Source organism: Dendropsophus ebraccatus, chromosome 8 (assembly GCF_027789765.1).
Source record: "Dendropsophus ebraccatus isolate aDenEbr1 chromosome 8, aDenEbr1.pat, whole genome shotgun sequence".
Classification (NCBI taxonomy): Eukaryota; Metazoa; Chordata; class Amphibia; order Anura; family Hylidae; genus Dendropsophus; species Dendropsophus ebraccatus.
Genome location: NC_091461.1, coordinates 93,156,243 through 93,228,331, shown reverse-complemented (window position 1 = coordinate 93,228,331; position 72,089 = coordinate 93,156,243). Strand labels below are relative to the sequence as shown.

At 43.0% G+C, this 72,089-nt stretch overlaps 3 protein-coding genes across 5 annotated transcripts in view; 1 reads left to right on the top strand and 2 right to left on the bottom strand.

The window, feature by feature from the left end:
* LOC138799625 (cobalamin binding intrinsic factor-like) overlaps positions 1 to 12,935 on the bottom strand; it is a 15,512-nt gene extending 2,577 nt beyond the window's left edge. Inside the window, exons 1-7 of the mRNA XM_069981073.1 lie at positions 12,829 to 12,935; positions 12,545 to 12,733; positions 9,467 to 9,610; positions 8,117 to 8,266; positions 7,650 to 7,822; positions 5,707 to 5,893; positions 718 to 862 (exon numbers count right to left, since the gene is read on the bottom strand). Coding sequence (XP_069837174.1) covers positions 718 to 862; positions 5,707 to 5,893; positions 7,650 to 7,822; positions 8,117 to 8,266; positions 9,467 to 9,610; positions 12,545 to 12,733; positions 12,829 to 12,928 — 1,088 coding nt within the window. The 5' untranslated portion in view covers positions 12,929 to 12,935. The remainder of the gene's footprint in view (positions 1 to 717; positions 863 to 5,706; positions 5,894 to 7,649; positions 7,823 to 8,116; positions 8,267 to 9,466; positions 9,611 to 12,544; positions 12,734 to 12,828) is intronic.
* An 8,782-nt stretch (positions 12,936 to 21,717) lies between these two features.
* Positions 21,718 to 26,420, top strand: MRPL16 (mitochondrial ribosomal protein L16). Its single transcript, XM_069979294.1, has 4 exons — positions 21,718 to 21,857; positions 22,514 to 22,585; positions 25,036 to 25,184; positions 25,869 to 26,420. The coding sequence occupies exons 1-4, from the start codon at positions 21,803 to 21,805 to the stop codon at positions 26,352 to 26,354; spliced, it is 762 nt and encodes a 253-aa protein (XP_069835395.1). The 5' UTR covers positions 21,718 to 21,802; the 3' UTR covers positions 26,355 to 26,420.
* Positions 26,421 to 40,098: 13,678 nt separating this feature from the next.
* Positions 40,099 to 70,178, bottom strand: STX3 (syntaxin 3). Of its 3 annotated transcripts, XM_069981072.1 has the most exons (12): positions 69,867 to 70,178; positions 48,204 to 48,281; positions 47,982 to 48,081; positions 47,144 to 47,218; positions 46,519 to 46,586; positions 44,862 to 44,970; positions 44,625 to 44,698; positions 44,345 to 44,482; positions 43,919 to 44,029; positions 43,422 to 43,532; positions 41,947 to 42,065; positions 40,472 to 40,561 (listed from the first exon to the last, which is right to left on the bottom strand). In XM_069981072.1, exons 1-11 carry the CDS (start codon positions 69,894 to 69,896, stop codon positions 41,979 to 41,981), a joined length of 981 nt encoding a protein of 326 aa, XP_069837173.1. In that variant the 5' UTR covers positions 69,897 to 70,178; the 3' UTR covers positions 40,472 to 40,561; positions 41,947 to 41,978. The 3 variants fall into 3 exon arrangements, with proteins under 3 accessions (XP_069837171.1, XP_069837173.1, XP_069837172.1); XM_069981071.1 differs by lacking the exon at positions 43,422 to 43,532; XM_069981070.1 differs by lacking the exons at positions 41,947 to 42,065; positions 43,422 to 43,532 and having other exon boundaries at positions 40,099 to 40,561.
* Positions 70,179 to 72,089: the final 1,911 nt, after the last annotated feature.

Here is a 72,089-nt window from a genome sequence, read left to right as displayed (position 1 = left end):
TCCATTTTTCCATTGACTGGCAGCAGTAAAGGTCAAAACAATCCCTCTGCTGTCCCCAGTGGCTGTTTCAGGAATTGCAGTTACATATTACTAGTGCTGCGACATTTTGTTTCTATGGAATAACTCTTTAAGACTGCAAAGTTACTATATACCCACTTGCCATCAACTACATCCTCATCTACTGGGGTTATTATATAGCATCCATAGAAAACAATTTATCTTAGTTTGCTTAAGACTTCAGCTGAAGGAGGAACTGACCATAAAAAGTACATGAGCCGTGCAATATATGGAGTCCATAGATAGATGTCCACTGCTTGACAGCTGAGCAGAAAGTTATTATAATACCTTGCTATGAAGGAACTGCCAGTGCCGTGCCCAGGATGCCAGGAGCAGGTGCCCTATGATCAGTTCATTGTTACAGAATGATAACAGTCGACTAAAGTGAACACCTCCTTTAACATTGTACAGAATGGGCATAGCTAAGGTAACACTAGAAGGGCATGACCCCCGATTTCTAGGTGTCAGTGGAGGTGCCACCAAGCCACTCAGACTCTGACAAAGTTGTAAGATACAAGGCTAGGCCAGTGAACTGAATGTCTGACCCGGGTAAAGGAAAGTCTATCTACAACTATTTTTGTATCACTGATAAAAAGAATGGGAACGCCACATCTGGTCCGTTCTTAACAACCACGCCAACAACCCTCTGCTACATCTCACCTGAAGTGTTTGGGATTAAGCTGTTCCGCCTTCTTCATAACCTCGAGAAGAGTGGATCCTTCCTTCACAGACACAATGATGGAGTACTTAAAGGGCTCTCCAATAAGGTCATTGAAGATGGTATATTCCACTGAGATCAGCTGAGCTTTACGGAAGAAAAGACAAAGCATAAGAGGAAAAGTAATAGAACGCATCACTAGAGCTGGTGGATTATAATGACTATCATCCAGGTAAAGCTTGTCTGACATACTCACCAGAGTCCTCCTGTGCCGATACATCTCGGGCACACAGCAGGCACGCCAAGCAGAGAAGGTAAGCGAACATGTTTCTTCGAAGGTTATGAAATATCTGAGCCTGGGTAAACTTCTGATACGTATATAAGGCACAAGTCTGGCCAATCAGAAGTCACTTCTTATTAACTCTTTTGCTCCCACAGGTGTCTCACATATTTACAGGTTTGGTTCTATAAACCATAAGCTCTTCTTTCTATACTACTGTGAACTGGCATTTTAAAGGCTCTTTCCATTCATCTAAGTAAAAAATATATGCAGTAGCTATTGCAGGATATTTAAAGAGGGTTTTCAAGTACAACATGCCCCTGGGTAAATGGACCTTGCCAATTTTTTACAGCAAGTACATCACACATTTTTACATAGGGTGATTTTTACGGTTACTGACCATAGTACTATCATAATCCTGGTGGTTTAGGGGCATTCAGAATTTAAAGGGGTATTCCACTCAAACATAACTTTTAATGTTGCTGCCCATGGTGAGACTAACAATTCTTTCCATACTTGTATTTATCTATTCAGTCTCCTTCCCCCCAGTTCTGAGCTGCTGCTTTCTGCTGAAAACACAAAAATCTGTGTGTGAGCCTTTCTCTCTATCTCCCCCTCCTCCCCCCTCCCTTCTGAGACAGCTGATGTAAACAAGTCCCTGACTGGCTTTATCTGCAACATTGTAGCCTGCCAGAGATTTTTTTACATCAGCTGTCTCAGAAGGGAGGGGGAAGAGGGGGAGACAGAGAGAACAGCTCACACACAGATTTTTGTGTCTTCAGCAGAAAGCAGCAGCTGAGAACTGGGGGAAGAAAGCTGAATAAATAATAACAAGTATGGAATGAATTGTTAGTCTCACCATGGGCAGCACTATATCAAAGTTATGTTTAAGTGGAATATCCCTTTAATACCTAATGCCTCTTGTGGTCTAGAGAGAAGGGGTATTACTATATATTTTACATTGTGATTAAGGATAGTTAGCTAAAAGCCTTTAATGGTTTTCTGATTTAATTAAAAAACAAAGTACGAAAGTTATTACTTTAAAAGTGAAATTAGTTATAAGAAAAGTGGAATTAATTATTTTTTTCCTCCCACCAGCGGGAGGGCGAAGGAAGGGAGAGAGATGTATTTATGTTCTGGAGGTTTCAAATATGCACGATTGTGTAAAGAGTTTCTTTTTCTTAGTTTTTTTTTCTTTGTAATTGTAATTATGTTGTAATGGAATGCGCATTTGCTTTTATATGGAATTTGTAAAATGGTAAATAAAAATATTAAAAGGGGTGTTTGCCCCTCATCAGTGCAGAGCAGCGTGAGCTCTCCTTAAAGAGAATTAGTACCCCTTTGACCCATGTCGATAGACCTCTCACTAGCCAGCCAACACCCTGCTCTGCACTGATGAGGGGCAAACACCTCGAAACAGCTGTCTGCAGATGGGAAATCTTTCTTTTTGGAGAGATTGTTTGGCTTTGCATAAAATCCCCAGTCAATGTTCCAAGGCTCCTTGATTGAGCAAGACTTGACTTTCTCTTTGCTCAAGAGGTCTGAGAGCTATTTTGCATATCCTTTCTAACCTTACAATAGGCAGCTGATGTTTGCATTGCACCTGGTAAGGCTTGTATCCAGCTGCTCAACCATATAAACACATTTCATGACACTCAGTCCATGTGTTATTGTCACTTCCTGAGACAATATGGAACTTTGTATTAAATGGGTGATTTTCTTTTTTCACTTGCCATGCACTTCAGCACTTGGCAGTGCTACTCTGTAAGGGTAGCTTCACACACACCGTATCACAGTGAATTTTCTGTTGCGGATACCCAGCAGATTTTATGTAAATAACTGAACACAGTATTAAATCTGCACCATCAAATCTGCTTCAGATCTGCTGCTGATCTGCTGCACATTGATCATGTGTGTTAGCACCCTAAAAGTGGCCATACACCTCCAATAACTGTTGGCCTAACAGTCATTCTGCTGTTAGTTATCTCTTGACGTACATCACATGATGGATTGCCCGCTCAGCCAGTCAGTGACTGCAGTGGTGTCCCGCCTTGGTCTCTGATTGGCTGAGCGGGCAATCCATCAGCCAGGTATGTGATGTTCCAGCAGCAGGAGCTGCAGGAGGCTGGCGGCTGGCAGAAATCGGTAAGGCAGTGCTAAGGGGGCATGGGGATAAGTTAGTATACATTCTTTATTATGTTCCTCTCTGCCTGCAGCAGATTTTTCTGTTTTGTGGGACTAATATAGTTAAACTTGTAGGACTTATTTTCAATGTATGGGAAGGGGTGGTAATAGAGGCCACCGGTCACTTATCTCCCCGATTCCAGCACTGAGTCCCGTATCGCGCTGCCCGGTTCTTCCGTCCCGCTGCCGCTTCCTGGTCTGAGCAGCGGCGTGACGTTATGTCTCAAGGCAGCTCAGCCATTCAGCGGTCGTAGCAGAGTCCCGCCTCGGCCGCTGAATAGCCGCAGCTCAGACCAGGAAGCAGCAGCGGGACGGAAGAACGAGGCAGTGTGATATGGGACCCGGCGCTGGAACCGGTAAGGTAAGTGACCAGCGGCCTTCATTTTCGACCCCTTCCCTGGCCATACCCTAAAAATAACCCCAGCCCAGAGTACCCCTTTAAATATCTTTCTAAATACATTTAGCAAACTTTCCTCCTTCATGGTATGTGGCTCTTTCCCTCCCGGCCACTGCTCTGCTCTGTTGGTATCAGTTGCCACAAACATTATGCAGTGCAGCAACGACGCAAGTGGCAGTGAAAGAGTTACTGTCCTCCAGCATCATGTCCTTTTATATCTTATCTAATTATTTCCATTAAGTAAACAATGTTGCAAGAAAGAAAAATTGGCTGTATTCCATGGTGTACATTGGGTAGTCCTGTGAGTCATGTGTACTACAAGTGACCTTCCTATACTGGCTTATATATCTACCACAATCTCTTTTCACATAACCTCCAGACTGGTGAAGCAGAAACCTACGGATATAATAGCATGGTGGCAGAACACTTCATTGCTTTAAGGCCCGAGAAATTGCACTTGCATCAAACCCTACCTGTCCCAAATTCTGTCTCTAGACCTGTTGCTTGTGGGGTTACATGTATACTCAGAGTATACTCTGAAGTTTAGGCTCAGTTACTCTGGGGTTACATGTATACACAGAGTATACTCTGAAGTTTAGGCTCAGTTACTCTGGGGTTACATGTATACACAGAGTATACTCTGAAGTTTAGGCTCAGTTACTCTGGGGTTACATGTATACACAGAGTATACTCTGAAGTTTAGGCTCAGTTACTCTGGGGTTACATGTATACACAGAGTATACTCTGAAGTTTAGGCTCAGTTACTCTGGGGTTACATGTATACACAGAGTATACTCTGAAGTTTAGGCTCAGTTACTCTGGGGTTACATGTATACACAGAGAATACTCTGAAGTTTAGGCTCAGTTACTCTGGGATTACATGTATACACAGAGTGTATACTCTGAAGTTTAGGCTCAGTTACTCTGGGGTTACTTGTATATACAGAGAATACTCTGAAGTTTAGGCTCAGTTACTCTAGGGGTTACATGTATACACAGAGTATACTCTGAAGTTTAGGCTCAGTTACTCTGGGGTTACATGTATACACAGAGTATACTCTGAAGTTTAGGCTCAGTTACTCTGGGGTTACATGCATACACAGAGTATACTATGAAGTTTAGAGACATCTTTACAACGCCATTCAGCTATATATTAAAGGGACACTACTATCAATTTTTAAATGCTTTTAAACAAACTGTATGCGACAATATTCTTTTTATTATTTTGTTCTGATTTTGAGCTGTTTTGAGTTTTTCTTATATATATATATATATATATATATATATATATATATATATATATACATATTTATTATTTATATTTATATATTTTTAAGCTCTTACATGGAGAACGCTTTCTGGTCTGTCTCCCTTACTTCCTCTCTGTGTGCTATGATCAACGGAGAGGTCTTCATTGATTTCTATTACATGGCCTGAAGTGCCACTCTGCTAGATTACACACATATATATATATATATATATATATATATATATATGTCATTGGCAATGTACTTGCGCCCCTTGCCTTTTAGCGTAAAACAATAAACTGTATACATACCTGTCCACAGTCCCGGTGTTCTTTGAGCTTCTGCCCACTGTCCGCAACCACTGCTGGAAATTCAGAGCCACCTTCTGAAGTGACAGGCCGCTCAGCCAAATACTGGCCGCGACGCTGTCCTGTCTCAGTCAGTGATTGGCTAAGTGGACTGTCACTTCAGAGACCGTCTCTGAAGTTCCAGTGGTGGCTGCGGACAGCGGGCAGAAGCGAGGAGAACATCGGGGGAGGAAGGACCAGTATGTAAAAAGTTTATTTTTATTTTTTTAGACAGTCATCAGCCGCCGGCCTCATATTTACACTATTACACGTAGCGATGCACAGTTGGTGGCCAATGGTTTTTCAGCAGGTCAGCCCTTTGCTGATCATCATCTTTATTCTACAAAGCTCTAATCTGCCTAATCAGCCTGACTGGGCAGATTTTCGCTCCGTGTAATAGGGCCTTTAGTCTGGCTGAGTAGAACCCTCAGGACAGTTGATGGTGTAGTGGCCATAATCTGGACACTAGACAGATGTGGCCATATTATGAGCATGTGAAGCAGGCCTTACTGTTTGGTTGTACAGAATTCACTCACCATTATTATTTGGGCATGAGATGTCTTTCGCAGAGACATAACTTTGACCCCACAGAAAAGGTAGAAGCTGAGCAGCAGCAATTGGCTGGGAGAATTTCTTTTGTGGTATCAAATCTATCACTGCTCTTAATGTTTGAGGACAATCCCAGAGGTTTGAAGAATAGTAGGGCTTTGCTGCTGTTAGGGCCTAGAAAGTAGAAAAGTTAAGTATATCTTCAATTATCAAGAAAAATATGACTGGCATACTGGATTTATACTGGCATCACTAAGGACATAATATTTAAAGTGACACTGTCACCCCCTTTTTGCATTCTGACTTCTCTACACAGGTGTAAAGGGTAAATTTAGCAGTTTTCATGCCTTATTTTATATCATACGTCTTGTTGCTTGTTCAAGTAAAAAGTGATCTTTTATCAACTGCAGATTGTGCTAAGTGGGCGGGCTTCAGGGCAACAGTGCCGCTTAGCCCTGCCCACAGCCCCACCGTTGACCCCGCCCCTGCAGATGTAAACTGCACATAGGCCCCTTTCACGCCCATACCATGGGCTGACCTAGAGGGGGTGGGGCCTAGAACTTTAGGCCAGCCTGTTCCAATGGTCGGCAAGGGGGCGGGTGATCACTTTTTACTTGAACAAGCACCATGATGTATGATATAAAATAAGGTATGAAAATTGCTAAATTTACCGATTACACCTGTGTAGAGAAGTCAGAATGCCAAAAGGGGGTGACAGTGTCACTTTAACTGCTATTATACCTACCAACAATGGCGATTTTGAGTGGCTCAATACCACACAGAGGGGGGTTAAGTGGGGTCTTTGCTGGCCAACTTTGTTCAGATAGAGACAGAAAAAAATTCAACGAGAGTCAGCACAATGATATGTCATCACGTCTGCCTGAGGATCCTGTCCCTGTGGCTCATAGGCAACCGGCATTAAGGGAGGGAGAGAGAGCTGCTCCAGTCATCATAGGAACGGGACTAAGTAAGCATGAGATAATTAGTCCTTTTTTCCATTTTGCCACAATAGGGCATTATTAATACAGGGGGCATTAATACTCCATGGGGGGCACAGGTGGCACGATTACCTATGGGCGGCACATAAGGGCATTATTACATTGAGACACGGAGCAAAATGAATGAGTGTTTATACTGCTGGGACATTATTTGTGGATAGGGTCATAGTGGGGGCACTATTAGTGAGTGGTTTCCACAATTGGGGCATTATTAGTGAGTGGTTGGCACAGTTGGGGCATCATATTGATTACATTATTATCATATTGTACACTTATGTCTGAAGAGATAAGTTGAAGTTTGGAGAAGTCATCATGAAGAAGAAAAAGTAAAATGACCACCTCTTAGAGAAGACTTTACCTGTGAGTCACTAGATGGAACTGTAATCACTTATATAGGCTGCAGAACGTCTATATTATACCAGTTTGTACTGCTGTATAGGCTCTGTATGGCGGTAATAATATATTAGTCATGGTCATGGTATTATTTGCCCCTTGTATTTGCTCTAACTAAGTGGAGGACTCTATTGTATAGAAACACACTGCTGTATACAGAAAATATTCAGGTGGCAGGGCTGATGTATTTACAGGTAACAGGTTTCATAATAAAAATAATATCCAGGGAGAGAATACTGATGGGGGGTGTAGCTATGACTGCGTTTTACAAGATATTTTATAGTGACACTGTATTATAAAAAAAAAATACATATATATCTTTTAGATCCTACCAACGCCCCTGCTTCGGTGACTGACAGGCTGCCATGTATGTATACCCAACTGTTAGTCACTGCAGAAAGGGAGTGGGGGGGGCTCAACTCATTACGACTATGACTACCAGGCGTGCTACAGACCTATAGCTGTAATCTGCTGCTCTTATATAGGGTCGCATATACAGATGATAGATATACTTTAAAGTAGAACGTGGGTAGCAATACCTGTGCAGCCAGCCCAGTGCTGTAGATATTACCAATAAGTCCATTATTCTGACTATTCAACATCATGTCCACCAGGGCCCCAACAGTGTACTTCAACGCTGCAAAAGTGTCTGGGGGCACATCATCCATTTTGAGCACACAAGTAAATCCCATCACTGCCACAGCGGCCGTATCTACAAATAGAAATGGTCATTTATTTGTATTTATTGCTTTTTAGTTCTTGAGTTTCCCAAGAAATGTAATGTATGTTAAATTTATATCCAGTGACTTACATAATAGTAAGGGGAGCACCGATAGTTCAAAACTAGTCCCTATCATGGTGCTTCCCTTACAACCTCTTTAGAACCCTTGGCGTTATTCTTCATCCCTTTACTTATAATGCAGTTTGTCTGGAGTGAGTAGTCCTCACTAAATAAATATAGGTCTTAATATTAATACATATGGGGTATATTTCTGAAAGAACTCACCTACAGAAAATTCGTGCCCAGATGGGTTTGTAGGGATGGAGTTTGCAGAAGCATGTGCCGCTGTGATAGCGGAAGGTTTGGACATCACGCACAGACCTAGCACATCAAGGCTGACTTGGTACCAGGTAGTAAGGGGGGAACCATTGTTTTCTGTAATAAAGCATATGTCATCTTAGCCTATTGACAGACACAAACAGCTTCCCTTAATTGACATCGAGTTTTTCTAAAACTAGATGATCGGTCAACAAAACATAGCTAGAATCATAGCGAAAGAATTATCCAATTATTCTCTTTCTCATAGAAGGTATCTCACTTAAGGAACCATCTTAACACGTGTTACTTTGAGGGTATATTCACACGGGCGGGCTCGCAGCGAGATTCTCGCTGCGAGCCCGGCAGGTCCTGTCAGTTCCCATACACTACATACTTGCTGCGGTCTAAACAACCGCAGCGAGTATGTAATTCTGCCGCCCTTAACCCCTTCTGCTCCCGCCCGGCTCCCCCGCTGTAAGCATACATTACCTGTCCTTGCTGCACGGGTCCGGCGTCCTGCTCTCCCGTCCGGCCAATTAGTGTGTTGCCCAGCCGCAGCCACTGATTGGCCGGGCGGGAGAGCAGGACGCCGGACCTGTGCAGCAAGGACAGGTAATGTATGCTTACAGCGGGGGAGCCGGGCGGGAGCAGAAGGGGTTAAGGGCAGTATAATTACATACTCGCTGCGGTCGTTTAGACCGCAGCAAGTATGTAGTGTATGGGAACTGCCAGGACCTGCCGGGCTCGCAGCGAGAATCTCGCTGCGAGCCCGTTCGTGTGAATATACCCTAAAAAAATGTTTTAAAGAACCCCTGGTGGTGGTTCAAGGTCATAGACTGCGTCCTAAGTCATCCTAATAATGTCCATAATCTCTACATAGACTTTCACATATACTTTTATTAATTTTGATAATGTGGAGATACCAACTCTGCCAGACTTAGCATAACAATATTGTAGGTCAGGCTCACAAAAGTGTAAACTACAGTATGTTATACCAGGAAGATAGGAAACTGGATTCTGAGGTTGAGTTTCAGAAGTGAGACTTCAGCAACCTTCTCTATAGTAACACAGTAACTGAACACAGGAGGAGAGGCAGGGGATAGAGGGGGGATGAAGCTGCAGCCTCTCTCCCTCAGCTCTTTGAGAGACTGACAGCTATGAAAGGATAGGAGAGCAGCAGGAGAGAGGCATCTCATTGGTCAAAGCAAACAGCTCCACGCATGGAAGGAAAAGATCCACAACATGCAGGCTACATATAACATTTATATCTGCACAATATCTAATAAAGATGTCCTAGGTTCCAAATATAAAACTTACCAATACTCTCAAGTTCTTCTTGAGTTTTGGTTTCAAGAAGTTGAACAAGATCAGCATTAGAATTAGGAAGCTCAGCTGGGTCGGAGCATGAGGACTGCAGAGCAAGGACGTAAAGGGCAACTTTTCCTGAAGAGAAGGGCGCATCTACAAACAGGGAGACAAGAAGAAACAGTAAAAGGTAAAAGATTAAGATGTTGCCAATAAATATGCGTATACACCAAGATGTATAGTACTTGCAAAATATGGTGTGATGGCCTGATATTTTAGGTATACTGACACACTTCCACTGTTACTGACAAATGTATATATTCCACGGCATTGCATGAATTATTGCTTAAAATAATAGAAGCAAAAGGCCTCTTATGATAACATCAAGCTTTTTCTTCCTGTATTTTAATCATTTTATTGGGAAAATGATTAAAAGCTTAAAGAGTCACCGTTGTTAATTTTTTTTTTTTTGCAGAAATCAATAGTATAGGCAATTTTAAGAAACTTTGTAATTGGGTTTATTAGGCAAACATGCCATTATCTGCATTGAAAAGACTTTTCCCAGCCCCCCCCCCCTCCTCTCCTTTCTGTCATCCACTGCTCAGAATCAGGAAATCTCAACTGTTTTTTATTAGTCGGATCCTGTCTGAGCTATAGAGAGGGGAGGGGGGAGGAGGAAGGAGCTAGATTAGTCGGCAGCAGAGAGCAGAGAACAAAGGATTACACAGTGGGGGAGCTATTCTGAGTGCTATTCAGAGGTCAGAGAGGTCAGTGTTGACATCAGAGGAGAGAGCCTGGTGATGTAGCTCTAAATGAACTCTTTGTTGCCCTGTTATGGTGCCTTATGTCCCTCTCTCCATAGGAAAACCATAAAGATAGGAGGAGAGCTTCAAACTGCTTTTCCATCACAAAAATTTATTTTTCGATCAATAAACCCAATTACAGTTTCTTAAAATCGCCTGGACTATTGATTTTTTCGAAAAAAAATTTAACAACAGTGCAGAAGCAGTTTGTCTCTGCTCACTGTGTAGTGTAGACGGCGATATGAAACTGCAGCAATGGTCTGTTCCAAATGAACAGGAGCTAAGCTGCAGTTACAGGTCGCTGAACAGCTGATCTGCTTGGGTGTCCCGGTCGGTGATTGAGTGAATGGGCAAACCTGTAGACAGCTCATAAGTCTATTTTGCACGAAAACTTATTTAATAAGTTATATTTGTAATATAGAACAACAAAGGCTAGCGGTACTGAAAATGGGGACATTTACCTACTGTCATTAAAATATGTGCACACATTATCAACTCTTGAGTACAATAAAAAGTTTCTTTGCCAAGTTCTGGAGAAGAGCGTCTAACGCAAAACAGCTGTCACCTGTTAATCATGCTGATACACTGGTGTCTAATGCTGCGTTTACACGAAACGATAATTGGCCCGATTGCACGATTAACGATGTCGGAGCAACGTTTTTTTTTTATAACGATCAGCGTTTAGACGGTACGATATATTGTACGGAAAATTCGTTTTGCGATCGCTTAAGCCTATCTCACACATTGGTGAAATTTTTAAATCTGTAAAAGGGTATTCTCAGGTTTAGGTATAAAAAATAATGCTGGAGCAGGCTAAAGATAGAACATAAAACCATACTTTCCTACCCCCAGCCCCCCGCAGCTGCCGTTCCTCTTCTTCTGGTCCCCTGATTTTCTTTCTTCATTCTTTTGCTATAATGAGCATCTTAGTGCAGGACCTTCCACCAGTCACTGGCTGCATGGGTTTCCCATTTGAGCAAGTAGTTGGCTGGTCTTTCACCATCAAAAGAAAAAATATTGGGGGACTGAAAGGAGAGGAATGGCAGCTAAGGAGACCCAGCAGGGGACAAATGGTAGGTAAATATAATCTTATTTTCTATTTTTAGTATTTTCTTTTACACAAACTGCTAAACACCCCATGTAACCTTCTCGTTTTCACGTAGGTGATACTCCTCATTTTATGATGTCTGGGAAACCAAGCAGTGGAGAAAGTCATGCAAAAAGACGGTGCTGGGTTAGGCTAAAATAAAACCATGTAAATCTGCTACTTTTTCCTCTTTCTCTCCAACATGCATAGACTTTCTGCAACAAAATAACCTGATAAAGGGCTCCACCTCATAACCTATATTAACATGTTAGTTTATATACCAGTACTGCTATATCTGTCACAATGTAAAATGGGTCAGGGTCAGAATCCAATTACATTGCTCCAATTCTTATATTCCTATGCATAAGATGCCCACTAGATAGCTTGTTATCCTGGTGACAGGGAAAATGGTTTCAAGTTGGGAATACCACTATGAGTCTAATATAAGTAGAAATGTGCAGAATAAATGAGCACTAAAGGGTTAATTGTATGTCATCTGCCTAGGTGCAGCCCTACCACATACTAATACTTTTCGCAATTACATGATGCAATTCTATGTTCTTTCTAAACTTCCTAAACTTACAGTAAATCTATGCAAAACCTGATGACCTCATAGCAGATCCGCCAGCTGTTTATACTTCCATATGTAAAGGCAGCACAGTGCTTTATAAGATATATTACCCTATTATCCAAAACAGCACAAATGTTTTAAGCCCCTTTAGCTAATAGAATGGACCTGTATCTGTAATATGTTGCCCCTTAAAGGGGTTATCTAGTGCTACAAAAACATGGCCACTTTTGCCCCACTCTTGTCTCCAGATTGGGTGGGGTTTGAAACTTGGTTCCATTGAAGTGGCCATGTTTTTGTAGCGCTGGATAACCCCTTTAAAGAAGAAATTTTTTATGCTAAGGTAACATTAAACTAGTGAACTAGTAGTATTTGCAGTAGTAAAATAATCCTGTAATATCTTTATTACGCTTAATATTATTACTAAATGTCCAACGTCATAACTGTGTATGGCATTATAATTTATTATATATGATATTGCATTATAATTTATTACTTTACATTATTATATTCCAACACAAAATAATTAAATCTAATACTTAATGTAAAACTTAATATATACTAAAAAAAAGGGCACTCTATTCCAGCTAAATCAGAGACATACACTTCAGGGTTTGGACTCATTGACTTACTTTTAGTGATCTTCTGAGCAGCATCTTCTTTTAGCTGTTTTACCAGCAGGTCCTGAGTGGAGACGTCTGTGATATTTCCTAGGTTCAGTGCCAGAAGGACACTGGGGTCTGGAGTGACACATGGCCCCACGCTTTGTGCCATGCTGATAGTCAAGCTGGTGACATAGGACTTCTGTGTATCAGAGACATCTGTAAAAGAATGAGAAGACATGTTAGATGGACCTCAGAGAATGTCACCTGAGATGGTCCAGTGTCCACCAGGGTCCTTATAGTCTTGTGCTTACAGCAGACAGCGTCAGCCCAGCAGACATGGGTGAGGGTAAGGAGCCCAGCACATAAGATGATGACTTGCTTCATCTTGATACAGTCATGTAGAAATGACATGTTCAGTCTTCCTCCTCTTTATACATATGCCGTGTTTGGCAATCATCCAAGGATTGAGCAAGTTGGCTGCGATGTGTTATAGATTAATATATCAAGAGATTTACACAGTGCAAGGCACGGATATCCTCTTCCTGGTGCAGGAGTGATGTGGAATTATTAACATGTATACCTAGTGTAATAATCTTATCTAATACAAAGACACAATTCTTAGTAAAGCTTAGTACAGACTCACATTGACCATATTGTCTACTCCTGGAAACCATCCAAGGTCATACCATTTGTATCCACAGTAGCACCCCGCATCAAGGACCTTTAACAATAGGGCACATGGTGCGTCTGCACTAGGCCCCCTAGCAGTTGGCCCCTGGTGGATTCATCACTTCCAACTTTGTTTGCATAATCTGGATGCAGATATAGCTGAAAACTATGGTGGAGCACCATTCATTCACATTGGCTACAGACCACCCGACACAGATATCACTAATGTGGTGTCCCACCACGGGTGTTGCTATCGGTTACACCCTTCGCAAAAGCCTGTACTTATTGTAAGTAAGTGGTGATGTAGTAGTGATAACGTTTCACCACAAGATGTCGCTATTGTAGGTATATGTACTTAGTTGCTGCACGGCTGAAGTATGAAAAGGGTTATTGTTTGCTTATATGTCACATGGATCTGTGAACCAATGAGAGTATCTTCTTCTGTCCTATCATCTCTTTCTTTACTTCTTCTTTATGCACTCTTCACCCATTCACAGCACACCTTGCAGGGAGCTGTAGATAGGAAATCACATGGGTAGAGGAAGTGTAGAGGTTTTTTGCATTGGACTTTGTAGGGGAAGGACGCAAGCTAGAACGTTCCCTACAGTGGTTCCTTTGGGCCCTGGCCCTCTGACAGGTTCCTTGTTTGTAAGAGGTCTTTGGTCATGAGACTCTGTAGATACAAGATGCACCTAAAAGTTTCTCTTCAAGTAACCTTACTCAGCACTATGCAGTATTAAACCCCTTTACAGGAGAGGAGAAGTCAGAGATCTTATCAACCAAAGCCGTGGACTAGGAGAGTCACAGTGCAGGACAGTATCCTCAAAAAAGCAGAAAGCTAGGAACTGATCCAGATAGAGCAAAGTTGCTAGAAGCCTATGAACTCTATCTCACAGCGCAGGTGTTAGCAGGAAACGCTCAGCATTCTGTTCATCCCAGGTAACAGGGTCTGGGGCTTGTGTCACCCACTAGGACAGATCCCAGACACTGGTAGGGCAATAGGTGGTTAATTCCGACAAGAGTCGATGCACAGGCACAAGTATTCTCTCTTAAGTATTCTTCTATTTTTACCTCATCCTCCAACATCCCGGCAGAGCACAGTACTACTTGGGTTGGGACTCTCACAACATCCTCCTCACTGCTCCTCTGATTCTTCGTTAAACCTCTCAACACGCAACCCAGTCGGCACGACTGTCTTACTCGCTACGCTCTCATCACAGATCTGGATCCTGTACTAACAAGTGTATAATCAAGTGTAGAGCATTCTGTCAAGGCACAGCTATATGTTCTGCTGCACACAGGTACCTTCAGAGTAAACAAGATTTTATTTATGGCAAAGAGACTTTGTGATTCTTTGCCCTGCACCAACACAGTATACACACACTCCTTGGGACATCTCCCCTTTCTGTGGGTGGCAGTGCCATTAGTTCGGGTGGGTCACTACTGCACTCCGGACCACCGTGCCAACAGCCCAAGGGACCCCTCAGCAGACCGGCAGGTCCCTGATGACAGGGGAACAAGATGGTACTGGCCCTTTAAAATAAAAGCAGGTGTGCCACCATACCTGTATGCCCAACCGACACTGGCGTCACGACATAACATCCTAGGGTCCGGCTACATCTTGGCCAACCACCACTGGAGTGGCGTCATGCCCTACCATCTGGCAAGTGACCATCCGTGCCTCCGCCACAGCATTGCAACGGCACACCACACTAACACTGCTGCCTGCAGATACAGAGCCTCCTCTAATATCTATTCTAATGCATACTAGTATCAGGATAGGTAATACAGTTGGAGAAAAATCCTGTATCAGGTGCGCTGCAGCCTGCAGCCACTGCACAGTAAAGCAGCAGAGCAGGGATAACTGTCAGTCACCAATCACTCGGTGTGGGGCGGCTGCAGCTTGTATTGCACATAATGGGTGAATAAATTCACTTGCTTTATTCACTATATCTGGAGTGCCGCCTCATCGCTACGTTGTTTGGTACATTACAGTATATAGCCCAGTTCACACTGAGCAAAAATGGCGGAATCCCGCCAGAGAATGGGAGGGCACGCGTGCGTCCACTCCCGCTGCTCTCCACTCAAAAAATTGACATGTCAATTCTTTAAGCGGAGAGGGGAGCCCATGCTTACCTGCATGCACACTCCTGCTTCAGTCTCCAAGTCCCTGCTCAATGACAGCCCACTAAAGAGTTACCAAGGCTGTCAACACATTCTCACAGAAGAGCCAATTTCGATTTTTGCGTTTTTGTTTTTTCCTCCTTGTGTTTAAAAGGCCATAGCACTTACATTTTTCACATGAGCCCTTATTTTTTGCACCACTAATTGTACTTTGCAATGACAGGCTACATTTTTTCATAAAGTACACTGCGAAACCAGAAAAAAAATAAATGTGTGGTAAAATTGAAAAAAACCAAAACGCATTTTGTTTACGCCATTCCCTCTGGGGTAAAACTGACTTGTTATATATGTTCCTCAAGTCGTTACGATTAAAATGTAACAGGTATAACTATATATGTACATGTATATGTAACATGTATAACTTTTCTTTTATTTGATGGCCTGTAAAAAATTCAAACCATTGTTCACAAATACACGTTCCTAAAAATCGCTCCATTCCCAGGCTTATAGCGCTTTTATCCTTTGGTCTATGGGGCTGTGTGAGGTGTTATTTTTTGCGCCATGATGTTTACTTTCTATCGGTACTTTGATTGCGCATATGAAACTTTTTGATCGCTTTTTATTACAATTTTTCTGGATTTGATGCGACCATAAATGCGCAATTTTGCACTTTGGGATTTTTTTGCGGTTACGCCATTTAGTGCGAGATCAGGAATGTGATTAATTAATAGTTTGGGCGATTACGCACGCGGCGATACCAAACATGTTTATTTATTTTATTTATAACCTGGGAAAAGGGGGGTGATTCAGACTTTTATTAGGGGAGGGGGCTTTTTATTGACAACAACACTTTATTTATCCCCCCCCCCCCCAGGGGGACTTCTAGTATATACACTTTGATCTCTCATTGAGATCTTTGCTGTATACTTATACAGCAAAGATCAATGAGATCAGCACTTGTTTGCTTTCGGCTGCTGCAGCCGAAAACAAACGAGTGCCGAGCCGGGGACGGCGCCATCTTGGACTATCTATCGACTGGCGTCAACTGTCAACGTTATCCTGTACAAATTACTTTACAGCTACCTCCTCTTATCACCACAGACACAACAGGAAGTCTCAGCTTAGTTTTGGACCTTGTGGTGAGAACGAAAACTGCAAGATATCAGAATTATGTTATAATATAGAGAGATAACACAGTCCCTTTAATCCTTTGCCTCTGCAGCCTGTTTGGGTCTTAAAAGGGATGTCTAAAATCAATTTTTTTTAGAGATAAATTTATTTGTGAAGTAGATTGGAGCAGCTTGCATGTTAGAAACCCCAATTAGTCACCCCATATTAACCCTTTAAAGACCAAGCCCAAAATGACCCAGTGGACCGCACAAATTTTCATTTTTGCGGTTTCCTTTTTACCTCCTCCCCTTCTAAGAGCTCTACCACTTAAATTTTTCTATCTACAAGCCATGTAAGGGCTTGTTTGTTACAGGAATAGTTGTACTATGTAATGGCGTCTTTCATTATACCATAACCTGTATGATGGAAACCCAAAAATATTGTTTATGAAAATATAAATTTGTGAAATCGTAAAAAAGAATGCAATATGGGAACTTTTGGGGGGTTCCTGTGTCTACGTAATGCACTATATGGTAACATGATACCATTATTCTATAGATCAGCCCGAACACAATCACATGCAGGTTTACCCAGGTTCTCTTATGTTATAAAATTTTTTTGATGAAATCCTTTTTTTTTTGCAATTAATTATTAATAAAATAGGCCTATTGTGACGCTCATAACGGTTTTAGTTTTTCGCCTACGGGGCTGTATGGGGTGTCATTTTTTGCGCCATGATCTCTAGTTTTTATTAATACCTTTATTAGTGTAGTTCAGATGTTTTGATCACTTTTACCTGCAATCAATATAATATATATATATATATATATATATATATATATATATATATATATCATACACTGTACAATGCTATGCCATAGGCATAGCATTGATCAGTGTTATAGGCGCTCTGCTGATTGAGCCTGCCTGTGGCACTCAATCAGCAGAGCGCCGATCGGACCGCACGGAGGGAGGTAAGAGACCTCCGGCAGTCCGTGAAATCGATCGGGACCCCCACAGTCACACTGCGGGAGTCCCGATCGGTAGGTGACAGGGGCTGCCTCTGACACTTACACTTACACGCAGTGATTGCGGCGTTTAAGGAGTTAAAGAACAACTCCGGAGGGACGGGGGAAAAGGGGGGGATGGGAGCCAGATAGGTTATTTAGACACAATACAAAGTTATATAACTTTGTAATGTGTGTTAAATAAGCTAAAAAAATAAACCGCCGGAGTTGCCCTTCAATGGTAGGCTGCAGCGCAACTGTGAGGGCCCGGTTATTCACTGCAGCCGGCCCCCACCTGCTATGAAGCGCGCTCCGCTTCGGATTGCGCTTCATTGCGGGATAAACACCCAGGACGTACAGGTACGCCCAGGGTCGTCTGGTGACAGGCGGCCAGGGCATAACTGTTTGTCCAGGTTGGTCTAGGGGTTAAAAACTTCACCCCTCAAAGATTTCATTGAAAGATACATGTATGAGCATTTTGACCTTAAAGATATAAGAGGAAAGCATTTCTCATTAGGACATAAAAAGTTTTGGGCAGCTGTTTCTGCCTCTGCCTGATGCTACTGCAGGCCACAATGCCCCTGGACAACAGGAACTGCAACAATGTCATACTGGAATAAAAGTTGTCCACATAAAGATGATATCCCTTGTCTAGGAGGGGGGTAGAGTAACTCCCAGACACGCTTCTAAGTGAGAGTAAGGATAGGGGGACAGTCAGGGGGTCATTTTTAGAATAGCTGCCCTAAAATTAGATAGACCCTAAATTAGTGTGTGTATCCCATGCCGCTATCGCACAAATTGAAGGGCTTCATTCCGTATCTGGCCTATTTGCTGGGCAAATATTGGCGGAGGTTAAGTCTGTCCTTAAAATTAACTAGAGATTTGTCAAATGACACACGCTTGTCAGGGGTCAGGGGTCAGGGGAGATGACCAGGCACAGCTTATAATGCTGGTCCTGATTGGCTGCGAGAAGGTGGACACAGGGAATTGTTGTAATGTAGATATCGCAACAACAATTTAAACTGTGTCCTGGGCATAATGATGGCATACAGGGAGCTGGTGAACAGTATGTCACATACCCAGTAGGACCTAATGGTGGGCTTTTTCATTAGGCCCATACCAAGCAGTATTCCCCCTTTTTTTTATTGTGTTGGTGGGAGTCCATACATGGGGCCTGGCATAGCAGGAATTGGGATGGATGGTGATTAATAGGCTAGCATACAGATTTGTCTGTACCACCATGTTCTCCTCACAAAAAAAATTGTAAAGAAATTGTTGGCACTTGAATTCCAGAATTGGCCATGAATTCCAGGACCTGGGGCACATAGGAGCTAGCAGGAATCCAGCTGGGGTCACTGGTGCTGGGGCCACTTGCACTAAGCACTGCGTCTATGGGGGGGGGCTTATAAGAGGACTCACTTAAGGAAGATAATATCATCTGCTCTGTGTCTATGTGAGGAGACGTGCCCCATAGACTTACATTATGCGGTGTCATCACATGACACAGAGGCGGGGGAGGACTGCACTGAACACAACTTCTTCTGGCTCATTCTCTCTGACGTCGGATGATCAAAACTTTTGACATGTTTTACTAACATAAAAACAAAAAAGTGCAACAGCACGCTCCAAATGCCAAGACCTGGTTAATATAGATATTTAGAATTGCAAAAAAAAAAAAACTGCTATAAAAAACCTGGAAAAAAATGAGGTTCTTGACATACCATTTGATCAAATACTGTGTACTATCCCACCATGTTAAGGTGACCCCAGATTTGGGATGGACCTACACTGTAAACTGTACCATGGCCTCTTCTGGCATAATATTAAGACTACAACTGGGCATAAAGGATCCAGCTAAACTGAGCTTAAAGGGAACACATCACAAAAAAAATTGTTATAACACTAGGGAAATGTGCTGGTACATGACCCAGCATACTTCCTGTTTCCCTTTGACCCCTAGGCGACCTATGCCATAAGGGTACTGCATGGGAGCCTGCGACCAGACAACCCGTGCCACACCTATACGCCATGGTTTTGCAAGGGAACTATGAAACAAGTTCTGGAGCTGAACCCGCTTCATAGCTGGTGAGGCCCTCACCGTTAATGACATGTTATACATGTTACGGTAGAGTGAAAGGCACCATTACAAAGTACACTTGTTCCTGAAAAAAACAAGCCCTTACATGACCCTGTAGCTGGGGTCTTAAGAGGCGAGAAGGAAAAATGAAAATGCAAAAACGAGAATTGGCCTAGTCATTTAGGCCATTTTGGGCTTGGTCATGAAGGGGTTAAATACATTTACAATTCCCGTGTCCTACACCTTAAACGCAAATGTTTCACATCTAATATATGTTAATCCAGCGCACACCTTTTATATAAAAGGGTTCATCTATGTCAATGTATAAAGTGCACAGTGGTCTCTGAGACATGGCCGCTGCTGAAGCAGCTGGTAAGCTACCGAGGAGGAAGAGATATGATCCAGGCAGAAATAACTGGGATATTTACTGAGCAAATACAGAGAGTACATGACTTCAGCGCATACAAGATAATCTGAATAAACTACCTCTTATGCAATGAGTCTGAGCTCACTGTGTGGAGTGCATTAGTGTTTCCACCATGTCTGTAGTTACACACCCCTTATGTCCAGGCCAATTTCCTGCCCTTGCAGGGTTCTACAATGGCTTTCCAGACTATAAGCACAGATCTACGTCTAATCTTTAAGTGTTATTTTTCTAAATCTGATCATACACAGGAGATAAAATGGAGAATTTGTGTCATTTTGTAAACCATCTATTACATCCATAGGGAAACAGTGAGCTCTGAACTGAACCCAGCCTGCTGCCCCTACCTACTTGGACAATCTGCCCCCAAAATGCAAAACAAAGTGTTCCCCATGTTGTGCCTTAGACGTAAATATCCACTATACTGTACAAGTCCCCTCGTTGTCCCTTATTAATAGTACCTCACATAGCAATGGTGCCCCCTCAGTTATACCCATCTTTATCACAAACAGCATCAGTGCCCCCTATAGGTCGAACACAGTGCAACGTTCTCCTAGTGCCCCATACAGTGATAATGCCTACCTCTGTGCTCCAAAGTGGTAGCTTTACATCGGGTAAAAAATAGTTTTATTCTTGAGCACGAGGCCAAGAGAGAGGGGGCAACTAGTCATCTGGGCAGGGAGCGGCCCGTAACTAGTCACAGCTCTCTGCCTGTATGCGCGCTTTGCGGGGATGATTGACAGGCAGGGAGACCTGTTAGCGGCCTCTCTGCCTGTCAATCATCTCCGCGCTGACAGGCAGAGAGCCGTGACTAGTCACAGGCCAGATGACTAGTTGCCGCCCCTCTCCCGGCCTCGCGTGCCAAATAAAGACTACCGTTTTCCCCATGTTAAGCTACTGCCGCAGATGCGCCTGGTAGCCTTGGGGAGCTGCACAGTAGATCTTTACTGCGCAGCTGGGAACCATTGAGTACAATTGTACTGACTGGTTCCCTTTAAATAATTAGATGTTGAAGTCAGTAGACAGCTTCCAGAATTCCCTGCACTTAATATACTGCCTCTATAAAATACATATGGGATTTATATGGGCCTAACCCTGGATCTTCCAACAAGTTATATAGACTTGTGTAAAGTTTGATCGGCTGGGGTCTGGTTGCTAGAACAAGCCGGGAATAGAGCATTCTCAGTGTTGTCTCTCCCTGCTCTGTGAGATGGACGCCAGATATACGTGCAGGGGCCCTAACGACAAGGAGACACAGTTTGAAAACATATTTTACCTTTTTGCTAAACAGAATGAAAACATAATTTTTTTTAAGTTTTGCTTTTAACCCCTTTTCCTTAATATTGTAAAAAATTAAAAATACTAAAATATGAAACTAAAGCTTAATATATCAAAAGAAAAAATACTGTGTGAAAATTGATTTGAATATCCAAATGAAAAAAAAAAAAATTCAAGTTTGCATGTAGCCATTTTCTATTACGGGCTTTAGCATCCTGCACTTTGCAGTGTCTGCTTCTCTTTCCTGTGGACCCACCCTCTGTGAGCCACCTGCAGCAAGATGCTCGTCTCACCTCATAGATGATGCAGCTCTAGGGGTAGTTAGCAGAATGTAGTCAGGTGATTTGCATTAAAAGCATGCACCAAATATAGTCAAGATTTTATTATTTTTAATAGCTCAAATTCCTTCTTTTATTAAAGAGTTTTGGTGACATTCCTTCAATTGCTGCTAATGTTTTCCTCACCAGTAGGTGGCAGTGTTGTCCGCAGGAAACTGTTGACCTTGACCGCATTTCCTCCTACGTGACGTCACATCCCGGAGAAGATGGCGCTGTGCTTGTGAATCGTGCATCTCTGCCTCCTGACTGTGACCGAGGATGGCGCTGTCTATCTGCACCTGGGTGTCTGGGCTTCGCCGTGTCCTACTGACAGGTAGGCATTACTGGTTCACGGATTGCACCGGGGCTGCGCTCGTACGACCTTGTATATAGTGATTACAGTTCCAAGCGGTTAAGCTGTATGTTCACTAGAGGCTTCACTGTACAGCTTTGTGTGTCTCCAGAACTTTGCTCGGCGTTGCGCTCTGGCGGCCATTTTCTTGGAGACAAGTTTTACTTTATATGCATACAGCGGGTCTCTGCCAAAATGGCTTCTGTAGAAGGGACAATTATGGCATATTCTTCCGTGTTACATTAATTATGATTATGGGTGCATTGTGGTTCTACAAACTATTTGTAATGGGACAATTAGATTTCAGCTGGGACTGCGGCCATATGCCTCTTCTGTATCTCCGTGGCTGTCACATGTCACAAGCTCTGGGTCAGTTTATAATGTAAGTGTGAACAGAGTCTGACATGGCAGCGGTTAAGATGATTTCATGGGTGGTCAGTGTGTGCAGGCTGGTTGTCACCCTCACCAGTAACTCCTGGAGCAGCACGCCTGTGACCCCTTTCTAGCATGTCTGTAAGCAGTATTAGGACACGGGGAGGTTGTTTAGGTGATGCTGCTCCTTTATTGTGCCAGTAATGTTATCTATGGTATCCGTGTTAATCTGTATTATCCCTCTTTCCTCTCTTCTCACCATACAGGTTGCGTCTCAAGCCCACATAAGGTGATCACGGCTGGACTGCGCTCCTATAAACCGCCCCCGGATTTTAGTGGTGAGTTTGATGAGATAAAGATTATTGGTTATAAAAATAAGTGACCGAATGCACGTCCTATAATGCTGCGTTCTGCGTAGGGGTCCCCGCATCACCTGTGCAGTCTGCTGGTTATATAGTAACTTTATTACTAGAGATGAGCGAAGCCTGGACAGGAAATGTATGATGCTGCTGCTTGTCAAATCGTCGGTCGCCCGCCGCGCACCGCTATTCAACCGTAGCGATGCGCGGTGGGGGAACAATGATTTTAGGTCTGGCCCTAAATGAACGATCAGCCGATGACACGATCATTGGCTGATTGTTCTCTCTATTTCACCGAACGATAATCAGCCGAATCGGGCCAAATGGGGCTGATCCGGCCGATTATCGTTACTGTGGAATAGGACCCTTAGGGCTTTATCCAAGTTCAGCAGCCACCGCTAATCAAATGCCGAAAGTTCGGGTTCGGATGGACTCGAGCATGCTCGAGGTTCGCTCATCTCTATTTATTACCCATAAAAGTACAGACAAAACAGTTAAATTCATATAAAATTAGAGCAAAGAAAGGATAATGGTGGATGCCCTGGATGAAGAGGTAAACATATTATCACATAGTGTCTTAAAGGGATATTTTGGCATCCCCCCCCAAATCAACTGGTGCCAGAGATTTATACAGATTTATAAATTACTTTGTATTTAAAAATCTTAAGTCTTCTGGTACTTATTAGCTGCTGTATGCCATGCAGTAAGTGGTGTATTCTTTCCATAGTGCTCCCTGCTGCCACCACAGTCTGTAACAGGAACTGTCCAGAGTAGTAGCAAATTCCCATAGAGAACCTCTCCTGCTCTGGACAGCTCCTGGCAGGTGGCAGCAGAGAGCACTGTGTCAGACTGGAAAGAATACACCACTTCCCACACAACATACAGCTGCTGATAAGTACTGGAAGACTTGAAATTTAGCACCAGTTGCTTGAAATTCATGAATCTATATACATTTTTAGCACCAGTTGATTAGAATTTTTTTTTTTTTAATAACCCCTTAAATGGCCCACATGATCTAGAAGAAACAGTAACTGAACTGCAGTAACCCGGCATGGCTACCACACAATATACAGACCCTTCTACTCACTTTTCTGTATATGTGGGTTCCATGGTACTGGTGAGCAGCTGATTAGTAGGATATGGCATTAATAAAAAGAAAAAAAAAAGGTTCAGAAAACTTCTGTAAGGCACCCCATAGAAATATATTTAAATGTGCATCATGTAGCAACATAAATAAGTACACAGCCAGACTAAAAAAGAAACTTTTCAAAGATGGTTATATCCTCTAAATCATGGGTCTCCAAACTGCGGCCCTCCAGCTGTTGCTAAACTACATCTCCCATCATGCCTGGACAGCCAAATCCAAAGCTTTAGCTGTCCAGGCATGATGGGAGTTGTAGTTTCGCAACAGATGGAGGGCCGGAGTTTGAAGACCCATGCTCTAAATCCTAGCTCCATTAAAGAGGTTATCTAGAGCTACAAAAACATGGCCACTTTCTTCCAGAGACAGCACCTCCAGTTGGATGGGGTTCTGTAACTCAGTTGCATTGAAGTGAATGAAGCTTAATTGTAAACTGCACCTGAAATGGAGACAAGAGCAGTGCTGTCTCTGGAAGAAAGTGGCCATATTTTTGTAGCGCTTGATAACCCCTTTAAAACCCTAGAAATTCAGGTGTAGCTACCTGTAACCACACTTAGGTTCTAGGATGCTATGATATGGGGAGAACATGTAGCACAGTACTGAAGAGGTTGTCCGGGCAAAGTTATTTTTTTTTATACATTGCCCAGGGAGGGGTATAAAAAAATTTCACACAGCTGCAATGTCCATTGCAGTAAGCTTCTGGGTTCAGAGATGTGATATTACAGGCCGCTCAGCTAATCCGTAGCCACAGCTGTGTCTCACCTCAGTCACTGATTGGCTGAGCAGCCTGTGATGTCACATCCCTGTAAGGTAAATATATAAGGATATTGGTATTTGCATCAATGCAGGTGTTTTTGGTTTAGACCGTAAGACTACACATTAAAAATGTACAACTTGTTTCTTGATGCCCTCTCTTTGTTAGGAAGTGATTGTTTGACCTACAGGTGCACAGCTTGAGGCTGCACTAGTGATAGCAGCATGACTGTCGCTTTCTCTCAGGATCTGAGTTCTCATGGAGACAGTGGGGGAGATTAATCAAACATGGTGTGAAGTGAAACAGATTCCACCTTTCTTTTTCCAAAGAGTCTGTAAGGAATGAAAGGTGGAATCTGATTGGTTGCTAGGGGCAACTGAGACGGTTTCACTTTACACCATGTCTGATAAATCTCCCCCAGTGTGTATTACAGTACGTGTGTGTGTGTGTGTGTGTGTGTGTAATATATATCTATATCTCATCAGCGGGATGTAGTCATGCATGAATTTGAATGCTTGTCTTTTATCTTCTCAGACATCAGCATGAAAGAACGACCCAAGCTGCGCTTTATGAATAAAGTTCCAGATGTTGTAAAAGTAGTGAAGGTCCCCAAGCGTTTAAATGACATTCGTGGTCCGGCATTACACGGGCAGGAGTTCCAGGATGGACAGTATGGCATTTTGGTGAGAACCAGGTCATGATTCATGGTTGGGTCCGAACATACAGACGGTATATTAAAGGGTTTCTGTGGGACTTTATTAATGGCCTAGCCTCAAAATAGCCAATCATTATAAGATTGGTAGATCAGTCCTCACTTATTAATGGCTTATCTGAGGGAAACCCCTTTAGTCAGCACACACACCGCATGCACATAGTAATGTGTTTATGGTTGTTTGCGGGCACTGTAGACTGGTTGTATTTAGGTACCGTGCCCATTTTTTTCTATGAGATGTTGGAGCTGTATTGTGCCTCAATTGTTGAATGCTTAGTAACAAGAGAAAGACAGGGATGCTCTATAATGTCATCTGTGCAAAGTACTAGTAATCGCAGTTAGTATGTAAGTACTCAAGCATCATATGCACATTGTATCATGAGGGCCTGCAGCCTTGGACAAGATTTGGTTACACTATGAAGTGTGATCTCTTTTTTTTTTTTTTTTTTTTTTTTTTTTGGGCGGGGGGGGGGGGAGTAAAGTGAACAGTATGGTGGCGCGCACTCAGCACTGGGGTCCCGGGTTCATATCTAGCCGAGGATAACAGCCGCACAAGGTTAGATCACTAGTTTCAGGGGTTTCCTCTTACACTACAAAAAAATACTGATTGGGTAATGTGGATGGTGTGGTGATTTGTAGTTTCTCTTGTGCACAGGCTTTGGGAGGAGGATACCTGCATTGGGGTCACTTTGAAATGATTCGTCTGACTTTAAACCGGAAATTTGACTCCCGCACGACTTTCAGCAACTGGTTGATAGAAGCTCCGAACAAACCCATCACACGTAAAGGACTCGGCCAACGTATGGGTGGTGGGAAAGGTGCTGTGGATCACTATGTCACCCCAGTGAAAGCCGACCAACTAGTGGTGGAAGTGGGAGGACGCTGTGAGTTTCAGGAGGTCTTGCCTGTGCTAACACAAGTGGCCAAGAAGCTTCCATTCCCTGCTATAGCTGTAAGTCGAGAAACCTTGAAGAAGCGCCAGGAGGAACTGGAGGAAAGGCAGAGAAATAACCAGAATCCGTGGACTTTTGAGCGTCTGGTGACTCGTAACATGATGGGCTGTCGAAAGTATCTTAGCCCTTATGACCTGCAATACAAGGGCAGGTACTGGGGCAAGCGCTGTCTGAAGGAACGTGTGTGATGGGGCTGAACACATTATGCCAGATTTCTGATGTTTCTAATAAAATTCTACAAATAAGAATGAAAACCTGTCCATAGTTCGCCATGACCCAGATCCCAAAGTGCTGTAAACTGCAATGTATGTCACACACAGCATATCCGTATAATCCAGTATGTAACACAATATCACGCCATATAGAATTACTGTGAAACAATTAGGTAAAATTCTTGATTCCGGAATCTTGTGATATGATGTACCAGGAGGTTGATGTCCTGAGTGGCATGACATGAATGACACATTATACAGTGCAGGGCCGGATAGACAATATTTTTCTGGGGCCGCCTTTAAGCTTAGAGAAGGTAACCCTATAGGGGATCACCAGACTTGGAGTTATGGCGACCATTGTCAGAGAGGTTAAGATGGTCTACAATGTGCCACACCTCATTCTGTTGTCTGAGAAAAAACAAACCCCCTTTACCCTTTTAATGGCCACCTAAATTTTAAGCCTTTACCACTCAATGGCTAAGGTCTATTTTTTTTTTTTTTAAATAGGACCTGTTTCACTTGACTTCCCCTTTTAACCCTGCACATATAGCAGTCACTACTGCAAAACCGGTGGAGATGTGAGGCTTCCGGTGATTGTTGTTTGGATCCTGCAGGTTTCTTGGGTTTCACCTCTGGCAGCCATAGTGGAATAAACAATGCCAGTGGGGGCAGAATTTATTAAAGTGGTGATTAGAGATGAGTGAACCTTGAGCATGCTCGAGTCGATCCGAACCCGAACTTTCGGCATTTGATTAGCGGGGGCTGCTGAACTTGGATAAATCCCTAAGGCTATGTGGAAATCATGTATATAGTCATTGGCTGTATTCATGTTTTCCAGACAACCTTAGAGCTTTATCCAAGTTCAGCAGCCCCCGCTAATCAAATACTGAACGTTCGGGTTCGGATCGACTCAAACCCGAACCCGGTTCGCTCATCTCTAGTGGTGATCAAGAACAGAGATTTTGCTGGAATCATGGGAAGAAGTAAAAGACTTTATTCACCATGCAACATCTTTTACTCAGGATTTGTGTCTTGATCAAGCGTAACACAGACAACACGACGTGACATAATAGCTGGAGCAGGGAGAAGCAAGCATACTTTGGAGGTGAAGCACAACATGTTTGCTTCTCACCTGCTTCAGCTATTTATATGTCACTGTGTGTTTGTTTTTTTCTTGATGGAAACAAAAAACTGCATCCTAATGCGTTGCATACTGTATAAAGTCCTTAAATTTGCACATGTCCTGCAGCATCGGGTCTCTTCAAAATTGGTAAAATCTGCAACGCTGGCACGGTTTACACTCTGATTAGTCAGGATCTGTCTGTATAGAACTCCACCAATTGGCGAAACAAACATGGAAGAGCACTTAGACTCATTCCATCAACCAGTGGAGATTTCTAGACCCAACCTATCAAAACGTTTGACTTGTCAAAAGTTGTTTGGCAATAGCACTTAGTGGTCTGAGCTCCATTTTGCTCAGAGACAGAGCAACACATCTGCATTGAGAATTAAATATGTCTGCCTGCTGCTGCGGGAACCTTGTAATACTGTTATCTATATTGGTCCACTACCATTTTTCATATATCCATAGGGTAAGGGAGAAATGTGGGATCACGGGGAGTCTATCCACCAGGATCTTTTAAGAGAACAGAAACAGCAAGCCCTCCTTGTGAATGAAGTATGACTGCTCTAGTGAGGCCACCCCTGCTATGGGGCTGATGGGGATCATGTTGCTGCCAGTCCCGTGAATGAAGCTGTGGCTTTGCAAGTGTGATTGTGTTCCATTTCTAATGGACAATTTGGGACCACCATTCTCTAGATTAGGGAAGGTGGTCTCTGCCGTTAGTATTTATCACCTCTGGACAGGATAGGATACCTCTGGACAGGATAGGATATGACAATTAGTGGACAACCCCTTTAACATGTACAGTATTCAGTGAAGACTGCAGCTAGATAAGACCCAGTTTCCAATCACTGATCATATAGAATATTGCCTTAAAGCAACTGTACCCACAATCTGACCCCCTTTAACCCGCACAGCCCTGGCTTGGAGCATACATCACCTGGTCCAAGCTCCTGCTTGCTTCGAGGCCTCCCAGCATCTCCCAGCGGTCAGGCAATCAGTGCGCTGCCCTGCTGCAGCGCTCTGACTGGCTGTCCACCAAGAGACTCCGAGGCAAGCAGGAGCCTGGAGCAGGTGATGTATGCCCCAGGGCTGCCCACGGCCCGGAGCATACATTACCTGCTCAGCGCCGCGGCTGTGTGAAGCTCCCCGCTCCCCTAGCTCCTCATCAGCCAATTAGTGCTCGGCACAACTGATTGGCTGATGTGGAGACGGGGGCCTCACACTGCCGCGGCGCCGAGCAGGTAATGTATGCGGCCGGGGGTTAAAGGGGCAGGGTCACATATCTGCAGCGGAATGAAAATTCCACTGCAGATATGTGACCCCATAGGCCTTCACTATATCAGGATATGCTGCGGATCTGGTACGTGTGAAGGTACCCTCAAAGTTGTTTTTTAAAATAATAACTGCATTACCTGCTGAAGGGACCCCAGGACAGATCTTGGATTGAAATTAGATTATGGGTACAGAGTCGCTTTAAGCATTGAACAGTCTTTGGCTGCTTTTTCACTACAATACATTAAATACAATGATGCTAGTAAAACATGATAAAAGTGTCATCTGCTAAAAACCTTCCCCACTTCTGCGTCTGCTCCTGAGGTCGCCTCGGGTCAGGTTGTACTGTGATATTGAGCCCCGGGGAATATCTTGCACTTCCTTATTACAGACACCTTCATTTCCTTGACAAAACACCTGCTTCAAGTATAGTGTGTACACATATCACGTAGATGGTTTTCCTCAGGTAACACTGCCACCTTGAGATTGTAATGAAGATGTGCGCTAGTGTGGTGTATATAATATAGTAATGTATTATTACTGCTTTAGTTATGTAGCACACTCTGCACCAGTGTCTGCCAAGGTTCTTCCCAAGCTGCAGGAGATCTCGCATACACACATGTAGTAGAACTGGGTGACGTGGCTGTATTTGCATTGTGTCCTTTGTATACTGTTATGTTTTCACAAAGCCAAAGAAGGACCCATGACTCGAAGCATTTCCTTGTGTGTATGCTGACAGTACACCACAACCACTGTGTGAACAGAGTATAAACTATTCAGCTTGGTGAACAGAAAGGTGGCCCCTCCTCTCCGAGAGCTTCACGATCCACAATGGGACCAGACAGGGGTGTCCCCTGTCCCCCCTAATATTCATACTTACCTCTGAGCCTTTCCTGCGGATGGTACGCGCCAATGGGGATCTGGGTGGGGTCCGGGTGGGAGACATCACACATAAGGTCGGTGCATATGCGGACGACCTTTTATTCTTTATTTCCACTCCTCTCATAACGCTACCGGTCCTTATGAGGGAACTGGAAACATATTCTTCTCTGTCCAACTTCAAGATTAATCTCTCGAAGTCAGAGGCCTTAAACATCTCCCTCCCGTCTGATCTGGTGTCTTCCCTCCGGACCTCCTTCCGGTTCCGCTGGGCCCCCAAATCTATAAAGTATCTTGGCATTTTCCTGTCAGCTTCCCTCAAAGATCTGTTTTCCCTCAACCTCTCACCCATCTTAGCTACAATCCAGTCTTGTGCGTCTTGGAGCAAGGGGACTTTTACGTGGTTCGGCAGATGTGCCATTTTTAAAATGTCCCTCCTGCCTAAGCTACTGTATGTCTTCCAGTGCCTGCCGGTCAGGGTCCCTATGTCCTTTTTCAAAGCTATCGCCTCCATCCAGATTAAGTTTATTTGGGGAGCCAAATCCCCGCATTTGAAACGGACACTACTGTGCAGACCCAAGAATGGGGGGGGGGGGGGGTTGCCCTGCCTGACCTGCATACTTACTATTTAGCCTCCCTTCCTAGGGTGATCGATTGGACACGACATGCCTCCACGAAACAATGGGTGGCTGTCGAACAAGCCGCCTCCAGCATCCCTCTGTGCTGCATTCCTTGGCTCCCGAACTCACAGACGCGAGCACTCCGCTCACATCCCTTGATCGGCCCGACTCTTCGGGTCTGTGACCATCCATCGGTGCGAGAGCGGCTATTGCCCCAGTGCTCCCTCATGACGCCGATACTCGGCCACCCGGACTTTACACCAAGTTTCACTGACCCGGCGTCCCGGAGATGGATTTCTCATAAATTTTTTAGGGTCCTGCACTTTGTGACGGACTCCTCTTGGCTGTCTGCGGAAGCACTCGGGATGATCCCGGACCTCACCTAGGGGTATGGAGATGCTCTCAGCTACGACATTATCTCCTCTCCCTTCCCTCAGCCGCCCAATTTACTTCCTCCAAAACCTACTTTAAATCTCTCTGTGATGGCCCCGAAGCTATCCGTCAGTCTCTGTCACTAATCTACGCTGACTTGACGACTCCCCCTGACCAAGATCCACCGACTTTCCTCCTAAAGTGGGAGGAGGATCTACAGCTAGAACTGTCTACGCAGCAACAGACTAACATCCTCCTCCTTGCCCACAAGGCCTCGGTAAGCTCTCGCCTCCAGGAGGCAGGGTATAAAATCGTGTCCCGCTGGTACCGGGTACCAGTGAAGTTGCATGCGATTTGGCCTGAGACTGACCCGATGTGCTGGCGTTGTGGCGGCGATCAGGGTACCTTCTTACATATTTTCTGGTCGTGCCCCCTGCTGTAATCTTTCTGGGATAGTGTACAGGGGATTACCCGCCAGGTGACGGGACTCTCCACTGGTCTTACCCCCGCACTGTTTCTCCTTCATCACTGTGAGATGTCCATCAAGAAATATAAACACTCCGTACTGCGCTTCCTGGTCATTGCGGCCAGGGCCTGTGTCCATCTGTACTGGAAACGCACTGTCCTCCACCGATCTCGCTTTGGGTGAGAAAGGTTAATGAACTCATGAGAATGGAGGACCTCACCTCCTCTCTGCACAACACTAACTCTCGCTTCACCAAGACGTTCAGTTGGCTGGAATTTCAGGGTACGGCTGACTACGCCTCTTTGATGTCGCAGGAGATGGAGACTGATATGCCCTCCTGAGTGAATTCCAAGATGGTCCAAACTGGTGCCTGGCGGTGGCCTTGGCTTTTGCACCCCCCGCTCCACCCCACCCCTTCTCCCCCACCCCACCCCTTCTCCCCCCTCCCTCTTCTACCTTCCCTTCCCCCTCCCCCCCTCTTTCTCTCTCTCCCTCCCCCCCTCTTCCTCTCTTGCCCCCCCTCACCCCCTCTCCTCTGCCTCTCTATATTACTTCGCTTGAGTGGGAACCCGAGTGGTCTCCCCCTTTTCTTTCCTTCTTTCTGCAGTATTTCTAGTTTTAGTATATCTACACCTTTTGAGTGGAAAAGCAGCAAGGATGGTCGGGGCCTTCGCCCTCTTGGCGCCTGTTTGGCAATTTGCATGGGTTTGATTGTTACCTACCACATGACCTTCTTTAAGGGGTCTTTCCCATTTTTGTATACTTTGCTTTTGTACCTTCCCTAGTGCGATATATCTCATTGTTTGCATTATGTGATGTCGCTGGGTGCCTGGAGGGTGGAGGGTTCCTGTTCGCTGTCTGTACCTGCAGAAAATGTGGTTCTGTTTGATTTAAATAAAGAATTTATAAAAAAAAGAAAGGTGGTCCCATTAGTTCTGGGAAAAATATTAAAGAGGTTATCTAGGCTTTGAAGACATAAACCCATTAACGCTTAGGAGTAGAAATGAGCAAAACTTGAGCATGCCTGGATTTGGCTAAACCCAAATGCTCTGTTTTTCATTATCAGTGACTGAAGAAGTTGGATGCTGCCTGGAATACATAGATGGACTGCATCCAACTTCTTCAGCCAAGTCATTAAATGCAGAGCATTCAGGTTCGGACGAACCCAAGCATGCTCAAGGTCTGCACATCTATAGTAAGGAGCATGAATTGTGGCACATTAAAGTGACTGTACCACCAGGCCCAGGCTGAAGCACTGGAGGTGGGCCAACCCACCCTTAGTGGGAGGAAACCCTAGCCCCTCTGATAGGGTTCCATTGATTCTAATGGAGTCACGTCATGGAGGGGCTGGGGTTTCTTCCCACTAAGGGTGGGTCGGCCCGCCTCCAGTGCTTCAGCCTGGGCCTGGTGGTAATGTCACTTTAAAGCGACTCTGTACCCACAATCTGACCCCCCCTCCAAACCACTTGTACCTTCGGATAGCTGCTTTTAATCCAGGATCTGTCCTGGGGTCCGTTTGGCAGGTGTGCAGTTTGCACAACCTCTCTGTCCCTCCTCCCCACCCTCCTTATCATTAGGAATGCTCCAGGCAGATTGCCTCCTATTCCTCAGCTGTGTCAGCCCAGCACATGGGCTGGATCGATAAGGACCTGTGCTATGTTCAGCATGGAGAGAATGTTCCTGAGGCATTCCTAATGCTGAAGAGGGTGGGGAGGAGGGACGGAGAAGTGGTGCAAATTTAGGGCACAGATACTCCCGTTTGGCACGGACTTCAAATTTAAGTATTTTTTTAAAGACAATAATTGTATCACCTGCCAAAAGGACCGCAGGACAGATCTTGGATTAAAAACAGCTATCCGAAGGTACAAGTGGTTTGGGGGGGTCAGATTGTGGGTACAGAGTCGCTTTAAGGCCTCCTGCACACATCCAGTAAATTTATCCAGATTTTTTCAGACCCATAGCCTTTTATGGGGCACAGACACACCATTTTTTTTTTTTGAGGGGTGTACCTTCAGAAAAATAGCTCAGGGTCTGCAATTAACCTCTTAAGGACAGAGCCAACCTGCATTTTTCCACTTCTGTTTTTTTCCTCCTTGTGCTTAAAAGGCCAAAGCACTTGCATTTTTTCACCTAGAGGGTTTTTGATCGCTTTTTATTACAATTTTTCTAGATTTGATGCGACCAAAAATGCGCAAATTTGCACTTTGGGATTTTTTGGCGCTTACGCCGTTTACCGGTCGATTACGCACACGGCGATGCAAAACATGTTTATTTATTTTTATTGATAACATGGGAAAAGGGGGGTGATTCAAACTTTTATTAGGGGAGGAGTTTCTTTTTACTAATATTAACACTTTTTTCTTTTCTTTTTTCTTTTACACATATACTAGAAGCCCCCCTGGGGGACTTCTAGTCTATGCATTCTGATCTCTCATTGATCTATGCTGTATATAGTAATACAGCAAAGATCGATGAGATAGGCACTCGATTGCTTTCGGCTGCTGCAGCCGGAAGCAACCGAGTGCCGAGTCAGGATCAGCGCCGTTACGGCGCAGACACGGGGATCGCTCCTCCGGGACATCGTCCGGGGGGGGGGGGGGGCTCACAACTTTGACAGCTGCATCTGATTACTTTATTAGCAGGCACGGCGATCGGCCATATGCAGCCCCCGGGACCGCGGCGGTTCAGAGCGGGGTCACCGTGCGGCCCCCCTCTGAACTCCCTGAGGCGACCACAGGGCGTAAATATACGCCCTGTGTCGTTGAGGGGTTAAAGGGGTTATCTAGTGCTACAAAAACATGGCCACTTTCTTTTAGAGACTTCACAACTCTTGTCTCCAGGTCAGGTGTGGTTTGCAATGAAAGGGGTTATATAGTGCTACAAAAACATGGCCACTTTTCCCCTACTCTTGTCTTCAGTTCAGGTGCAGTTTGCAATTAAGCTCCATTTACTTCAATGGAACTGAGCTTCAAACCCCACCCAAACTGGAGACAACAGTAGGGGGAAAGTGGCCAAGTTTTTGTAGCGCTGGATAACCCCTTTAGGCTCCATTCACTTCAATGGAACCGAGCAGCAAAACCCTGCCCAAGCTGGAGACAAGAGGGGGCTGTCTCTGGAAGAAAGTGGCCATGTTTTTGTAGCACTGGATAACCCCTTTAATCTGACCCTGCCCTATTTTTGGAAGTCTGGAAGTCAATGGGAGCATCCAAAATCCCAGACAACTCCATATGCGCATCAGGAAACTGGCCGTAATTCTTGATTCGTTGCTAGGCACCCTGGATCGGTGTTGGCACCCGGCCCTTATGCAGTCGGGATTAGGAGCACTTAAGTTAAATTTGACTTGATGATTAACATTGACTCCCTGCCTTCTTAATCACTCTTTTGGCTGGAAGCAGCATTATTCCTCAGGCCACAAGAGGGCACTCTTTCCGCCCCCAGCACTGCAGTGCACAAGTGATGTCACTCATGTACTCACAGAGCAGGGACTGAGAGGAGAAGCTAGAGGAGTGCAGCAGGTTTTTTTTTTAATCAGTTTTTACTGATGGTTTCCTGAACCACTAGCACTTCCAGATTAGTATTTCCTGACAGTAAAAACTCACATGTGCAGGAGGCCTAAAGCATACATGATGGTCTGGAAGAACAGTCACAGCTCAAGGCTTCCTGTGGTTGAGGGTATTGCTTTTATATTTGTCTGGCCCTAATATAGATGCAAGTTCTGGCCTGCCTGCAGATCTGCTGCCCATAGCTGTTAGGCAGTCAGGCCGTGACTTGCGTCTTGTTATACAGATACAAAAATACACGTGTAACATGCTTCTGTGAGAGCAGCCTTAGAAGCAATAGATGTAAACCTTCTGCCACCCATTTTGCAGTGTTAATGGTGCTCTTTACTGTTCAATATAACATTTTATATTAAAGGGAATATGTAAGCTCTAGTGTCAAAAAAATGTGTGCTAAGTCACAGCATGCATGCCTCTTCCCTCCCCCACCCTTTCCTGCCTTGAGTGATGTATATACAGGGCCCAGCTTCCAGAATTGACCCTGCACATCAATTAAGATGTATCTTGTAGCAGGCACAGTGATCACTTCATTCATTGCAGGGGTAATTGCATCTCGGTTGCATGATCTGTGGGATCGGTGGGGGTCTAAACAGTTAGACCCCCAACGATCAGCTTGTTATCCCCCTATCCTATAAGTAGAAGCATAAGCTGAGACGGAATACCCTTTTAGGTTATATTCGCACACAGTATTTTTGCTTAGTATTTTAGTTTGTATCTTGCAACCAAAACCGTGAATGGATGAAAAACACACTGTTGAAACTAAGTGGTCGGCCGTTATTTAAAGGGGTTATCCAGTGCTACAAAAGCATGGCCAGTTTCTTTCAGAGACAACACGACTCTTCAGTTCAGGTGCGGTTTGCAATTAAGCTGCATTCACTTCAATGGAACTGAGCAGCAAAACCAGACAAAAGTGGGGCTGTCTCTGGAAGAAAGTGGCCATCTTTTTGTAGCACTGGATAACCCCTTTAATGGCAAATATTTGCCTTTTTTTAAAAAAAAAAAACAAACAACAGGCACTATTTGCCATTTATAATGATGGCAATCCGCTCAATTTCAACAGTGTGTGAACATAGCCTTTCTGTATTTTCAATCCACTCCTGGGTTGGGTTGCAAAATACTGAGCAAAAATACTGTGTGTGACAATATCCTTAATGTGAAATATTCTGGACGGAACAAACAACACACCGATAGTTTCACAAAGTCTTTAATAATCAATATCCGGCTTGGTCTCTTTCAATCCAGTATCTTCTCGATCTTGGTTTTATGCTCTTCAGGTTTATCTTGTTCCACATCTTAATTCAGAGGGAAGAAGAATTGGCAATATATATATCTCATAAGAAGTCTAATGTGTCTAATCCACTACTAAATCGAAGTATAATACTAAGTACATTCTGTCCTGCATTCACAGCCAAAGCAGCATTCAAAAACTCATTAACTAACATATCTCACCAAGAGATTTCCTATAGAGATGGCTCTGCTGCGTTATGGGATATGCTTAGAATTGTACACCGACCATAACGCAGTGCACTGCAGCATATCGTTCAAGCTGTTGTGGTGTGTCGATTAATTTCAAACAACACCGGTAGAGTTTTGAATGCAGCTCTGGATGTGACTAGAGAGGAAGCCACAATGTCACCAAAGCTCTATATACAATAAGCAAAGTTTTTTTTACTTTAGGTTACACATAGATTGTAAATATACAAATACCCTTTCATGTAACATAGATATCCACAGTATGGTCATTGCAGCTCCACAGACATCCACTACCACATAATACATACTTTCATGGGTTACAATGAAAAATAACTTAATATGTACACATCAACATAAATATTGGCTAGTGTGCTAAATTCTAGCCCAGCCCCTTGTTGCCCTCACCTCATGCGAAGATTCCTCCGATTGTAGAAGCTATGACAATGATGAGGATCACACAGCAAATCAGAATCATTATCTTCTTCTGCAGCATGTAAAATGTCAGAAAGGGGTAAGCTCAGAAAAGTTTGACACCTAAAACTAGGTCTACTGGGGTATAATTATAACATGGGCCTTTTCAGGTTTTAGCCTAAAAAAAACCAAAAACATTTATAGGATGCTATTCCTTATTCTTCCTGCGGGGGTGCTGTAGCCAAATGAGTGTTGCAAACACCTGAGCAGGAGAATTAACAAGCTAGTTAGGCCCATGTTTCATGTATAAAGACAGGATTAAGCTGGAAAGGAATGGGGAGAGGTGTGTTCCTTCATTTAGTATATGTTTCTATATTCTACAATATATACAAATGTACAAAAAAAGATCTGAGGAGTGTGCACTGTACTTATCAAGGTAAGAAATAGTAGTGAGATAAAACTTTCTCTTATCAGAAAGGGTTGCAGCTAAAACGGTCTTCCATACAAGCACTATTATATGACACATATAGGACACAAGCCCCACTCACTGGCGTAACATTAATCTAAGGTACCTGATCCATAAAGTAGACTCACTATGCACAGAAGGGATCCTGTTTGTGTATTTCCTGTTAATATTTGACTCGGCCTAGCTATGACTAACTGGTTGTCTGTGATTAGTATTAACACATGACATTTAAGGCAGCTTTACTGTGACTATGTTAAAACTTGCTCATTTTATATTCTAGAAACCAATTAAACAGCACCCCTAGTGGCCAGGATATCACAAGACATAGTAGATTTAGATTCACACACATTGTCCTGGCTTTAGGTGCCTATCGTTTCCGATGGAACTTAAAGGAGAAGCCCAGCGAAAATTTTTATTAATGTATTGTATTGTCCCCCAAAAGTTATACAAATCCCCAATATACACTTATTACGGGAAATGCTTATAAATTGCTTTTTCCGTGCACTTATTACAGCATCAAGGCTTCACTTCCTGAATAACATGGGGATGTCACAACCCGACTCCCAGAGCTGTGTGCGGGCTGTGGCTGCTGGATAGGATGATGGCTGGAGGACACTGAGCATCCCCATGCCATTATCCTCTCCAGCAGCCACAGCCCGCACAGCTCTGGGAGTCGGGTCGTGACATCACCATGTTATCCAGGAAGTGACATCACCATGTTATCCAGGAAGTGACATCACCATGTTATCCGGGAAGTGACATCACCATGGTATCTAGGAAGTGAAGCAGGAGTAAGTGCAGGGAAAATAAGCCCTTTAATAAGTGTATATTGGTGATTTGTATAACTTTTAGGGGGGGCAATGCAATACTTTAATAAAAATTTTCGCTGGACTTCTTCTTTAAATAAAAAGGCTCACTGGAGTAAAGGCACCATAGTAATGTCTCCTATTAGGAAGCCCTGACCTGCTCATAGATTCCCATTAAACCAATGACTATGGAGGAGAGAGGATCAAGAAATAGTTCAGATTTCAACAAACTGCCAATAATGCAAGTTATGTCAATAAACCCCCATGTGTACGAGGCGGTAATGTGCCCAATACCAGCTTTTCCTGTATGATGTGAGAGATTAGGAATGTTCATTGCCTCACAGTATCACATTTATTGTCTCTTAAAACCCACCAAACCCAAAATACAGGTTACACTGGTCTAAAAATGCTGCAACATTCCTGCATGCCTCCGAATGAATACCTAAAGTCTACCTGTCACCCAAAAAATGTGGACATGTCACAGAGACATGAGAAAAGATTTTTATTAAGACCCCGACTGATCAGGAGACCAAGCGGGGAGAGACATGCACTGCTGAGATGGCTCCATGGTCTTACATGTATATTATGTGGCCGTCTCAGTCACATGATTACAGTAAGGAGAGATACTTCTCCTCACTCATTTCCCGGTTGGTCAGGGTCTGAACATTCAGATTCCAACTGATGAAAACTTTTCATATGTCTCTATGAGAAATGCGTAATTACCATAATTTAGCCCTAAACACTGCCATAAGGAAACTCTTTATGTCTGCTTTCTAGAGGGCAGGGTCAGCCGTTCACATAAACCACAAATATGATATATGGTCAGGCAGGGAGGGGGTACGGGAACATAAACAGAGAATACTTACCCATCCCCGTGCACTGTAGCATCGCTCATGGATCTCTTACAGCTGCTGGCCTCCTGCAGTGCCTCTAGCTGCAACGTCACATACCTAGGTCATGCATGTCCACTCAACCAAACGGTGACTGGGGTGGGACACTACCCCAGTCACCAACTGGCTGTGCAGGCAATTCATCAGGTAAGTATACTCTGTTTATTATGTTCCCACGAACACACCCCGCCTGCTTGTCATTTGTTTGTTTCACAGTACTTCTCTTTTAAGGGTAGCTTCACACGTACTGTATTGCTGCTTTTTTAACGCTGCGTGTTTGGTGAAATTTTTACATGCGAGTTTTCATTTTATGTGAAAATCAAAACTCGCATGTAAAAATCGCACCAGACGCAGCGATAAAAACGCATCGATAAATACGCAGCGTTAAAAACCCAGCGGTATGGTACGTGTGAAGGCACCCTAAAGAGGGTTTTCTGGATAAAATTTATTGATGATATATCCTTATGCTGCGTTTACACGGAACGATAATTTGCCCGATCGTACGATTAACGATTTCGAAGTAACGATTTTTTTTATAACGATCAGCGCTTAGATGGAACGATATATGGTACGGAAAAATCGTTTTGCGATCACTTAAGCCTATCTCGCACATAGGTTAAATCTGTGAAAGACTGTTTACACGGAACGATCTGCGAATTTTTTGCAAACAACGAACGACGATTTAAGAACATGTTCAAAGATTAAAATGAACGATTTTTTGTTCGTCGTTCGATCGTTTGCTGCGTTTACACGTACGATTATCGTTCGAATTTGATCGTTATCGTGTAAATTTGCACGATAATCGTTCTGTGTAAACGCAGCATTAGGATAGGTCATCAATATCAAATTGGGGTGTGGATCAGCTGTTTGCCAGAGCCATGGTGCCAGAATAACAGTGTAACAGAGCTGGAAAAAGCTGGCCCTATAGCTTGTGTAGTGACTGTGCTGGGTTACTCCAGCTCAGCTTTCATTCACTTCAATGGAAGTGGGTGTGCTGGGAGGCAACCCACCAATCTAACAAGAAAGGTCATCAATAACCTTTGACCAGAAAACCCATTTAAAGGAAAACCATCACCCTGGTTTGGCGTGACTGGCAACATATGCATATAGCAGCAGTTGCAATGAGCAGTACCTTTATGTAGCATCTTAGTCAGTGCTATAGTGGAAAAAACCATTGTATTACTTGCCTGAAGAGGTGTGGCCAGAGCACTGCAGTGCCCCAGGCCCAAACGTCTCTCTACTTACTTTCCTGACCCTTTCTCTCCTTGATTGACAGCTATGGCCTTTTCCATTCAATGGCACAAGCGCGGTGAGCTGTACAGTATGATGTCTATGACAGCAAGGTAATTTTTTTTTTAACCAGATTAAAAGGAATTATTTGAAAAAAAAAAAAAAAAAAGCTCAAAACATTAAATTTAGTCAAACAATAATAGAAAACTTTTAAAAGTTGGACAGGATGCCATCTTTGACTATAGTCTCCAGGTTCAGTACAGTACAAGGAATGGCTTCTTGTTTGGCACTTGCCAATGTAGTTTTTTACAAAATTCATTCTAACTGCAGCACCCTGTGGTTCGGTTTCTCTTTGTAAAATATACAGAAATAATATAAGATACAGTATTCACAGGTTTTCCCATCCTTCCTTCTTAGCAGAGTAGAATGGCATTACGAGAACAGGGGAAAAGCAGAGGTCCAGGGGTTCCAGGATAAGGGGAGGTCAGAACATGAATCCTTTTTATAGCCGGTGAACAAGAGGTAGACCTGGGTGGTGGAGTAGGAGAAGCTTGGGAGCAGGGTCGGGTCAGTTGCTTTGGAAGGATGATTTTGTGTCATGGATAAAGTGTTACACTGGGGATGAAAGAAAAAGGCATGTTACAGAAATCTTCAAGACAGAATCCTACGACCTGTAGACACCATAGAATCCTGATATCTGCAGCCGTGGGTCTAGGATTGTAAGTACACAATGCAATGCCTTATACTGATGCCCAACCTTGTGACATATAAGTGCCTTAATAAGCAGTTATACAATGTTGAAGTGACATTGCCAAAATGGCCAGACACTTATACGCCAGTCTTGATTAATGCCCCCCCCCCCCCCCCCCCCCCCAAGTACATATGTAGAGATATAAGCTCTGGGTGCCCGAAGCCAGTGGTGGCTCCATGAATAGTAGCACATGAGGCACCCAGTGCTTCTTATGCAACACTGGCATCTCCAGTATAGTATTATTACAGATTATTATTATTATTATTATTATTATTATTATTATTATTATTATTGTATTATTACAATATGAAATAGAAAGTCAATCATGTATAATGTCTATCACATAAGGGGGCATGGCTTAGTGAAAAGTGGTGTGGCTTCATGTGTTCCAAAAAATGCAGTAAAGCTGTGGTGTCACATTTTGGCATAAAGAAAGCTAAATAATAGTTGGTTTTAAACTTTGGGTCCTTTTACTCATACCAGTTATCGAAAGGAAAGAACCCTCACTGTGGTTAATCGGCTAGTGTAAAAGGGCCAGGAATGAGCTGACGAAGGAGGAATCTCTCGATTATGGGCTGATCAAATCTTTCATGCAGATACTTGTGCCGATGGTTAGACAAATCTAACCTGCCGATATGTCCTTATTGTGCAGGAGATGCCAAGGATGAAAGTATGTCTATTACCTTAATCCTCGGCACCCTTCTGGTGCAGTTAGTCATTTGCTCCGTGGTCCAGTAAGACTATTAGGAGCACCACCCTGCTCTCATAGCGCTGATCTGCTATAGGGGCGGGGCGGTGCTCCTAACAATCTTACTACATAATGGAGCAAATGACTAACTGCACCAGAAGGGTGCCGAGGATGAAGGTAATAGACATACCTTCATCCTTGGCATCTCCTGCATAATAGGGACATATTAGCAGGTTAGATCCGTCTAACCTGCTGACAGTTCCCCTTTGTATCATTGTTAGTCACTTTTACATTATCCTGTGTAAATGGGAATGATCAAGTCAATAGGCCACACAACTATCCAGTTATAATGTGGATATTTGCAGTTGCACTTACTCTATCCTTTAAGAAAAAGACACAAGAATTCATGACCAAGGAAAGCTAGTATGAACCTCCTCCAAACAAGCTCTTTTTACAGAATCCATTAATTTACATCCTTTTAACCTTGAAGGTAGTTTCATTTTCATACCCTGATTGTCATTTTTCCATCTTCCTAAAATCCCCCCAATTTTTTCTACTTACAATGTGTTTCCCTCAACACCAGGGTCGTGTTTTCATTTCTTCAGTCCCACAGATAAGCCGATAATCAGGGCAATAATTGCTAGCAGAATAATTACCACCACAATAATTATGATCATTTTCTGGAGGGAGGGAAGATCAAGGAAAGGAATAAGCAACTGATTACAAAATTATCATTCACAGATACTGTTGTACAGCACCAAGGTAAGGATTATGCTTTGTCAGCTGTATGTCAGCCTATGAGTGTGGCCACAATATTAAACTGTATTAAAGAATATATGTTTTCCGATCAGTACTGCAAATGTCAATTCTAGACACCAGGTATTATCATGGACGCTCGTATTTTAAAGAGTACCTGTCATTAAAAATAACTTTTAAAATACCATCAGGTATGTCAAAAGTTATTGATCGCAGTGGGTCTCACCTCTGAGACCAGTTGTAATCAGGAGATATAGCTGGGGACAGAGCGCGGCAGCAGCTTGATACACTCCCTGGCTACATTGTAGGAATTAGCAAGCAACTAGAGAGAGAGCATGACTGTGCCATCCACTCCCCGGCTGCTTGCTAATTTCTATAATGTAATACAATCTCAAATCTAATCTACAACCCTACATTCTCCTGATCACAATGGGTCTCAGCAGTGAGACCTGCTGCCATCATGTCAAAAGTTGTTTTTTTTAAAGGGGTTATCCAGCGCTACAAAAACATGGCCACTTTTCCCCCTACTGTTGTCTCCAGTTCAGGTGCGGTTTGCAATTAAGCTCCATTTACTTCAATGGAACTGAGTTTCAAAACCCCACCCAAACTGGAGACAACAGTAGGGGAAACGTGGCCATGTTTTTGTAGCGCTGGATAACCCCATTAAGGACAGTGTCTCTTAAAGGCCATATTAGATGGCCCTACCGTGGGGTAAACAAGCGTTGATTTGCTAGATCGGCGCTCATTTACAGAGCCTATTACACAACTTGATAATCATGCAGGCAGGCCTGCACAGACATTGATAGTGATGTCCATGCAGCCCTCACTTTAATCAGCCATTGTCTGATCGCTGTCTCTATTACACAGGGAGATAGCTGTCTAATTTGCCAGATAATTGCTTTGTGTTATAGGGCCTTTAGGTAAATTACCATTTGTTTATGGTCATTCATTTTCTGACAGACAAGGGCATGACCTGATAGTCCAGAGGTCTTTAGCAACAACCTTATCTGATTGTGTATATCCCAGCATGCACTGAATAACAAAAAAAAGGATTGGTCCAAGCAGTACTTCAATCCCCGTTTATGTGATAGAGTAACAAAGAAAGCAACATACGAAATGAAGGACGGGAGGAACAAGCACACCTAAGCACTTTAGACACAGCTAGGATCTAAACCCGGACATTAGGTCAACTACATTGTAACGTGATGTCCTACTGACAAAACAAGTTGTGAATCTACATGCTAAGGGTGTGGAGGATGTCGCTTCAGGGCAAGTCTCACCCGCCTGGCCTCACTCTGGAATTTTACTGCTTTCTTTGTGTCGGCCACTGCTCGTTCCACAAAACCCACCGACTCATCCATGTTATTTTCTATGCGGTCTATAAGGGAACCCTTCACGGAGAAAAGAAAGGGAAGCAAAGGAGGAATAGGAGGAGAGAAGCCAGGGGAGAGGAGTGAAAGTCATAACAAGAGTATGGCAGAGTGATGGTCGAGTACCATGCATGTGGTAGACAAGGATTGGTTAGCACACATAGAGAATTACATAGAAAAGGAGAGTATGAGAACCATGTCCGGCAGCCATGTATAGACAATGGAAGTAAGGTGCAGAAGCAGGATATAGAAATAAAATTAGAAGATATGGACATGCATACAGGGAGATATTGTGCAACCACATAACAAGGTCTACAGCCTTCTGCATGAACGTCCGCTATGTCTCAGAACCCTTACACATGGTGTGGTACTGTCTTATCAGTCACGCGGCGGTCTCCTCGTCTCACCTTTCGTGCTTTATTCTGGTATTTCACAGCTTTTGTGGTCTCTACTCGAGCTTTCTCTACATGTTCCACCGCTTTCATGACGTTGATCTCTATATTATCTGTCACTTCCCCCTGAAATGGACAATATGCTTCAGTAAATGTAGCTGGACAATAGGTTTCAGGAGAAGGGTTAAAGCCACGAGAAGCCAAGAGAAGTAGTTACCTGAGCTATGTCGAGCCTCAGTCTCCAAGCAAAGCATTAAAGATAGAAAACAGGACACAACTGAGACATCCAGCGGCTTATGTGATTTTATTACGGACCATAGAGAATATCTATTCTTCCCAGTATAGAGGACTATGTAATTACTATAACTTCACTCCCATCTGTTATCTATATTCTTATGGTCTCTTTGTCATCACAGCTTCTACATTAACCCCTACGGTTACCTGGTTCTCAACCAACATGGCGATGTCCAGGAACATATCGTGGAGTTCTTTCAAGCTGCTCTCCAACCGTACAATATCACGATGCCGGGACTCAATCTCGCTCAAAGCTTGACGGGATATCTGTGAGTCATTTATTATCTGCAATATATCAGTAATAATCCAGGGGTTATAATCTGCTCACACGACCGTGACAATCACATTGGACAAATTCCGGAAAATGTTGTTAAAATTCCAGATTTTCCAAACTTTTTATGCTCCTGCAAACAATCCAGCTTCTTACCCCAGATGTGAAAATGTTCGGATTTCCACTTTCCAGCATTTCTTCCAATTCTTGATCTGTCGTACTTTTGCCGGCTGGAAAAGACAAGACATAACTGGCTATTATAGATTACGGAGTCAAAACCTCTATATTCATTTGTATTCGGAAAAGTTGTCTTTGATGCAATGTCATTGGCAATCATTGTACTAAAGCTATTGTGCTGCTCAATATACAGTATATTAGAAATGGGTGACTTACTGATTTCCAGTTGTCTCTGGATCCGCCCTTTGCTTCGTTCTCTGAAATCCACTTGAGCTTCATTGTACTTAGTCATAACATCCACAAATTTCCGAGAGAGAACAGAATGCTGTAGATTATACAGGAAATTATATTAAAACAAGTCTTTCTATTTGACCACTCATGGTCAGACTGGCCTACCAAAGTACCAGAGGTTCCTTCAGTAGGGCAAGCGCGGACATGGGCTAATACAACAGGGCTCCAGTGATGTGGCATAAGACATTGCATTTTGAAGCCAATTACTTGCTACTAAGGTCTATGAGATAATGAGATAATTATACTTGATTGATATGTCCTGTATGTGCAAGGATTACAGCAAACATACAATACAATTGTCTATAGGCGTAGGGTACTATTACACGCAACGATAATCGGCAGAATCAGCCCGATTCGTCCGATTATCGCTCTGTGTAATAAATACAACGATCAGCCAAAGACAACGATCATCGGCTGATCGTTGATATAGGTTTGAACCTATAATTGACGGGCGCCACCTACGTATCACTACGTGTAATAGCGGTGTGTGGCCGGCGACTGATGATATACATTACCTATCCAGTTTCCAGGGCTCTTCTTGTGGTCTTCTCCCGGGGTCCCGCACGCTACAGCTTCTGAGCGGCCTGTCTCAGCTGACAGGCCGCTCAGCCAATCACTGGCTGGCACCGCCGTGGCCTGTCAGCTGAGAAAGGCCGCTCTGAAGCTGGAGCGCACGGGACTCGGGGAGAAGAAGACTGCAAGAGGAGCCCTGCAGCCTGGATAGGTAATGTATAAAGTAAAAACAAGGGCTGCAAGGACATCGGTAACGATGTCCCTGAAGCCCTTGTTAAACGATAATCGGGCCGTGTAATAGGCCCAGTAAACGAGCACCGATCTAGCAGATCGGCGCTCGTTTACTGTTATTATTGGGCCTTCATCGGCCCGTGTAATAGCACCCTAAATGTTCTGTATAGATGGATGATGGGTCCTCAGAATGAGGTAAGTATAAGCCACATCAGTCTAAGGCCTTGTTCACATCACGTTTTTGCTGTCCATTAAGAATATATAAAATCCTCTCATAAAAAAAAGGCTTTTCACATGTCATAGAGACATATCAAAGGTTTTGATTGGCCAAGGTCTAAATGTTTGGACCTCCACCGATCTTTAGTCTGTCCCTTTTTCAAATTTATCGCTCTGAGGGGGCGTGCTTAAAGTTAGCTACATTTTTTAGCCAGATTTATCATGTGGAAATTTCTTATTTTGAACAAAAAATTTTTGTGCAGCTGTACAATCAGACACAGGCATAGTTTTTTGCACCAGGCTTAAAAATATCCCCACAGCGTGGATGCTTCGCAGATTTATGTAGAGGCGCGCGTCCTCTAAATAAATCCCATGCGCACCAGTGTGATACCTATGCCAGCTCACAGCTGCGTAGGTTTCCTTACTATTTAAAATGATAAATTTAGCGGACCCAGATCCTGCGCCCCATCTGGCGTAATAGGCATAGAGGGGCTACATGTGAAAATTTATTTGCAAATCAGGCATTTGCAAATAAATTTATTTGCATCTGGCCCCTCTATGCCATAAATCACCCCCATTGTGTTTGATTGTGGCATTGAGAATAATTATTTGTTTGCGATACCTGAGATTTCCGTATTCGAAGGTCAGCAGAGGACTGTATGGTGTCCTGCTCTATGGACTGTTCCATTGCTATAAGAGAAAGGTAAGAGTTTAGAAAAGGTTGATTATTCCAAAGAGGAGGGGAACATATCTTATCTTCCTATTTGATACATGTAAAGAGCCACCATCATGTTAATAAGGCAAACCTATTGATTACCCATTAATGACACTGTATGACACCGGCCATTCTGTGACACGGCCGTGCCACAGAACGGTCGGTATCAGTGAAGATCCTCCTGGGCAGTACTGTATTACCGGCCAGATGAGCTTCATTTTTGTTGTATTGGGATGCAGGCGCATTTGGGTGCGTCCGCATCCCAATTCACCATAGCACATAATGTGTGAACTGACAGTTCTGTGCAGCCGCAATTCAATAAATAGCGGACACACAAATCTGACATGTCTGTCTTTCGTGCGGCCGCTAGGAATTCCTCTGACATCAATGCAATGTATCTTTTCTAATAATCACGGACGCTGTTGCAAATCTGCAACAACAGCCGTGATTAATAGAAAAGATACATTGTGTGAACTTAGCCTATGATAGGTTGTAGCCTGTAATAGTAATGGGCTGTATATGAATCACTCACACTTTAAACGTGACCTGACACTGTTTGCAGCTTTCTTGATCTCTAAAGTCAAGTTCTCCAATTCATCCTTAGTTTCTATAAAAAAAATAAAAAAAAGAAAGAAAAAAAATAACATTTTTGTTATTGGTTGACAAAAAAACCATAATTATAACACTATATCATAGATGATGAAGGGCACTATGAAAATTGTTAGACAACCTCTAAATCCTCAAGGTAGACCATTTTTAGGCAATAATTTCCATCTTAATTAAAAACATAATCTATGTGGTCCTATATGGAGAAGATAGGGTCCCTATCATAGAATAGGAGGTCTGGTTCTTGCATCCCTCAACCTCTTTCCATTCTGTTGCAGTAGATCACTATGGCCTTCAAGCAGAAGAAGAATGTCAGGTTCACTGTCAAGGATAATTAGACCTATCTGAATTGTATCCTCTCTACTCTAAGACCAATGATTCTACGAAACATAAAAAACTAAATACTAAAAGTTGTCTCATGAAGACAGCCCCTGTCCATATGTTCTATTAGGGCATAGACATTATAGAGGCAGGCCCACCATTTGGGTTCTGCATGTATGAGATGTTACGTGGAACAGCTGTATTAGGGTAGCGCATAAGGACCCAAGGTCTTGCTACTAATTTCTCAGGCTTCTGTTTTAGTAAAGTAGTAGAGCTTAAGAAGGTTCTCCCCAACAATATAGACTACCGCTATCCTCAAACCACGTTAGGTAAGTCAGACTTTACACCAGTAAACTACAATAGGTCTGGTTTACTACCATGCACTGAGCAGGTGTCGCCTAACCTGCCGATTCTACAGTTCTATACACAATGATATTACACACTCTGTTCAGGTAGCGGCGCCGATAGGATCACACTATGTAGTCTCTTTGTCTCGGTAACACTCTCAGAGATTTTCTCAATGTTCTGCCGGATCTCCTCAATCTAAAAAAAAAAAAAAACAAAACAAAGGTTATGAAGAACATGGGTGACTTTTTCTGAGATGTAGAGGAATTGTGAACTATTTCTGAGATCTAATATCCTTCCAAGCAAATAATATCTCTCACCTGAGCAAAGAAGTCATCCATAAAGGCCGCATTATCGATGGCGATGTCAACATCATCTGTGTCGTCTGTGTCTTGAGTCTACAATACAGAGGAGAATCGATGTTTTACAAACATCACGCGGGGATTTACAGGTAATAAGCGTAAAATACAAATTACAATAGCTAAAGGCATTGAAAGTTACGTGTGTTTGTCACATGCAAAAACAGCAAAAAATGGACAGAGAGGCAGAAAGACAGAAAGTAGATGGAAGAGCGATCGATAGACATGAACTAGGTGTTAGATTCTGGGCATAACAAGGAGAACATTTTTCTTTTCATCCCACTGTAAAAGCCATATTACACCTCTAGATATTTTACAGAGGTGAGCGCCGACCTGTCAGTGTGGCGCACATGCTTCCCCCTCGTTCCCCGCTCGCTGCACTATGCTATTACACACACATACAGCGAGCGGGGATCTAGGGATCGTTCAGGCGGCTTATATAAGTCAATGGCGGTCTGTAGCCGCCGCTCTTATTACTGGAGCACTGGAGACCATCAATGATCTTCCAACTTGCTGAAAGACCGTAGTTTATGTCAACTGATCATTGCCTTTTAAGATGTGCTATTACACTGAATGATTATCTGCATGAACAGTCAATAATTGGACAAGTAAGGCCGATAATCGTTTGGTGTAATAGGGCCTTAAAGGGAGCCATTCAGCACGTGACCAGTCACAGGCAGCTTTCCACCAAGATGACTAGTTGCTGCCTCTCTCTTGGCCTAGCATGCACATTTTTCCCCTATGTATTTTCCCCGGCAAATGCGGCTCCATTCTGGTGATTGATAGGGGTCTAAAGGTGGCCATACAGCCCCAAAACTACCGGCCAAAAATGATCTCTCCAATCCTTCCCATATATAGGATATATATGCCAAATGTTCCTATGTTCTCTATGGGGAGGGGTAAGCTGCAGCCAGATAGCTTTGGCAGACTCATGCCTGTCCCCTATTTCCACTAACATCATGGGAGAGCCCCATACACCTTAACGTGGCCATAAACCTTCAATACCTGTCTTTACCGTCCTCCCCATACACAAAAACGTTAGCCACAGCTTAACATTTCTGTCTTCTCTATTCCCTGCAGAGGGTTAAGCCACAGCAAGACAACTCTGGCAGCAGCCTATTTCTTCAAGAACAAAGGGGTTGGCAGTGATTTTTCCATTACGTCTGACACCTATCGCCACCAATATTAAGTGAAGGTGGAATGTCGAGAGAGCTCCAACTACTCTATACTGACAGCCAATCCCACCGCTATCACCACTGGTCAGAGACTTAACACCTATTTTGTAGATAGGTGATAACTTTACATTATTGGAAACCCACTTTTAGGCACTGTGTTTTTGGGTACAGTATATGTTGGCAGTGTTATTTAGGTGCCATACTGTATGACACTGGTAATAAGGCACTTAAAGAGATTGGTACTTATACACTATGTACCATTCACCATATGGGGAAAGAACATAACAAAGACACTGCTCTGGCTTTTATTCAACATAAGGTCTTCCTGATGTGATAAATAGATACAGTACAGTACATGGTGTGACATGGTGATACTACTGTATCTAATTTGTCTCGCTTTATTGTGTCAGTTCTGTTGTTCACTTGTAATTTATTGTTAACTCTTCTGACAATTTGTATATGAGGCAATGTCATTCCTATGATGTGTTCAGCCCTGTCGCTGTCAGTCGTTCAGTGACTCATGGCAGGTGTCTTGTGACCAGAGTAAATCTCATCATCATCATCGTCACAGGTTCTGACAGTCCCAGAGGTTTAGTATTGCTCTAACTAGCAGCCAGTCCCTGTCTGTTCCCCAGCCTTACAGGTTGCATTTCACTGGAAGCCGCTGCTCTGGGCCAGATGGCCAGTGGATAATCCCCCTAATACCTATAACACGTTATTAAGGTTTTTACTGTTTGGTGGGGGAGGGATCAGCAAAAGAGCTCTAAACAAAATCAGGGAACATAGACGATATGAAGAGAAAAGGAAATCGTTAGATCTTAAAAAGCTACAAACCAATGATATATAGTCTATAGGGTACGAGATGCCCTGAGAGAAGCAAGTAGAGAGAGGTTGGCAGGAGGGGCTGGGTACTGGTTACCATTCAACAAAAGATGAAATAAATGTAGGGCAACCCTTCCTGCCTCGGGGTGTGGTGGATATGACACTCACCCAGGGGGAAAACTTCCATTTGTATTGAGCCCACTCCTTTATATGTTGTAGTAACTACAGACCATGGTATATCTATTTTTGAATGGAGTCTGTGAAACAGTATATGCAAATTCTGTCTCCTATTCCTCAGTATCTAGGTTACTTAGGGTTCTCCAATGCAGGATCCATTAAAGGGATTACTGAGAGGACCCTGGCAGCATCATCCTAGTACTGTGCTCCATGAGAATAATCACTTTTAAGTTTCCATGTAGATAAGATAATCACTATTTTCTTAAGAACAGGGCAACATACAGAGTGACATATACATACATACATACATACATACATACATACATACATACAGTACATACATACATACAGAGAGGCTCTTTAAATCACAGGAGCAGATGAGGGTCCTTGTTCTCTTGAGGTGCTTATTTCCCAAGGACCACACAATACTATGGACATAATGAAAGCTTGAAGGTGATACCCCCACCTTGCTAGTTCTTTCCATACGCTTAGTGGCCTTAAGTATATGGCCGTCATTTTTTTACTACATCATTCTGAAGTCTAAAACTAGTATAAACTTACATCATGTCCCCAGTGTTATGTATGTCAACATAGTGACAGCATTGTGTTACCAGATGACAATACATTGGGGTTGATTTACTAAGGTGTTCCCAGCAGCAAATTGACGAGTTTTTGTCCATTTTCCCTGTTGGTTTAGTGTTTTGACATGTTTACTAAAGGTGTAGGACACAACTCTGCAAAATACCCGACAACCCAGGCATGTCGTGGGTGTGTTATTGTGTTATTGGTGTGTACTTTTAAAGTAGCAGTTCCCAAAATTTGCTAGGCCCTGTCGCGCATATACTCACCACAGGTGATTAGTGTGTCCCCCGTCAGGTTTTAATTTTGGCCTGTGAAAAACCTTCCAGATTTGCTAAAAGACATGCGCCACATGATAGCTCCCTATTGCACATGAAGTGCCGAGGAGGAAGGTATGTCGTTCCCTTTTGCCGTTCCCATGCTTTTAGCAGTTTACTCCTTGGTCCAGAGCACCGTTAGGGGCACTGGCCTGCCCCACAGCGCCGAGTGTGCTGGCTTGCGCTATGGGGGCAGGGCAGTGCTCCTAACGGTGCTCTGGACCAAGGAGTAAACTGCTAAAAGCATGGGAACGGTGCTGAAGAGAAAGGTAAGAGAGACATACCTTCCTCCTCTGTGCCCCGTGCACAATACGGGGCTATCAGCATGTTAGATTTATCTAACCTGCTGATAGTTTCCTTTTATTGAATTTGACCAACAGCTTAACGGCCTAAGATTGATCCATTGTTAGTAAATGTGACCCATTATGCTAGTTGCGCTACCTTTTGGCTTAATACAAAAGACCAATATTTCCCCTTTTCCTGATTTGCATTTCTGATTTCTAATTATTCAGCTAATAATTTGGCACCTGTTCTGTGAACCGAGATACAGGAATTTATTTTACGGACATATTAATGTGGTGTAATGAACCCTACAGGAACCTCGCCCAAACCACAGGTATGTATAAAATCCAATATATTATTTTAGCAGTATCACACAAAAAAAACACACAACTACTAATGGCCCAGTGCATATAGGGCCCTTCAGGCCTTTACCCATGTACTTCTGGCCCTCACTCACTTCAGCAATGAGTAAGTGACAGAAGGGCCTGAAACTTGTTGGATATTAGTGGTTCTGTGTTTTACTTGCTGCAGTCCCGGGCGGGATGATCTTTGCAGAGACCGGCTGTTCCGTGACCTGGCCGGATCACGGAACAGCCGGTCTCTTGCATAGTGTGAACATAGCCTTAATCCGTACAAGGAGGTCTGGACTCTCTCACAGGAAATCCTTAGGTTTTTACCCTTGGAGTAATTCCTGTTAGCTACAGCTGCCACCAAGTCACTGCACTTTAACAGTTTAAGGCCATGTTCACACAACGCAAGTTCCGTACTAATCACGGCCATTGCTGCAACGGCAGGGATTGGTACGGAACTTACATTGTGCTGCAGGCCGAGGGAATCCCGGCCAGTAAGTTTTCTGCAGTGCCTATTCATTGAATAGCGGCCGCAGAAAACCCAGTCAGTGCACACTATGGAGCAAGCGGCTCCGGCCGCACGCTCCATAGTGTGCAGTGGGGAGTTCTGATGCGGGCGCGCACGAATGCGCCTGCATCAGAACTCTGCGCCGCTAAATATCATCCGGCCGGTACAATCTTTTCTGAGACCGGCCGTTCCGTGACCTGGCCGGTCTCATACTAAGTGTGCACATAGCGTAACACTGCATAAGATACTGTAAGACTCCCATTTATGAAACACTGTCAAAGTTGTTAAACACAATGATCCATTCTTAAGATTAACAAAATATTTCACTTTAAGCTTCCTGATTCCTGTAGGTTGCAGTCTGATAGCACATACTTGCATATACTACATTGTACTGAGAAAAGAAAAGATTTAATTTTTCATAGATTTTTTTTTCTAGCTTCCTGATCCGGAAACATCTAAAAAAATATTTATAAAGCAAAAAATGCTCATAATTTTAAAAGAAAATTTGCCCAAATAAAAAGCACAGATCACCAGTAAATGTCTTCTTTGGTCAAGTTGTTAATAAATGATATCTACTTGTTGGTTCCTGTTATAGAGTTGTCTTACTGATTTTGTCTGGGTTAGAGAAACCATTTACCCTAATAGGGCTTTCTGAATTACATTTCTTCAAGAGCCATATAATATTCCCTGAGGCGGTGAATAAGAGGAGATGGCTGGCTAACCCTGGGCTCCTACCAAGCTAGGAAATGCCCCCGGGCACTCGAGCCTCATTTACAAACTAAAAAGACTGCAGTGTCCTGGTACCCATATCACAGCCTAGAGGGTTGTTCTGTATTTGAGGAATATCTTACTTACTGGGTAATGAAAGTTTCTTGTATGCACTTTCATATCTTGAGTTATATTGAGAGTACAAGGGCTATAACTGTTGTGTATTTGCCACATCCAGTGGTCACGTTAAAGAAAGTCACATGACACTCTTACATGTATGTATAGAGGTCTATGCACATGAAAAAGAAGTTGTGCTGGTTGACTGCCCTATATATCCATTGTAAATATCAACCACGCAATCTTTTATTTATTAATTTAATAGATAATGAGGCTCCGCTCCTCCGATTAAAAGCCATTTTCTATAACTTCAGACAACACATAGTTATACAGGTTAGTACATCTAAGTTAGTAATCCTACACCACTAATATGGAAGTTTCAGTCAAATTACCCTTTTCAACTTCGTATAGGGCTTGCGCAGGAAGATATGCAAAAAAGTAGAGTTAAAGGAAGGAACTTATGGCAAAAGTATGGTAGCTGAGTGTGTGATGCCTGCTGCCCTCTCACACTTAGCATCTATACTCCTAGCACTAGTTCCTTCTTAGGGCCTGTTCACACTACGGATTCGACTCAGAGATTCCGCAGGGAACCTCCATCCGTGGACTTCGCACCGAATCCCTCCTGCTAGGTCTTTGAATGGGAGGGCTCGCACGCCTCTGCTCTCCGCTCAAAGAATTGACATGTCATGGAGTCCATAGACATGGAGTCCACAGATGGAGGTTCCCAGACTCCTGGGCTGCATACCAGAATACTAACAAGCTTCAAAGAGATGTCGGCACTATCGCATTCAGTGGTAAGGGATACGTTCAAAATGTGTTTTAAGTGTAGGAAGTGTCACTCTTGGTATCTCGGGTAACAGGATTGTTCAAACCCGATTGTCTTGCCTATATGTGGTGCTCAGACAGGTTTGCAGATATAAGTCCATCCAACATAATGCACAAGCCAGGTAGGAAAGCAACAGAAAGGTAACCAGTAGCACTCACCAGTCTTCAGGCAGTACGTGTCTTTATTTCAGGGTGACATCAAACAGGTTGGTGTGGGGCAGGGGGAGACAGATCCAGCAGATGCCGTGCCCTCAGGCTACAGCCGTTTCGCGGCTAAACTTCCCGCTTTCTCAAGCCCCAACATACTAACCATACTGCATACCTCTACTAACAACACTAAGCTGCATACACCGCTACCAGCAACACTAAAGTGCTCCAGAGCATTCAGAGACTGTATTCCAATATAACTGCTCAAAGAGCAACTGCTAAGTGGAAATGTGACTCAATTATTACTATTGTACTTCTGATCCCAGCAAAAGAATGAACAATGTGCAAAAATGTACACTGAACGATTAGTGAACAAAAGTGGAACTACAGCGAAAGAATGTGGAACTACAGTGATTAGTGGACGATTAACAATGATTTTAGGGTCAGATCTACGACACACAAACAATTTTTTAATCATTGTCTTCAATGAGCGATTATTTTTTAAATTCGAACTATATTAAAATTTTCAGTGCGAGTAGTAGTAGGGCTCTTACTGTCCCGAGGTCTCATTTCTGCACTTTGCACCACCAAAAAACAGCTGTATTGACAATTAGTGTGGGCTATCCTAGCCACAGTGGGTTAGGAACACCACCCTCCCATGTGACATTACATTACAGTTTGAATTTTCTTTAGATCACTGTAACCCATATGGCATTTTATGTTGTTCTCAAAGACTCAGTAAGATTACAGGCATCCAATTAATGTAAACTATACTATATTAGACTTGTGTAATCTCTGCTCCTCTTCTCTGTGCCCTACTTAAAAGCATAAGCCTGTATTATTACGTGTTCTTTTGGGTACAGATTGGCCAAAATGGTCTTAAACCAGATTGCTTGGTCAGGACTGAGGGAAATTAGGGGCATTTTCCATCTCTATAGGTCAACTGCTACTAACAAAATAATGTGTAAGAAAACTCCCCAACTGCCCCTGAAGTCAGATGTTGGGGTAAAACATGCACGCCCAGCTGAACTTAAAGGGGTTGCCCAGCATAAATTAAAAATCTGCTATGTTGCTGGGCCTGCGAGGGACACAACAGTGTGGTATACTTACCTGTCCTGCTCAACCACAGCTGCCGGTTCTAAGGCTGCCTGCTCTTGGCCACTGTCATCTTTTTGACTACTACAGCTGCCATTTATGCTGGACAACCCCTTTAAAGCGACTCTGTACCCCCCAAACCGCATGGACAGAGAGGTTGTGCCAGCCTGCTGCACAGACACTCTAGATCACGCCATTTTGACACAGGGCTGCAAGTTTAAAAGTTTTTTTTAGGATAATAACTGCATCACCTGCCGAACGGATCCCAGGACAGATTTTGGAATAAAACCAGCTATCCGAAGGAACAAGTGGTTTGGGCGGGTCAGATTGTGGGTACAGAGTCCCTTTCATGCTAATGTACACTGGTACATATATTTCTACATATATTTGACCTAAAACTACAGGTCAAAAAGTAGATAAAGATGGGAAGACGTCTTTTTCCCAAACATTACCATGAGGGTTTCATTCCTACAGAAGCTATAGCTGCCCCCTTTGGATCTACTCCCCTGGTTCAGCCTCCCAAAATCAGCAACAGGTATGTCTCATAGACACTAATTCCACTCATTCATTGACATACAATGCGAATTGTAATAGACTCATGAATGTTGGCTAAATGACAAATCCCATCCCAGCCAAGAATAATCTGTACCGGTAGAAAATGAATTTGCTTTTGATGTCTCAAATGTTTCTCAATGGCAGCAACAAGCACCAGACACATGGTGATCAAAGAAATCTTTTAAGAGCTCACCAAGGATTCTTTTAAGAAAACAGAGGCATGTGTCTTCATAATTATCGATGGGTGATTTTGCAAATTTTTTTAAAAATCTCACGGACTAGATTTTATATGGCGTACTATATCCATTGCTGGTTTCTCAAACCCAGAATAATTAGGATAACTCTAATATCCTGAGATGGTTCATAAATTCACTCTGTGAACATAGCACTTTAAGACTATACACCTTCAATAAGTGTTGTAGAAAGATTGTTTGGCTGAGAGTTTTCTATCCTGGGCCTCCCCATGTTCATGTCTAGCATAGCCAAAGGTTCAGCCAGAAAGTGAAAATGCATCACGCCCTACATAGATGATGGTGAGCCATCCTACACTTTATACTGTCGGCCTTTTAAGGTTTCCATACACTCTATGCTAAACCTGGCCAGCGGTGGATTTGGTCGAGTTTGGAATAGAGTTTATGGAACCCTTAAAAGTGAGGACTAGGTAGCCACCATCACAGATCATCTGCTGAAGTCAATGGCTAGCCCTGCAATGGATAATAAAGAAGACATTGTCTAGTTTGATGATTTAGATTTGGGCTATGTTCACACCACAATCAGGAAAGAACTGACAGGGAAAATTATAATGGAAAGCTTTTCCCAGTTTCTGGTTTTTAACCTACTCCTGGTTTTAGTTAAAAAAAAAAATACTAAGTGTGGACATAGCCTTGAGTAGAGTAGACCTTAAAATTTCTCTGAAAAGGGAATAAGGTCATGGTTTTTACCATGTTAGACAATCTCCTAAAATGCAGAGAATAATTTAGAAGCCACAAAATGTTAACAAGACTTGTTTTGTTAGTTTTTTTGGCTATTTTCTTTAAAAAAAGAATTGTATTGGGCCTCTGACTAGTTTGTGGCATCTACAATCTCCAGTTCTAGCTAGTAAATAGTAGATATAGTCAGTAAATATCAGTGCCCAGGTATGCAGAACGAGTGAATAGGCGCACACAATCAGCTCTCTATGAGCTCACAAGTTCTCATTCATATGTTTAATAGGCAGGTTTACTTATCAGTCATCAAAGTTCAAACAGCAGAAATCAATGGAAAGACCCAGGTCATTTATTACATTGATCACAAGGTTCTTCTAGTAATCAATACACAAGTGGTTTAGTGTTTCCCCATAGTAAGACATAATCTTCTTGGTGTCTAAATTACTTTCTTCAAAAATAGCTTAATTCACATGACACAAGAATCTGGAACCTTAGTAAGCTTAGACAAGGTCACTTACATGGTCTTGAAATTTAAGCAACCTGATAAACACAGAGCTGGCCCTCTAAATATGGGTGTTGGGTTTGTACTGAATGCATTAAAGAGGATGTACCATTAGGTTACACATGAATCGGACGGCGCCGGCATAATGGAGCCGCATCATGGAGGGCCGGGTTTTTTTTCCTACTGGGGGCGGGCCGGCCCACCTCCAGTGGCTCATCCTCGGCCCGGTAACCCCGTGCCTGCGCCGTTATATTCATGTGTTATTTTAAAGAGAGTGTACCTGGTGGCACATCTTCTTTTAAGGCCCTATTACGATCAGCCGATCATTGCAGCCGTTTGTCTTAACATGTTGAAAGACAAACGACTAATATAGCAGGGATCTGCTGCCGCCGCTCCGTGGAGCAGGAGCGGGGGGCAGCAGACCAAAGCTATCTGATATGGGCTGCCCGGAAGACCTAGCGATCACCCAACAGCCCCACCCCCACAGCTCCCCGCAGGCCACCCTGTACTCACCCGCTCGGTGCTGCCGCGTGTAATATCCGTGGCAGTGATCGGGGAACGAAGAGCAAACTAGCGCTGACAGGGCTCGTTTGCTTCTCCAGTTACCCCGTGTAATAGGGGCTTTAGAATTGGCTTGTGAACAAGGCTCTCGCCGAAACGCGTAAACGATGTTTTTTTTTTTTTTTGCATGACTGTCCCATATTGAAAATAAAAAACAAGTCTTTAATCCACATCAGTGCTGAAAAAAATGTGTGTTTTGAAATGCCTTAGTATATCAAATATAAAACAAATAGAGCAATCATAATTACATATAATGAATATACACTGTATGAAGCCCAAATAGGGGACAAAAAGAGTATACAGTGGTACCTCGGTTCTCAAACTTAATTGCTTCGGGAAGGCAGTCTGAAAACCGAGCAGTGTTTTCCCATAGGAAATAATGTAAATGTCAATTCCAGCACCCACCAATAATTACCTATAAGATCATTTATCACATTGAAGTGCCCAGTTTAATCACTACAGTACAGTACTATACTTTACAATACACTACAGAACAGCACTATATACTGTACAGTACTCATCACTTATCCTTTACTGTATAGAGTCCCCCCCATCCCAGCACTGTACTGCTACTTTACTGTATATGAACTCCAGCAGTCTTATACAGCACTGTACTGTATGTGAAGCCTCACCAGTGCTAAACTCACCAGGTACAAGCCACCATCCACGCTCACAAAAACTTTCAGATACCGAGCAAAGTTTAAATTCTGAATGTTACTGAACGTAAATTTCCGTTCGAATACCGTGGTTTTACTGTACTTCAAGACTGGGGGCCCGAAAAGTGTTTGAGAACCGAGCAAGAGTTTGAGAACCAAAGCAAAGTTTCCTTGAAAAAACTGTTTGAGTTCCGAGCAGTTCCAAGCAGTACGACTGTATATGTAAAAACATTACACACACAGACGTTGTTAGGGTAATGGGGTGCAACGTACTACTCTGCCCAATATATATCGTTGCCCTTGGCCTGTCCTTGTTTGATCCCTGAGGAAGCTTGCCATAACCAGTGTAGGACAGAGTAGGGCATGCCCAACGCAATGTAGGAGTATAATATATAAAATATAAAAGTCTTGTTTATAAAGATGGGTTTCTACAAGGTGAATCAACCATTTAGATTAAGTAACAGTATCTACCAAATGTATATGAGCAAGTGGGGGCTGTGCATAGAGGTTTGGGTCCCTTAGGACAAAAAATAAAAATCGGGCTGGGTAGTGAAGGCCACCACACTAAGAACCACCCAGGACAATATGTCCTGATATTTGTTCTCCTCCAGCTCATTTCCATGACCCTTGGATGAATGACCCAACATTCCTATTAAGGTTCTGTCCACATCAGCATTTAGAGTTCTGTTTAATATGGATGCAATAATGCTGTGTCGGTCCACTGCTTGAAGGACCTAACAGACTTCAGGAAACCATCATGTCTGCACTGTATGCAGCCCCACTTCTTTTTTTTTTTAAATCAAAGACAATGGAATATGCCATAGAGATGGAGCCTCAAAAGGTTGATGTGAACATAGCCTACCCCCACAGTACAGGTGGAGACCAGACCCCTGCATGTGGTCTTACCAACTATTAAAGAACGGGTTGAAATAAATCACAGCTTTACCCGCTCTCTCCATGAGGAACATACAGTAGCAGTCACATGGTGGTAACTTATCTGTAGAGGTCATATATAAACCTTTATAACATTCTGGGACCCATTAATTAGACAATATTTTTACCTCTGAAAAAACCCTTTAATAGATGTTCCTACATGTCCTGACAAAAATCCCACAGAAGTATATCTGTGATTGGTTTTAACAGGCTTTTTAAGGTTAAACTGTTGTAAAAGCTTTATGCAGACTACGTAGCCTGGACAGAATACACACGTATGACCACTTTATTTAATTAGAAAACAATAGAGAGCATATGGCGTCTTTTATGAGATAAATCATCCTGGGCTATTAAAAGTCATACAGAACAAGAACAAACCGGGAGAAATACCAGGTGCCTGTAAGAATAGGTCAATTTTATAAGAAGGATAGCATTAAGTGACTGTACCACCAGGCCCAGGCGGAAGCACTGGAGGCGGGCCGACCAGTGGCGGTCTTTGGCACCAAGCACCCCAAGCGATCGCTTGGGGCCCCCAACATCCAGGGGGCCCCCACTCCCTGCTCTTGTGCTCAAGACCGCTGGACAGGGCCGCTGCCCCGCTCGCTGCTGCCATCTGAACTGTAACTATGAGCACTCGTAATGAGCGCTCATAGTTACATGCAGCAGCACTGACAGGGCAGGAGATATTGGCTCCCTTCCTGTCAGTCACTCTTGTGGCCGCAGGAAGGGTTTTCCCTGAGGTCACAAGTGGCAGCTTTGTCCTTGTGGTGCCGGCGTTCCAGTGACATCACTGGAGCATCGGCGCCAGGACAAGGGGAGTGCAGTCTTTTGTGATCGCAGGGAAAACCCTTCCTGTGGCCACAAGAGTGAAGAGAAGAGGAGACGCCCGGACCCAGGTGAGTATAAGTGTTTGTTTTATTGTGTTATATACTATATGGGAGGGGGAGCACACAGGGGTCTGTTTAACTGGGGGAGCACACAGGGGGGCTATATAACAGGGGGAGCACACAGGGGGGCTATAGACTACTGGGGCTTCACAGAGGGGTCTATATACTCCTGGGGGCAGCACACAGGGGGTCTATATACTACTTGGGGCAGCAGAATGGGGTCTATATACAACTTGGAGAGCACACAGGAGGTCTATATCCAAGTGGGGGAGCACACAGGGGGGCTATATACTACTGGGGGGGCACACAGGGGTCTATATACAACTGGTGGGGCACACAGGGGGTCTATATACTACTTGTGAGGCACACAGGTGGTCTATATATAACTGGGGGAGCACACAGGGGTCTTTATACTACTGGGGCAGCACACAAGGGGTCTATATAATACTGGTGGGGCACACAGGGGGTCTATATACTACTGGGGGAACCACACAGGGGGTTTATATACTACTGGAGGAGCACACAGGGGTCTATATCCAAGTGGGGGAGCACACAGGAGGTCTATATCCAAGTGGGGGAGCACACAGGGGGGCTAAATACCCCTGAGGGAGCACACAGGGGGGCTAAATACCCCTGAGGGAGCACACAGGAGGCCTGTATACTAGTGGGGGAGCACACAGAGGGTCTATATACAACTGGGGCAGCACACGGAGGTCTATATACTTCTGGGGGAGCACACGGGGGGCTATATATAACTGGGGGAACACATAGGGATCTATATACTACTGGGGGAAGCAAACAAGGGGTATATACTACTGGGGGCAGGACACAAGTGGTATATACTATTGGGGGCAGCACACAAGGAGTATATATTACTGGCAGTAGCGCACAAGGGGTATATACTACTGGGGGCAACACACAGCGGTCTATTGTTTTGGAACGCGTGTCGAGGGGGGGGCCCCAGACATAACTTCGCTTGGGGCCCCAGAAATGCCAAGACCGCCCTGGGGCCGATCCACCCCCAGTGGGAAGAAACCCCAGCCCCTTCATGATGTGACTCCATTAGAATCAATGGAACCCTATCATAGAGGGGCTAGGGTTTCCTCCCACTAAGGGTGGGTCGGCCCGCCTCCAGTGCTTCTGCCTGTGCCTGGTGGTACAGTCACTTTAAGAGCCTTCGACTTAGGAAGGTTAAGGGTCATGCTTCCTCGGGAACTCTATTTAGGGCTTCACAGGTTTTATTTAAATAAAAAATAATATTCCAAAAAAGATATTAGGCTGACGTGCATGGTATTGTATACAATTACATTTTTAAAAAATGTGATATTTATTCCTTTAAAGCTTTTAGATAATCTAGTCAATAGAAAAGGGGTCTCTTTTTCAGGACATTGATCAGTTTCCCTATGGCAATGAATGGTAAATTGTTAATTGAATGTTTTCAGTATCTAGTCATATATGACCCTTTCCTGAGAAGCGTGGAAAATGTCATCAATAACTACTGTAGGTCAAGGTAACAATGGCAGCCTAGGTGGCACTCAATACATAGTGGAGCTGCCTGGTCTCTTGGTTATTATCTAATGGCCATAGTGGCAGGAGAAAGAGGTCACCCAACTCCCGAGCCCACACCACAGACGGGGCAGAAATAGAATATTTTTTTTATATACACATGATGCACATCCTACTCTTAGGCAAAACAGCCCAGGCCCCAGCTGCCCACCAGGCCTTCTAATGTTCTGGTCAGGAGCAGTTTGGAGGAAGGAGCTTGTAACTGTATGTGAGCCATCGGCTTCTGGCCTTATCAGTCTTAGGACCTCCACATCTCTTGATGTAATACATAGCTATTTGGTCATTCTTTTTCATAATGGCTCAGTGTCCTTAAAGGGGTGATAGCACGAAGCAAAGAAGATAAATACAGTGGTACCCTGATTCTCATACTGCTCTGAACTCAAACAATTTAGTTCTCAAACAGTATTTTCAAGGAAAGTTTGCTTCAGAACTCAAACTCTTGCTCGGTTCTCAAGCATTTTTTCGGCACCCAGTACTGTACTAATCTAAGATCATGTGACTTATATTGAACTGAGCATGAGAGTCCCAAGAAAGTGGATGCTTTGGGGGCCATTACGAAGGGCAAAAGGTTATGAAAATAAACCGCACATGGGGGATTAGTTTATAGAGTCTATAACTCTCAAACGATACATTTTAAGAAATGCTTGTAAATTTGGAATGTGCTTCATTTAACATAATACATCACTATAGACCTAGTTTTCTTGGTAACACCACCCCTTTAAGCGCTCTTGTCAATGCTTACTAGACACTGGTGCTTCCACTGTCACTATTGGGGTTCACACTGAGCAAAATTGGCGGTATTCCTCGGCAAAGCTCTCCCTCACGGAATCCCGCCTGCCTCAGTGTCAAAGAGAGTGTCTATGGGAGGGCTTACACGCCTCTGCTCTCCGTTGAAAGAATTGACATGTCAATTCTATGAGCGAAGAGTGGAGGTGCACAAGCCCTCCCAAAGACACACTGCTTGACACTGAGGCAGAATTCCACCGATTTTGCTCAGTGTGAACATACTCTTGATGTTATTACGCTGATATGGAACCAAAATGAGGTACAGTATAAGTAGGTCTGTCTTATCCCACTGAGTAAACATTTATTATCAGGTAGATGGAGCTTCCACAAACATTTGGTCTCAAAGTAGGACACTCACCCCCTTACATTTAATTATATGTTGTTAGTAATGGTTGTGCTGTGTGGTTTCTCTTAGCCACACTTGCCAACTTGTGTAATAAACAGAATAGCATGAGCCCACAAATATATATATATATATATATATATATATATATATATAGATATATACTGTATATATGCAGAAAGGTATTGTTATATTGTTATATTCTTGCTCATATGGGATCAGGTAAATAATTTCAAGGGGGTGAATCTAGATGGAGGCGTTTTCTTGCTTCACTATAACTTTGTTGGAAGCTAGAGCTGTAACCCCATATACTCCTGTGGACCGCAGCAGTCAATAATTAGTTAAAATTGGAAAGTCATGACCAGGTTTTGCAAGTCAAACCCAAGTATCTACTCTTCATACTTCTTGATTAAAAACCTGTTCTCCTGGACCATCAGGTGATCACCCAATATCCCAATAGATCAGAATCAATTATAATAGGCTGTTTCTTGTTGTTTCAAAAAATGAATAATATATTGATATTTTTTAATTTGTGACAGTACATAGTATACTGTAAGGGGATTCTAGTTATAGCTAGATATATAGATCTATAAGATGTAGTTATACTGATCTTCTCTCCTACTATGTATGGGAATCTTAAGGATAAACAAATACATACCGATAATGTCCTTCCTTACAATAAGCTATGTCACCAGCCAATAGGCAACACTGACTTTTGTGGAATTCGCTAGTATAAAGTTGTAAATTCTGGCTCCTATTAATTCTTCCTAGTGTGATCAAGTCCTGTACAATATGGCCTCACTCCAGGCAATCGTGTGAAAAGGCCATCAGTCTGATCCATTTTGCCAGACACTTGTATTGGCACCAAACAGAACAGGATGGGATGACCTCACAGATGCTACGTAAGTCCTTTTTAACCATTGTAAACAAGGAAGGGAATGTTTGCTGAGTATTAGGTTATTTCTAAAAGATCTGCATAGACTGTTTTAACTTGACCAAGTCCAGTGTATATATTGCGTCCAGTTGATACATAAAGGTATATACATGCATTAAACCGATTAGCCACAACATTAGAACCTATGCTGCCTCTGACTTGTCAAGGCATAGACAGATCTACTAGACCAGGGATGTCACACTCAGGCCCTCCAGCTGTTGCAAAACTGCAAGTCCCATCCTGCCTGGACATACAAAGCTTTAGCTTTGGCTGTCCGGGCATGATGGGAATTGTAGTTTTAAAACAGCTGGAGGTCCTGAGTTTGACACGTCTGTACTAGACCACTGAAGGTGTCCTATGGTATCTGTCTGCAAGACATTAGCAACAGATCCTTTAAGTCCTGTAGTTTGCAAGGTGGAGTCTCCATTGATTAGACTTGTTTTTCTAGCACATCCCATAGATACTTGGTCAGATTGGCAATTTGGAAGTCAACAGTTTAAACCATTCCTAAATATTTTTTTGCAGTGAGGCAGAACACATTATTCTGCTCAAAGAGGCCACTACTATTAGGGAATACCAATACTAAGTCTTAAGGGGCCAACTTTAGGGGCCATTTACACGTCCACACACTATTGTCCGTGCACTGAAAGTATTCTGTGGACTGGCTTCTGGGAGCTCTAAAACTGTTTAAAATGTGCCCTGTTGTACTAACTGTAGTATCAGTACAGTAGCGTGAATATTTAAACTGTTTTGGAACTCTTGGCATCGTATTGAATGCTGATGCCGGGAGCGCCGAGCTCTGGTCTGCATAATACTGTCCATGCACCCCTAAGTTAGGTGGTATGTATCTGTAGCTGTATCAAACAACAGGTCTGGTTTTCTCCTCACTTCACACTCAGTGGGCTTGTCTTTGAACCATCATTGATCCCGTTCTACCATCTGTAAACATTCTGCCAGTATCCCAGTTCCCACCTTTGGTTTGGTTAGTGTGTCCTGGTAGAAAGTCCACAGGTGACATCTGACCTACATCAGCATGTGCCAAGATGGGCAGCATGTGCCAAGATGGGTCCCAGGTGGTGCCAGCATTGGCAGCAAGATGGTGGTATTGTTGATCATCTCCAAAGCCCCTTTTACATGGACCGGTGAGAGGAGTATAACAAGCGCTGACCTTAAAACCTTTGCATGACTCGATTAATGACGATTTTATCGCACAAAATATCCAATGGGGATATCCAAAGTATCAACATCTTTGATCTACCTGTATAATACTTCACCACCCAGTCCAACTACTGGTTATACACAATACACAAGCTGGCATATAGAAATACCTAACAGACTCCACGGCTATAGAGCTATATTTATGGATCTCCTTTGCCTGACACCATATTTCCATCAAAAGTAAAAACAGGGGAAGACTTATCAAACTGCTGTAAAGTGTAATTGGCACAGTTGCCCGTAGCAACCAATCAGATTCCACTTTTCATTTTCTAAAGAATTTGTGAGGAATGAAAAGTTGAATCTGATCGGTTGCTAGGGGCAACTGAGCCCTAACAGGGGGCTACAGCCTACAGGACAGTCCTCCCCCACCCTTCTTGTCATCCCAAGATGCCCCTGTATCCCATATATCATGCAGGTCATCAGGTGTGTAACTTCCCTTGAAGTAAATTGACTATTAAGAATAATTACCTCTGCTCCAATAGGTTCCAATTTTTTTTATTGTGACCTTTATTTATAGTACGACTATCCCTAATCTTGAATAGAGTGACAGAAGTCTGATTGCAGCAGCGGAGCAGGGCCAACACAGTTAAAATAGTGACTAGCCGCTTTATATTTTACAATGGAACACTGTATGTTTTAGTTACACCCATGTTTGCCTGCACATATACAGACAGCTTTGTGTATTCACAGTCAGCTATAACAGCAAATGCTGTCACATGTTTCATGGGGTCAACTACATCAGGTAAAGCAAACAATTCCTTTATTCCATATACCTTGTATTTTCCTGGTCTGGTTAGTTCCTTAGTGCCCCATCTTTATTTTGTTACCAGGCCTTACAGAACGTGTACATCCAAAGTGGGAGGCAGTTCTTGTATGTGGACCTAGATCTACATCCTGGTGCCAGTCATTCATAACCACATCCTGCAGTCCCAGCTGTGTAACCTTACAGTGGTATGATCAATGCTGATGGTGATGTTGGTACCTATGACTTTTCTAGGCATACTCTGTCCAAGGACAATTTACTCATCTTTTATTAAAGACCCTGCATATTGCACAAACAAAATAAAGCATACTCACCTGGCGGGAAGCTGCAAGCCTGGTGGGATCGGGTGATCGAGTGATCGGCTTCCCGGGTGATCGCTAGATCGTCCTGGCATCCCATAAAAGATAGCACAGAGCGCAGGAACAGATCGTTGCTATCTTTTAACATGTTGAAAACGACAGACAATGTTGTCTTTTATTACACTAGTCGACCGTAACGGCCGATAATCGTTTTGTATAATAGGGTCTTGAGGCAGGTCACTGCTGTTGCGGGGTCAGCATGTCATCAGAAGCTGGGAATCAATTATAGGATTCTATCAGAGGGTCCTATGGCATGATAACCAGGAAACTGGTCCAAAATCATTTAAACATTATATAAAAAAAAAAAACATGAGTTTAGTCCTCCCCATCTCTTTTTATCAACTTCTATAGTCCTGCCCTTTACTCAATTAAAAAGTTAAGGTGCTAATGCTGCCCTTTTCCCCACAAATGATTAGTTAAAGGGAAGGGAGTTGTTGCCCCCTAGGTGAGGTGTGTTTAAGTGCCCTATTCCACCGGACGATTATCGTTCGCATAATCGTTAACGATTAACAATCTCAAACGACCGCTATTGCTAAAGACCTGAAAACATTCACTCATTTCCATGGAACGATAATCGTTACTTATGATCGTATTTGCGATTGTTTTTTCTTCGCTATTGCGTTCGTATCTACTGCGAATGACCGAATGGCGTCTTATTCAATGTGAACGATTTGCGAAAGTTTTGCGAACGAGCAACGATAAAAATAGGTCCAGGTCTTATAAAGCGATCAACGATTTCTCGTTCGGTCGTTAATCGTTAACTGCATTTCAACCGAACGATTATCGTTTAGATTCGAACGATTTAACGATAATCTGAACGATAATCGTCCGGTGGAATAGGGCCCTAAGTGTCTAGTGGCACCGCAGGTTCCTTTTCAATTTCAAATATGGGGCATCCTGTGCTTCCCTGTCCACGACTTTCAACCTTCTACAACATCTACAGTTTCCTCCCAACTAAATAACAAAACAATGCTGGACATATGTAATAAATTAATTATCAAGAAAACATGGAAAAAAATTATAAATCTTTATTAAAGACACACAATATAAAACCAATGAATAATATGAGAAGAAATGCAACAATAATCCCTTAAAGGTGGGGGAGGGTACTACAAATTTTAAATTACATACATGATTAAATGAATATCCAATTACAATAATAAGTAAGGCACTGGGCACTTGCTGGGTAAACACATATTAACAGTATGATTTCCCAAAGCTGCAGGCAACAATTGATTATGTTTAAAAAATATATATTTTTTTTCTTGATAATTGATTTATTATATATGTCCAGCATTGTTTAGTGTTTTTGGTTTGGATTTCAGTAGTGCGTTGAGGACGTTTATGATTTTGGCTTTTTTTTTTATCCGTGGTCTAAGTTTCCCCCCCACTGTAAAGGTTTGGACAGTCTATAATCAACTAATCTAGAACAGCAGGGTCATCAGGCTTTTCTCATCACATGACCACTCTGATCCAGGAGGTGGTCGGAGATCCCCTTTATCCAGTCCACTCTTGTAGATTAAATGTATTAGTAGGTCAGCTGGCCATGTTTCATGCCGAGCTCCGTACATGTAGTATGATGCAGTCTTCATCCAAAATGTTTTTAAAAAGGGAGGATCTGTATATACGACCTTACTAATTTTTATTTATTTATTTATTTTTTAACATCCTTGGGATTTTTTTTTTTTTTTTTTTATTATTTTACATTACTTCAAAGCTTTCCAGGAAAAAAAAAACCTTTGACATCAGACATCCATGTTGACATAACAAAGGTACGCCCAAGCACACATCCTCATCTTTGTTATAACCCGGGCTTATATAAAGTTAGTCCTGGGATTAAAGAAGAAGACTATTTTTCTTTATTCCCCCAAGGTACCACAATCATTGCTGCTTATGGTATCTAATCAGTTTAACATAGAGAATCCGAGCTTTCTGCAGGGGAACTGAATAATTGCTGATAGAGTCCCTCAAAGATTACACAATGTTTATCAATTTACCCTTAAAGGGGTTATCCAGGATTAGAAAAAAACCCTGCTACTTGCTTTCGGAAGCAGCAACACTCCTAGGCTATGTTTTTACGCAGTATTTTGGTCAGTATTTTTTAACAAAAACCAAGAGTGGATTGAAAACACATAAAGGCTATGTTCACACATTGTTGAAATTTAGAGGATGGCTGCCCTTTAATGGCAAATAATTGCTGTTATTTTAAAACAATTGCCCTTTGTTTAAAAATAATGGCAATTATTTAACGTAAAATGACAGCCATCCACTAAATTTCAACAGTGTGTGAACATAGCCTTTCTGTGTTTTCAATCCACTCCTGGTTTTGGTTGACAAATACTGAGCAAAAATACTGTGTACAAACATAGCCTTAGGCCGGGTTCCCATTGCAATAAAAAAAAAAAAAGAAAAATATGAATCCATTTTGATTATAATGGAAGTCAATGGAAAAAACTGATCAAAATGGATGTACACAAATACATCAATTTATTTTTAATTTTTTGCCGCAGTGTGAACCCAGCCTAAGCTGCAACACGTTGTGTACAGGTGTGGCGCTATTTTTAAAGATCTAAAAAATGTGAATAGGTCACTGGCCAATTAGTTAGTAAGGGGCAATAGGAAAGAAGCCCAGATCTTTGAGCTCTGTTGAGACTGTTTATGTGCTGGGGCTCTCCATCTTTTATCACATGATCTGCCTACAATGTGACCGAATTTACATTCTGAGCTATAAAATTTATAATGTCTATGTGTGTAATTTTTTAATTTTTTTTTCGTTCATTTTTAACTGGTCTATGTACGTAATTAATAGAATGATAAGTAACTGTTCACTGGGAAAATTCTGCATCACCGTTGTAATACCTGGAAATGCTTATTGCCACTATAGCCAATAATTTTTTTTACACAAAGCACAACATGGCGCTTTGGTTTATCCATAAGATTCCAATTACTTTGACTTCATATAACATTTTTCCTTTTTAATCAGTGATCCCACCAGAGTTACACACAGCAATAGAAATAAATGATCGGTGTGCACAGCCTGATGACATGGGAACTTCACTTCCCATTGACCCGTAGCTATGGCACTGAGCAGGCGGCAGCTTACTGGACCTTGACGCAGTCACTTAATGAATGGCGAAGGGTTGTGCACCTTGTGTAGTAAAGATTACTTGGCTGGAGTCATCAGGTTTCCCGAGACTATTGTTGGACTTTGCTCAAATGAAATAACAAAGACCACCATGTAGGCCAGAACAAAGGTGGGCTTATAACAATGATAGGAACAAATATAACAATTATAGGAACAAATATTTAACCATTCACTGCCCGATAATCCCACATTTGTAGAATCGATACCAGGATAGTTTTAATGATGCGGTATTATACTGGGGTGGAGTTCTATACTGGGACTGTGAGCTGGGTGGTGTAGTAGTCTCGTGTATTGTGACCCTGGGATGTCACATCAACATAACCCGTCTGACTGGTTCCCAACTGATCAGCATCTACTCCCATTCCGGACATGTCCAGGTGTCACTCACCGCTTTTAGCTGCTCCAGTCGGTCTTTCATGGTGCTGGGGGTCTGTGGCTAGTCGCCGGCTCTCTTTGACTTGTTTTATCCAGAGACTATCCAGGCTCAAAACTTACATGAGATGATCAGTCTGTCTCTTTGTTCCCCTACAACTCCCATTCTTCTGGACTTCCTGAAGGGCCAAACATAATACACTCAGCTGTGCGTCTGTCTCTTTGTCTCTTTTCACAGTCTTGTTGTCTGATCTGGTTGTTCTGTGTTTAGTTAAATCCCTTGCAGTCCCTGGGTCACACTGATCCGGTCTGTCACATACACTCAACTCCTCCCTAATCCTACCAGGAAGAGAGGAAGGGAGGGAGGAAAGGAGGGAGGCCGAGAGAATGGGAGAGATGACCTCATCTCTTACCTGAGCAGGTGTGTGACCGCCCACATCCAGCCACGTAACTGCCTGACACAACATGAAGATATACCAGAAAGATTTCCCTCTGATCAGGCTGACATTCCCGTACACAGCCATTCCTCCACTTCGCATGGGAAATTAATATTTTATGAGCTTTCTTCCATTGTAATATTTCACAGCGGAATTGAAACTTGTAGATCTTTCATAAAAGTTACAAAACTTAAAATGATATCTGCTGGTAACCAAGATCATACTTTAAAGGAGCACTCTAGAGACAAAAAAAATAAAAAGTTTTCATTTCTGCCATTTATGGGGAATGTTATCAGTAGGTGAATTCAGTAATGTGTTGTAGTTCTATAAGAAACCAGTCATCTCCCCACTCGTTCTACTGATCGGTCAGTGATAGGTGTACTAAAAGTGTTAATACCATTCTAACTTTTCAACAGTAGATGGAATATAAAGCATGTTTGCAATTTACATTTCTTTTTTATCATGTTTAAAACCCGAGAACACCCTAAAAAATTAAAGGGGTAGTTAAAAAAAACAACTTTCAAATCAACTAGCCACCAGAAAGTGCCAGATTTGTAATTTACTTCTGTTAAAAAAAAAAAATCTGAAGTCTTCCTGTACTTATCAGCTGCTGTATGTCCTGCAGGAAGTAGTGTATTCTCTCCAGTCTGACACAGTGCTCTCTGGTGACACCTCTGTTCATGTCAGAAACTATCCAGATCTTTCCTGTTCTCCAGACTGGAAAGGATACCATTTTCCGCAGCACATACAGCAGCTGATAAGTACTGGAAGACTGGAAACTTTTTAGTAGAAGTAAATTACAAATCTCTGGTACTTTCTGGTACCAGTTGATTTGAAAGAAAATTCTTGTTGTCCTGACTTTGAGGTACATTCTATTTTATACTTTATGCTTTTTATGCTTTATTCTGCAGTAACTGCTACTGCCCACTGATTATTTTCTACCTTATACTGTATTGAAAACCTTCAATAAAAATCCAAACTAAAAAGAAAGAATGGATCCTTATATTAGATTTCACTGGTGGCCAACATATGCACTAATATTATTATTATTATTATTATTATTATTATTATTTGTATAGCGATATATTATCACTATAATAGCCAGTCAGTTGTATTTTCAGACTCACTCTGTCATCTATGGCCACAGGGCACATTAAACTAGAATTACAAGGTTCCAAACAAATGGATTAAAGAGTTCTTTACTATTATAAGTTCCAAGTATATAGTTGTAATAGACAACTTGATATTTGTTTTACTGATTATACTTATTAGTTGGTTTCCAGTACAATGTTCAACGCCAGATACTGAAAAATGTGTGAAACTTCACTTTCATTATGTATTGCAAATAAAACAAAAGATGTGCACAATTATTATATTTCAGTAGACAGTTGACAAGGGAATCTAAGGTGCCTGTATATTGGCACTACATATCCCAGAACATGTAGGGGAAATATACAGGCACCTTTTTTCCATATATGAAATACATGACATGTATTCTGAACAGAGCCGCGGGTATGCTGGTTCTGTCGCTCTATAGTCATGAATAGAGCCTCAGGTCACGTGCCGTACCCGCGATTCTATTCATAATACAGAAGCCGGGGGCCGATGTGGAGATAAAGGGGGGGGGCTACAGAGGTATAACGGGTCCCTCCTTTATAGCTCCTCTAGGTGTGTTACATAGAGTTCAGCTGCTCCTATATGCCCAGATATGTAGACTTAGAGTCCGAGAGAGGCCATTGCTAGTGTAGGGTCCAACTCTCTGAGGGCACCTTAACGTGGTGAGTTAGTACATTCTGTTTGAT

What these genes read in the sequence shown, in the direction of transcription:
- MRPL16 (XM_069979294.1), top strand. Translation starts at nt 21,803, where the DNA reads ATGGCGCTGTCTATCTGCACCTGGGTGTCTGGGCTTCGCCGTGTCCTA. An exon ending in TCGCCGTGTCCTACTGACAG is followed by an intron (nt 21,858 to 22,513) that starts GTAGGCATTACT and finishes CTCACCATACAG; the next exon opens with GTTGCGTCTCAAGCCCACAT. An exon ending in ATGGACAGTATGGCATTTTG is followed by an intron (nt 25,185 to 25,868) that starts GTGAGAACCAGG and finishes TCTTGTGCACAG; the next exon opens with GCTTTGGGAGGAGGATACCT.
- STX3 (XM_069981072.1), bottom strand. Translation starts at nt 69,896, where the DNA reads ATGAAAGACCGACTGGAGCAGCTAAAAGCG. An exon ending in GGCGCCGCTACCTGAACAGA is followed by an intron (nt 47,219 to 47,981) that starts GTGTGTAATATC and finishes TTTTTTTTATAG; the next exon opens with AAACTAAGGATGAATTGGAG. An exon ending in TTCGAATACGGAAATCTCAG is followed by an intron (nt 44,971 to 46,518) that starts GTATCGCAAACA and finishes TATAATCTACAG; the next exon opens with CATTCTGTTCTCTCTCGGAA.